We start from the raw sequence: 72,089 nt of genomic DNA, 5'->3' as shown, positions 1-72,089 counted from the left end.
TTTTCTCCTCTCCCATTCTCCCCATGCCTTAAAGGAAAATCTCCACGACTGCAGTTTTAGAGGGATTTTAGACGCGAGGGGTATCAGAAGCATTTTCAACCTGCTATCCCTACCTCGAAGTCACCGAGTGTGTACGAGGACAATGTGTGAGCTATGGACCATGCAGCCCCTCACCCCAGGCCTTCACAGGCGGTGCTGCCGATCAGGGTCGGACCTGTTGCGCCTCCCTACACTCCCAGGACACCGGCGGGTTGGGCCTGAAAGCTCGCCATGGGGGACCCCAGATGGCTTCTCCAGGCACAACTTGTGCCCTTAGGGGTGCTTACAGGAGCTAGGCTTGCCCAGGGCAAGTGTAAAGGAAATTTGTTTGTGAGGGGATGAAACAGCTGAGAATACCTTCCAAATTATTGGTTTCTGCCCCCCTAATAGTACAGAGAGGGAACAAAGGCCCAGAGTAGGTTCATGACGTGTTGAAGGGCTACCCCCAGTGGGGACTCAAAGCCAATTTACTTCACCCTAAAAGTATTTACACCCCCAAATTACACAGCTAACGGAGGGCAGAGCAGCGGTGATGGCTTGCCACCTCTGGCTTTCCTGTTATACCCTGTCCCGCTGCCTGCCCTGTGCAGATGAGGAGCCCACACGTCCAGGGAGGCCACCGGCTCTGCTGCTCCACTGTTCTTTGCTTAGGAAAAGAAGTGACACTGAAACAACAAAAACAATACAGAGTCCTAATGGAGGGCAAAATGTTTTTTGGATTTTTTTTATGTTGGAATATAAACTCTATCCTATTAAAAAAAAAAAAAAAAAAAGGTTTAAGCTATAAAGAAAAATCTCCTGACCTTGAACCAATGAAATTTTCTTTGCACCTCAGGAGCCCATCCAAGACAGGAATTGAAATAAATGCGTAAAGCATCTGGTACGCAGTTTATTACCCTTGTGGTATTTGTTAGGTTGTTCCCAGATGATGACGCTCTTACCTACAATTCCCGCTGCTGTTGTTACCCATCCCGTCCGCTTCCCGCAGCCCCCTCCAAGCTGCACTGGGTTGTACAGAATAGTTTCCCTTTGTCTTAAATCCACAGCCAGTACTTGCTTGCTACAGACTCGGTTCCCTTTGCTCTGGGCCCAGTTACATCCTAGAAGCAAGACCCTCCCAAACATAACCAACACCAAGGCTTACAGCAGGGGAGGAACTGGCGGAGGTCCCCCCGGCCATCCACCCATCCCGGGCGGCTCAGGCACCTGCGCTGAAGCCAGTCCCAGGAAGGAGGCAAATACTCCTTTGGCACCACCGTGCCAGGGCTCTTATTTTTGCAAGGTGTAGAGTTGAAGTTATAGTAATAGGAAGAAGATACATTCTTTACCTGAGGCTAGAGTATCGATATTGGGAAGGAAATCCTTGCATGTGTGGGTAAAGTGTGTTTTCCGTTAAATTCAGAAGAGCAGCACCAGCCAGCGGGGGTGAAAGGAGACACGCTAGGGGGTCGAGTGCCTGCTTCTCCCTCGCCGCTGGGGCCGGGCGCCCTTTGCCCAGGCAGCGCCGGCACAGCTCCTGCAGAGGGAGTTCCCAGGCCATCTGGCCAAAGCCTGAGGGGACAGAGCATGCGCAGGGACAGGACAACGGGTAGGAAGGCCCTTGACTTCTGCGAAGGAATGTGGCTTTGTGGGGAGGGGCCGCGTGGGTGCAGATTTGGGGAAAGGCTAAAGAGGAGACCCCGAGGGGAAAGAGGGAAGACGGGGATGAGAGAGTTAATTAAGGACAGGGGCACCTTTCCAGCGCGGAGCCCTGGAGGTATTTCAAGGGGATGAGTCAGCTCCCGCCCCTGGTCTCCCCTAAGTGAAATAATTACTTTGATCCTCATCAGGGTGCATATGGGTTTGATCATGGCCTGCGGGTTCTCGTAAGAGGATTGTTCTTTAAATAGTGAGAAACAGAAAAGCCAAGTCCTCAGGTGCCAAGGGTCTGCTATAATAAAAAGCCAGTACTCACAGTAGGGCGAGTCGACCCAACTTCTTATGTGCTGATGAAGCATCTCGGCACAGAATGACATGGGAAGAGAGTGTCATGCAGACCCAAGACAAGCGCTGACACTGCCAAGTGCCCTCTGGGGAGGGTTGGGGGGTGGTCGGGGAGAGGTCTCCCCTGTGGAGAACCACTGTTGTAATATTTGTAGAATCTGTAGTCACAGATTCTCAATACTCATGTTGGTCATTTGTGTTGTCTTTTTCCCCTGATCAATCTGTTGAGAGTTCATACATTTTATTGATCTTCCTCAATGAAGAAAAGAAGGAGGAAGCGAGGGAGGGAGGCTTTTCTGATCCTGACTTGGCAGAGCCCTTGCTTCAGTTCAGTTTCATCCCAACTGAATTTGGGCGCAGCCTCCACGACGATTTCCTCAAGCGCCACTCAGAGTGTACGTAGCAGATAGATCAGCTCCAGATGTATTTGGACGTGGTTTGCAGCTGGTCTGTCGGCAGCTCTGCAATGATTTACATCTGCCCGGATACACTCCTCGGGCCATTTGGAGGCAATTTGTAAGTGAAAACTTGTCTTGCTACTGTGGATGTTGCTGGCCTTGATTACTTCCTTGGCTCTCAGAGAAATGACAAGGTGGAAAGGGGAGAGGGCAAAGATTTCTGGGGGAGCCCCTCCCCCTCCTCTCCGGGTCCCTAGCCTTCTAGTTCCCCAGAGACACTTCTTGTCCTTCCACTGTGGCGCTCCATCGTCTCCACACAGGGAGACCCGGAGTCACTTGTGCATTGAAATCATGCTGTCCCTAAATGTCAGCTTGCTTGTGGTCGGTACCTCTCCTCCCCAGCTCACTAGGAACTCATGTTCTTGGCCCCCTGTCCCCGGGAAGGGCCTGAGGAAGGCGGACAGGCTGGGACACCAGCACGTTAGTGTGTCACCGTTCCTGGAGGTGTTTGCAGTGAAGGGGGGGTCATCACTGAAACGGGCGCCTGTCCATCTTTGGTGATGTCAGAGCAGAAATGGCAGGCTCCCTGCTCTCAGCGGCTGCTTACACCTTTGGAGGGATTCTGGATTAGATCTGGATTCTCAAATCCAATTGTACTACATCGCAGTGATCTAAGTTCTCTATTCAAGCACCCAAGAATGAGAAAACAGGTCATGGAAGGAGGAGAGAGAATTTGAGGGGAAATCCCGGCCTTGAGGAGGGATTAGAGAAGGAGGGAGAATGGGTGTGACCCCAAAACCCTGACCTCGGGGCCTTCCAAGCGCTGTGATTTGGGCTCCTGCGTCCTTCACTCAAAGATACAAACTCCTAATGGCAAAAGCAGGTGTCTGTGACAGGCCGGTGGGGACCTATTCTGGATGCAGACCGTCCCGGGGGCATGTGCGTAAGACCAGGTAACTGCGTGGTAGACCCACACGAACGGCTTTCCCTGGGCACAGCACCGGATTGGTAGGCACTTAGGGAAGCTACTCCCCCTCCGAGCAGGGGCAGGTCCCGCGGGGGCTCTGCCTCCTCCCACGGGAGGCTAAAAAGACACCTGCGTGCCCAGGAACGGGGTCGCCCCACCAGCGGTGTCCCCCCTCCTGGCCCCCATTCCCGGGGTGGCCTGTGGACACAGACTGGTGGGGAACGCAGGAACTCCTTCCCTCTGCGCCCCCTGCGCAGGCGCCAGGCAGCGCCCTGCCAGGGGTTTCCCAGGAGAACGGGTTGGAGCGCACTCTCCGGCCCCCTCCTGGAGCGCACCCGGAAAAGGCTTTCCAGCGCTCTCACACACACACGACAACAAGCAGGTGTGAGGGAGGGAGGCCAGAAGGAGGGCAGCTGGGTGGCTCCACCCGCAACAGGCCCCCGCTGCCCCCGTGGATCGCCAGAGAGCCCGCCCGGCCTGGCCCGCGGCCGCTCTGCTCCCTTCCGAGCTGCGGTAACGTGCCTTCTCCGGGACCAGGGAGAGGCATATCTTTCGCACTCGGCCCTTTACCATTTAAGGGGAGGAACACCCTACAGCCGCACTCCTTGTACTCACTATTTTTTCTCATGCAGTTGCAGATACTTACTGTGCACCCAACGGAGAATATCTGTATCTTAGCTTACATGAAATGTGAACATCGTCCAGCTTGCTCACCTAAGCTCTTTTTAGGCAAGCGCTGGAAGGGCTCCGCACGAGCACCCACAGGCTCGGCCCCCCTCGCGGGCACCAGGCTGCGCTCCGCGGGCTCCTTGGGCGCAGGGCGCCACTCCACCACCCTCACCCACCCGTGGAACTCCCTGGCAGCTCTGTCCCTTGAAATGGAGGCCACATAAGGCCCAGAGAAAAAAGCCCTGCCTCTCCGAGTCTCATTCCCCCTCTTTCCCACTCTGGGGTTGGACTCCGGGATGACGGACACCCTTTGGTTCAGAGGGAAACGCCCACCTCTGCCCAGGGGGCTCTGCCCACCCCCGCCAGGACCAGTCCACAGGGTAACCAGTGGCGCCTTCCGGAGTCCGGCCCTCCCGGCCTCAGGTGCCCACAACCATCAGTTCAGGACAAACACGGCGGGATCCCGCGCATGCGAGGTGCCTAGGGGGGGCAGGCTCCCGGAGGCAGGATGTTGGCCGGGGGTCGCGCGGCTGGGCAGGGGAGAATGAGGAGTTAAGAGTTCATGGGCACGACAGCTGCGGTTTGAGAGGACGAGGAAGGCCGGCGATGGATGGCGATGATGGTTGCACAACAATGTGAAGGCACTTAATGCCTCACTTAAAAACGGTTAATATGACCAGCAACATTGAAATAAAGAAGAAACCGACGTGGACGGGAGGGAGGGAGGGAGGGGGGCAGTGGGGAGGGGGAGGGGAAGGGTCCGATCAAGGACCAGGTGTGAAGGACACATGGACGAAGCTAAGGTGGGGAAGGGTTGAGGGGGGAAGAGGGGGTGGGTGGGGCAGGGGAGAGTGGTGGCCAGGTAAATGGAGACAAATGTATTGGAACAATAGAAAAAAAATTTTTTTTTAATAAAAAGTTAAAAAAAAACAGGTTAAAATGGTAAATTTAAGTCATGTATATTTTACTTCAATAAAAGGAAAAGCAGTCCAAGGTGCACTGGGCCAGGCCTGGGCACCACGCCCCTCGTGTGAGGGGAGGCAGAGACCAGGCCCTCGGACAGAACCCGCTGCGGCCGCAGCTCTCCCACCAGCCTGCTTGGGCTGAAAAAGACACACACACACACACACACACACACACACACACACATTTCCCACGATCAAAACTGTCCTGACTACGCCTTAGGGGAGAAAATAACACTGCTCTGCAGGGGTGGAGTTCACGCCCTCAGCAGTTCAGGGCCTCTGAGAATACAGGGCACAGTGCTCAGCCTCACGTTTCTGGGGACAGGCCCCACGTGATGGATTTTCTCAAAAGGAAAGAATTCCCTCCAGGGCGCAGTGAGCCTCCACCTCCAGTGCAGAAAGCGGCTAGCAACTTTTAAATGGCAGGGTGAAACCCCCAGGCAGGGGCACCTGGCCACGGATTTGGGTGCACGATGAAATACATGTGGATTTGACAGAGCAAACTTGCCTTCAAAGAAATTCTAATCTTCCCTTTGGCCCTCGTCACTTTCAGCCTCCAGGAGCTTCTCAGTGGAAAGGTTTGGGAAGCCTTCAGGGTCAGCTCTTCCTGGAATCACCTGTCTTGGGAAAGACCCAGGTTGACTGGCTCGAGGCTCCACCTGAAACCTGAGAAGTACTCACTCCTGAACAGCTTACTATTCTCCACTGTACGCAGGTGACTGTGGGGAACCTAAAGGAGTTTGCATAAGAGAAAGGAAAAAGAACAAGCTTGCAGGCTGCAATGCAATCCCACAAGAATTCCCCGTATGGTTCACAAGCCCTGAGCAGACCCTCGCCTGGAGAATCTACTCCACACCTCACTTTTGCCTGGGAATGCTAGAGCCCCGCCAGTTCTCTGCAGGCCTCGGGGTGGCTCTGGGGTTCAACACACTCACCTAAAAAGAGAAAACCGTGAAGTCCCTATGAGTTATCCTAAGGCGGTCACTAACAGGCTCTAATAGGACAGGATTCTTCGTGTGCGTGTGTGTGTATTTATATATTTGAATGCCTGTCAAACCTGGACTCACACCCATAGATTCTCTTATGGTTTTACTACCATAGGAAGAGAGTGTCTGCTGCTCCGACTTTCTGAAAAGGTAAGTTGAAAGGAAATGATCTGTCTGTCATTCTTCTCGGCTGCCTGGAATCTGAACTTCCACATTTCGGGAGTCACATTTCGGCTGCTGAGGCAAAGTGTGCCTTGGACAACACTGGAAGAAAATGCCATTCTCGCCCTCCCAGACTCCCTTGCAGCTCAGGCAGTGAGCCAGGCTCTGCCCATCTGGGGGTCATAGCCCAGGCCTTGGACTAGCGGCCACCGATGTGAAGAAGTGGGGACGGGGCTGTGTCCATTTCACGCTGGGAGGGGCAGCGGCACAAAGCCCTAGAAGCCCCTCCTGCCCACACTGCTGCGGCCTCTAGTCCCACCGGTGGCATCAGGGGCCCCGGGGGCAGTTGTTCCTGGCTGTGCAGTCTCCAGCCTAATTCTCCAGTCTTCCTGGCAATTCTGTCAACTACCCAACATCCTTTTTCATAAAGTCCCTTTCTTTCACCCTGAACCAGAGCCAGTTTCCATTGCTTAAAACTAAAATTCCCGAATGAAGAGGTCTACTTGCATGCTACCTAGCACTGGGTACAAGAGAACCTTTACTATCTTTTAGATTGCGCCTTGACTTCGCAACAAAACACTGAACATACTAGAACATAGTAGGGGGCTTTTGAAGTAATGTTGGATTCTCTAACAACGTCCCCAGTAAAATCACAGCCTTTGAAGCACAAGCCTCTAGAGAAGAGAGTGGAGGCAGAAAAATGGACGTCACAAAGAATTTGTAGTGCACTAAATATCACCCGGGGCAAGGATCGATGTGCCTACTTAAAGGGCACCAACCCCTCAGGCGGTGCCGGACACAAGGCGAGGCACGTAGGGCCCAGAGGGCAGGAGCGAGAAGGAAGAGACCCGCTTCTCCCCGTCGCTCAGCTCTCACCCTTCCTCCCCAGTGTCCTCCCCCATACGTACCCCTCAGCGCACACAGAGAAACGGGGCCCCCGCGGGGACTCACGGAGGCCCAGGCATGCTGGGCCTGGGGTCCCGACGCGGGGCCCTGAACAGGACCACCCCCTGCTGCGAGTCGGTGCCTGGGATTAGGCGACACTACTGGTCACATGGGGCCTCGCCTTGGTTTCCTAACTTGTAAAATTGGGGGAGACATGTGAATTAAAACAGGGCTTGTCCAATCCTAGTGCAAGAACTGGTGCCGAACTGTGAAGAAGCTGTCGTTTTTCACAGGTCCCTTTAGAAAGGAGAAAATGCCGCCCTCTCCCAAATGTAATGAGTTTTTCATAAATCTAACTTATTTCTATTAAAACACTAAGTTCTATTTTGTTGTATTCACTTTAAAGTAATATCATGGGGTTGACAGTGAATAAGAGTGAAATGTGAGGCACGGGGGAGGGACAAGTGGGTAGGAGCAGCATTAGCCTGAGGACACTCAGAGAAAGGGAGGAGGCGAAAGCAGGACAATGCAGGATTAATGCACAAACAAGACAGAGTTTAGTTGGGGGTAGGAGCAGAGAGGGGGGACAGAGGAAGGAGAAAGAAGGGGAGGAGGAGGAGGAGGAGGCAAAGAGGGGGAAAGCAGGAAGAGAAAGACAGGCCAAGGCAACATTAGACTCCTAGCTTCATGAGGGAAAGGACTGCGCTTGTTTTGTGCCTGGGGATAAACAGGGCCTGGCTCTTGGAAGTCGTCCAACACGAGTTTGTGGATTGACTGACAGATGGGATGAGAAAGCACCGAGTGTGGTGGCCGGCGCCTCGGAGGGGTCTGCCGCCTGGCGCCTCTGCGGCGCTCTGAGCAGGCGATTGTCTCCATCTTATCCTTGCGATTCCCACTCGAGGCCCCTACGTAGGCAAGATTCCTGTCTTCCTTTACAATAAACCTCATTATATATGGTACCACTTTCCTGGTTCCTGAAAAGTTCAGAGTCCAACAGAGAAATGTACAAGGAAGGACAAAATGAAAGTCCTCCAGGAGCCAGGGATGATGATTGTTAACATTCATTTCAAAATGTATTGTTTTGTGTTCCACTTTTTTAATACTAAACAAGTGAAATGTTTCCATACCATAGGTAAGCTGTGTAAAACATGATTCCAGTGGCTACGTTTAGGGGCATTGGGCGCTGGGTATTAGAAACTTAGCTCATTTCTGAAAGCCTTCTCTGTAAAGAATGCCTGCGGCGCACCCTTGGCCCTCTATGGGAATGTTTGTAGCAGCTTTATTCCCAATTGCTAAACGCTAGAAACAACTCAAAAGCCTGACAGAAAAATGGATACATGATGGTATATCCATACAAGGGAATACTACTCGGCAATACAAAGGAACACGCCACTCATGAGTGCAAAATCATGGAGGTGTCTTAGAAACAGGACGCAAACTTAAAGAGGCCGGACACGAAAGACTACAGACTATGATTCCATTTACATGACACTTATGAAAAAGCAAATCTATAGGCCAGAAAGCAGGTCAGTGGTTGCCAGGGGCTGTGGTTTGCGGGAGGGGACTGACAACATAGATGGACTTTTTGGAACAATGGTGAACTTTTGTGATCGTGATGGTATTCACAATAGCAGATGCAGAACAGTGTACTTATGACCACTCATTGCAATTTATCACACCTTGCAAAGGGGTATTGAGATCTGGTGGGCAGTCCAGGCTTGAAAGAACTCACACAGTTTTTTAGGCCTGACCGACTTAATTGATTTAACCCATCACAAGAGCTTCTGCGACTTACAGCGTATGAGCTGGAGCACCTGTGCAGTCCCCCGAGCCAGGAACCCGGAGCCTTGCTTCCTCTTTGCTCTCCTTGGTCCCCAGCCAGTTGGCTTCCAAGCCTGAAGGCACTGATTGCTAACATGTATGTAACAAATACACCTTAGGTGCTACTTGGGACTCTGTTTGAGTCTGCCTTTGACTCACTGCTTGGATAAAGGGTTAAACAAAGTCCTTCAGCGTCTGGCCTCCAGGTTAACTTGGCTGTCCCTCCTCCCATTAGGCCCCAGGCTCCTGGCTCGCCCGTTGCAGAGCTGCGCTTTGGATCCTGACTACGACACACTTCACGCTGGTGTTCCCTTGCCAGGAGGCGCCCGTACCCCTCTGGGCCACATGCTTACCCCTTGTCACTCTGGGATGCTCCCCAACTACCTCAGCAGCTATACCTCATAAAGCCCATACAGGACTCTGTGTGTGTGTGTGTGTGTGTGTGTGTGTGTGTGTCTGTGTGTCTGTGTGTGTGTGTGTGTGTCCCTCTAGACTCCAAGCTCCTGCAAGACAGAGGTGTGTGCCCAGGACATGCCACCTTGCACAGGGTGGAAGCCATTCGCGTGGCCTGGCCTGATGAAATCAGTGCTCATTCCCATAGGTTTGAGCAGCTACATATGGCCAGGACAGGGGACAAGAGAAGTGATTCCTTATAACCATGGAAGAGGTGCCAGGGCAGCGACCCCTCTCGGGTAGGTTCTGTACTGGACCCTGCCTCCATTACCTCGTTGGATCCTCCGTCAACTCTGTGAAGAGAGCAGCGTTACCACACTTCACAGGAAGCCATGTGCTTTCATCTACTGAGCCTCCAAGAGGCACGTCCAGGCCCAAGGCCCGAAGCCTGGGCTTCAGAACGTGTCTTTATCATTTATATCCTGAAGTATGGTGTGGGCTCTGCTCAAGGCCAGGTGTCCCCTGGTAACATATTACAGTTTAGGGGTGGCTGCAGAAAGGAGGAGGACACTGGCTGGGGAAGAAAAACTCAGTGAGCTTCTCCATTTGAAATGGCATTTTGATTGGTCAAATGTAGTTTCCTTCCATCTTGGGCTTGATCTGTTCATTACTAAGTGCCGTCAAAGTCCACCTACAAAGCAGAGCCGTCCAGGGCCTGGGTGGTCCAGCCAATTGACCGATGATAAAGTACAGGCTGGCAGTGGGGCTCGCGGTCTCTACAGATGGGCGGGCGCTAGGGCAGGGGATAATTGATCATTGCATCAGCCATGGAGTTGCTCTGTCCAATTTTACAAGGATTTGTTTTGTGGGATTGTTCTGTTTTCCTGGGTCCAGAGCTAAAACACAACTGAAGCCAAGATATTATGTTTAGTTTGATGGAAGAGTCTGTCTCAACAGACCCAGAACCTTGTTTCTTCGGGACTACTGGATATTGACCAGAACCTCCCCATCCAGAGGGCTTAATAATTAAGCAAGGGAGCGGGAGGGGGGTGAGTCACAGCGCTAGGTGAGGCCAGCTTGAGTCAAAAAGGGGGAGGGAAGGGGCCAGTTTAAATAAAATAAGGCTTCTGTGTGATTTAAACCTCCAGACTCTGTGAGTTCGGTCGACACTGTTAAGGCAGGACCCCACAAAGGACCCTCCAGTGATCTGGCCCTCGCGCCTCCCTGCAGCGGCTCCTCGCTGGGCACGTGCTGCCTCTCCCTCCGTCCAAGGGCCCACCGGGACCCTTTAAGTCATCTTCCTCTTTGGTGTCTACTCCGGGCCACACTAATTTCCTGTGGCGGAAATGATGCTCGGACAGCGTTCCTTGCACATTTACTCCGTTCACTCTAATCACAGAGAGTCCCTCAGCGCTTCCTCCGCATTAAAGGAGCAGCGCCACCAGGCCCGAGGGTCCTCTGACAGCGCCCCCTTGCCCTCCTCTGGTCCCTCCCAAGAGGCAGGAAAGCCCCGGGTCTTTCGCAAACGCCTGCCTTTAACCTTCACGCCAAAAAGGCTGTGCAGGACAAGCAGCCTTCTACATACCAGCTGGCTGCCCAGGGGGACACCTAGTGATGAAAGTGATAAAATACAACAGTGAGGGGTTCAGGATATTCTTTTTTAAAAACAATTTTATTTTGTATGTGTTTAAAGTGTACAACTTGATGTTGTGAGATAGATACACGCATGTGTGCGTGCGCCCACCCACATACACATTGTGAAATGATCGCCAAAATGAGGCTAATACTCATATGCCCATTGTCTCCACACAGCTACCCTTGTCTTTTCGGGGTATATGTGTGTGTGTGCACATGTGCGTGTGTTAGAAGATGTCATTTAAGATCTGCTAAGCAAAATTCAAGTATATAATATAGTATTTGTTAACTATAGTCACCACGCTGTGTGTCAGACCTCAAGGATTTATTCATCTTGCAGAACTGCAACGTCATAGTCTTTGAGGTTAAGCCTATTATTCTGAGTCTTTCATTTTTCCTCATTTGTTGCTCGGGGTTTGTGAATTGTATCAGGCCCTGGCCACATTTTTTAAATCGAGCATTTCTAGGGAAACTGGTGTTGGTTGCCCGTTCAACTGCATTGGGTCTATGAGTGCATGTTTAAAAGCAAAAACATCTTACTTTCAAAGTTCTTCGTCCTCACCCCCCAAGGATATTTTCAGACATCTAATAATTTGAGGAGCAGGGGCGGCTATGGGAACACAGAAGCAACAGGAGGTGAGGAAAGAGCCCCGGCCAGAGTTCAGGGGCGCAGGTTCCGGTCCCTGCTCTGCCCCACAGAGTGTTTGTTCCATCGAGGGCAAGTGGCCGGCTCTGTGGACCTCAGCATCCTGAGTGGTCACATGAAGTTGTGGAGCTACAGGGTCTTCAAGATTCCTTCCAGCTCCAGAATAATAGATAAATTTGTAAGATACAGGGTCGGGGGAAAGTAGGCTTACAGTTGTGAGTTTATTCTTGCATTATCATTTATTAAGTATTATATTATTTTCCTTATTAACAACTGTAAACCTACTTTTGCCCCATCTTGTATAATCTTGCAATGGATTATTTTTTAGAAATCTTGGAGACTAGAGGCTGAATGTGGAAGAAAATTAGAATCCACCCTGGCTGGGTAGCTCAGTTGGTTAGAGTGTTTTCCTGATACACCAAGGTTGTGGGTTTGATCCCCGGTCAGGGCACTTGCATGAAGCAACCAATGAATGTATCAAAAAGTGCAACAACAAATGGATATTTCTTTCTCTCTCTCTTTCTCCCACACACACCTTCCCCCCTCCCATCAAATCAATAACAAAAACAGAAAATTAGAATCTGTCCTTGGTAACCTTTCTGGTATTTGAGCACTAGTCATGTGGGGCCCAGGGCAGCTGGCCAAGGGTCCTCTGCTCCCACGTTGCAAGCCCACTTATGAATTATTCATGTTTTACAAGCAAAATGATGGGGGTTGTGGAATTCATTGCTGGTTCGACCTCTGAGAGAAGATCTTCCTCTGCTGGGAAAGGAATGTTGTTTGCTAGAGCGAGTAAATCAAGGGCTTTTCAGATGAAAAGGGACTTTACAGACCACTTAGTCTACACCTGCCCACTTCCAAACAAAGAAACCAACGCCCAGGTGGACTTAAGTGATTGGATTAAGATCACACAGCTAGTTAGCTGCAAAATCAGAAGAGTCCACTGAGAGGAACTTGTTCTAAATAGGAAGAAACTGCTGGTATTTATAACCCCACATGTCCAACGGCAAAGAGTCTGGTTTCCACGTTACTGTTCCCAAAAGTCACGTAATACAACTCAGAAATGTGACAGACGTTCGGCCATTGCCCTGTGCGTGCATCTGTCCCAGGCAGACCCCAGCTGCCCTTGAGAGAGAGCGGAAGAGAGAGGTCCCCTGGGAAGGGGGCCACAACTCTTAGGAGGCTGTTTGTTTCTTGGATGAGGAGTCTGATCAAGGATAAAGGCCCCTTCCTCCAGAATTTTGGAGCAAGTAACAAAACATTTAAAACTTTTCCAACATTGTTATTGAACATGAAGAATGAATATCCCGCTGACTTTTCTCCCCCCATTTTCACTTTCTAAGAATAGGCCGGCTTTGCCCGCCTCATCTCCTTGACTCTCCCCCTTCCCACCCTCCTCTGGCCTCACTGCTGCCTCCCTGCGGGTCCCTGAGCCCCGAGGCCACCCCGCACCCTCCGGCCTCTGCGCCCACCCAGAGGCTGCTCCCCTGCTCGGGAGGCTCATCCCCCAGCGTCTGCTCGACTCACTCCCCCACCTTCTCCAAGCCTCTGCTCAAACAGCACCTTCGCAGGAGGCTTCCCTCACCGCCCTGTAACTGAGGGGACAGTCCCGCTCCTGGTCCCCTTCACTCGGCTCTATTTGTCCTTAGTGCTCACCACCGCCCCGCCTCCCATGTGGTGTCTCCGTCCCCGCTCTGGTGTGTAAGCTGAGTGACGAGGGCAAGGCTTTGATGGCCGTCGCTGCCTGTCGAGTCCTGGAGGCCTAGAGCAGTGTCTGGAATGTAGCGAGTGCTCGGTAACTATGTTTGAGTGCGTGCAAGCTTTTACCTGCGCCCTGATTTTTGTCCCTGCTTGCCTCTGCCTTCCACTGTCACCCCTTCCCCAGAGCTGCTCCCGTCCCATCACGCAAGAAGTGGGTCATCTTCACCACTGAAAGGAAAGAGTCTTCAGCCTCCTCTTTTTTGTTTGAAAAAAAAAAAAAAAAAAAACACAAGCAAAACAAAACAGAAATGTTTAGTGAACTGTCCAAAGTCATAGAGCCAGGACTTGAACTTGGATCTTTTGTTGACCCCCAAGCGAGGGCTCCCCGACAGCCGCCTGTTTCCCTGTGGCTCTCTATGCTGGCACGGACCAGGCCTCCTCCCAGCTCACCTGAGCAATGCTGAATCCCACCTCCGCCACTAGTGAGACCTGTGTCCTTCATAAAGTCCCCTACCCTTCCTCTGCCTTGGGCCCCTCACTTCTCAAGGGGAATAATAGTTGCCTTTCAGGATTAACCAAGAAGAGGCAGCACAGCCCCTCCCACGGTGGGAGCTCGGTGCCTGCTTGTCTCTTTCCCCTTAGCTGCCCCACGAGAAGGTCATTTGCTCTACAAAACATTACACTTCTTGAGGCCTCCTCCGCTGCCTTCATCCCAGGCGTAACCCCGAGCGGACGCGGAGGAAGTACTGCGGGCGGGCGCAGGAGAGGCCGACGGCGGAGGGGCAGGCGGCAGGAAGGAAGCCCTCCCCTCGCGGACCGCAGCGCTGTCAGGGCTGGCTCACCGGTTCTAGCTCTCGGCCCGCACCCCCGCTAAAACTGATGCTGAAGGTGAGCCAAGCCCCCAGGGGGCCAGGTGAGGCAGCGTGAGGCCTCTTTTCTTCTTCTCAAGGGCCAGTTAATTGGCAAAATGTCACCGTTTCAAAAGTTATCCTAAAGGGACAGGAATCAGGATTTCCTTCGAGCCTATCATATGAGTATTTCCCAAAGTTTGCTCTTCAATGTTAAAAAAAAAAAAAAAAGGCAGGGGTGCTCTGTAATCCAAACACAGCTCACAAAACAGCCTGTTTAAGAGTTATCCAACCGTAAACGGGCAGGGCTTTTCAGCCTTTATTACGCTAAGGGCACAGGGCTCTCCTAGAGGGTGGGGGTATACTCACACTAAACCACCTTCCCCCTGCAGAGCTGCTCTTGCAACTAGTGGTCTATAGATCACATTTTCAGGGGGAGCTCAGCCATAGACAAACTTCCCACAATGAAGCTCTATAGCTGAGCTGGGACAGGTTGATGGCTCAGTCAAGAGCAGACCCTTCCCTAGTGCAGAACCAGGGCTAGAACCCAGCATCCTGGTGTGTCTTCTATGCTGTGTCCTCACAGCCCTGGGGCTGGCAGCTGCCTTCCGATCAGACCAGCTCCATTGGGAGATGCTGCTACAGTCACCCAAGGAAATAAACCAGCATTTCTGGTGTGACCGATGAGACAGGCTTTCTAGAGAAAAAGGCGAAAGCACGCATGCGAGAGTGTGGAAGTGTGCGTGCACGTGTTACAGGAATAATGGCAACAGCACTGAAAGATGTATCCACACCGGAAGCGGTGAGTCGTTCCCGAAAGGCCCAAAGCGAGCGTGGCCCGGTGAGCGCTCCCCTGCCCCACAGTCCCGGGGCACAGCTCGTGACACACTGAGCCTGCGCCAGCGGTGGGCGGACGGCCTGGCCCAGGGTGGGGGCTGAATAATGGCCCCCATAGATATCTGTGTCAGAGTCCCCAGAACCTGTGAATGTCACTTCATATGCAAAAGGAACTTCACAGATGCGATGAAGTGAAGGATTTGGGGAGAGGGAAGTGATCCTGCATTGTCTGGGTGAGCCCTGCACGTGATCACCAGTCCTTACAAGAGGAAGGCAGAGGGAGGTTTGATGGCGGCGAAGACAGAGGAATGTAAGTGTCCACTCGACCCTGAGAAAGGCAAGGAAGTGGATTCTCCCACAGAGCCTTCAGAAGGAGCCAGACCTTGTCCCTACTTTGACAGTAGCCCAGTGAAAATGATTTCAGATTTTGGACCTCCAGAATCAGGAGAAAATAAATGTGTTGTTTTAAACCACTAGCCTCGTAGTGATTTGTTACACTAGCAATAGCAAATTGATATGCATCCAGTTCAACGAGCACAGCCCAGTCTGCTCCAAGAAGGTGGCGCCACCCAGATAAGGAGAGTGCTGGCAACAGCACGCGGGGTGGTGTGACAGGCTCAGGTTGCGGCTCAGTCACCCCATTCTACGAGCAGCCACCCAGAGGTCTCCTCCGAGCATTGCCCTCTGACCCAGCTTCATCTGGAGGGGCCTGGGTTTCCCTGCTCGGAGACAAGGACATCCGCCCTCCTACAGTCTTTAATTTGCCCTTGTTGCAAGAAGTGGGCAGGGACTGGGCTGTGACACCACACCTTGGCCTGTGTGGCCCTCAGTGATAGCTTTCCTTGGCAGTGTCACAGCTCTGCCATTGGGCAAGTGCAAGTCAAGCACGTTAGGTCTGCCTGGGAACAGGAATTGCCAGTCAAGTGAGCTCGGGCTGCTTGTTTATAAAACGTTTCGCCACTCCCAGGGTGTATTTTCTCCCACACATCCCAGAACACTTTTTGACATCATTATCATTCCCGCCTAGCCTGCACTGATACTTCACAATGCAACATCTCGCCACCAAATCTCAGGCCCAGGGAATCATTTCACCTGACACCATCGAAACTCGTCTCAAAACAGAACAAATTTCTTACAGGGCAAGGCTGCTGAGGGGCGCCTCTGGCTTAGCTTCTGTTCTGAAATGTTTGTTCATTTCAGATAGGGTATTGGGCAATATCATTTAATTAGGACCAGTGGGCAAAACCCGGCTCTGTGACACCACTGCTGCATGCTGCTCTGTTTGCTTGTGATGTCCCCAAATGGGTGCCAGACAGGAGGGTGTGGCACCTGAGGTGACTCTCCTGATGCCGCTCAGCAAATGAAAGGAGCGAGGAGTAGCATGAGTTACCCGCGCTCCAGACAGATCAATCATGCTAATTACATCTGTTTAAAGAAAAGCCTGAGAAGGTACACTGAGCTCCCGATTTAATCCTATTGCTGGAAGCAAAGCATCATCCAGGTAACGACTGTCAGAACAGCAGCTCGCAGGTCACTGTTTCCGCCTTTTTCCTGCTTCTCCTTCAGGATGAACAAATACCTGGAGCCATACGCAGAAGTTGGGGACCCACCTCCTACTGGCCCCCAGGTCTGGGACCGGGTGCCACCTTCAGAATGAGGGTATCGAATTGCACAACTTAAACCTCTTAACGCAATAGCCCAAGACTTGGTTTCTGAAGCCCTGGAATCTCTTCCTGTCCGTCACCTCTGCAGGGGACTCATGCGAAATTCTTACAGTCACTAACACGCAATTAACAGAGGAGATAACTGAGGCTGCCTGGCCTTGAATCTAGCTCTACCCCTTACTAGCTCTGCAACCACAGAGAGCCACTTAACCATCTCTGCCTCGGTTTCCTCATCTGTGAAAAGAGGATAAGAAATATTACCTACCTCGAAGGACAGTGGTGGACATTAGCCATTGTACTTGTCAATGCTCCAGTAGCTCCTGGAATAAACATCCAGCAAAGGCTGGTTATTATTTTATCATCAAAGATGAGCAAAAGGGTAACATCCCAGATGATCATTCACTAAGTGACCAATTTTTAAAATCAGTAATTTCTATAATCTTTCTGCTACGGTCAGAATAGGCTAACTGCTATAATCAACGAACCCCATTTCATTGGTTTCACACAATGGAAGCATAGTTCTGCTCGGCCACATCGAAAGCGCATGTCCCTGATTGGCAGGCAGCTCTCTCCCAAGGGACCCCCACCAGGAACCAAGCTCCCTTCCATCTTGTAGTGCCACCTCTTCAAAACACCTTTCCAAAGTTGCCCCAAGGCTGGTCTCCATTGGGGCCAAACGGAAAATTGGGCCCTGGCCAGCTGACAAGGCGGCTGGAGCATGTCAGGCACCTCCCACACCAAAAGGTTGTCGGTTTGACTCACGGTCAGGGCGCATGCGGAAGGCAACTGATTGATGTTTCTCTCCCCAGTCCCCACCTTCTTCTCTCTCGAAAAGCAATAAACATATATTTAAGTGAGGATTTAAATGAATAAATAAATAAATAAGTGCAAAAGGGAAATCAGAAGGAGTGGCAGAGGCCATTTTATGAGCCACATCCACAGATGGGACACATCAAGTAACCCACAGTCCTCTGCAGAACTCAGCCTATGGCCGCACCTAACTGCAGCGGGGATGGAGACGTTAACAACTAGCATTCTCTCCTACCCTTCATCAACAATGTTATTTCTAAATTTTTTTATTTTTATTTTTTTCATCAAAATATTCTCAAGAGAGGATTACATTGCCTTTACATCCCTGCTTCCCTTCCCCTGAATCTGAATTTGGTTTTGCTTTTTAGATCAGTTTTGGCTCCCCCTGGCCATAGCCCGCTCAGACTTTCGGTATATTCCAGGGTCTTCCGGATTTAGGGTATACACTGAGGAATAATTCCTTATATATTTAAAATTACAAGTGTTGACTATTTCTCTAAGTGTTTAAGACTTTATACATGACAAGTTGAATTTTCTCTCTTGTTTTCAGCTTAATCCACTGCCTTTTGATGCCCCCTGATTCATATGTTTGCTGGAATACTTCATCAAATAAATAGTTAACTTATATTTCATGCAAAATAAAAGACCCCCAGAATCTAAAATGTGAAACATACAAGAAATTGACATTCAATGAGTAGGCTGCAGAGTTACTGGTGTGAAACACCTACCTCTAAATTAAATTAAATTACTATATTATAACGAAAACAAAACCGATTCAAAAGCTGTTGAAACTATCGAAAGCCCCACAATTTATTGTTGACTTTATGAACTGCTATATTTATTGTTTTTATAAATGCCTAAAATTTTTTTTAATGCTAACATTTTGGTTTCTAACCAGGAGCAATAGGGATATATAGATTTGATAGTGATTTGCAGAAAGATTCAATGTGAACAAGTAAAACCTTTCTAAGTGATGATGCCCCTGCCTAAGGTATTGTTACAAAAGACTGTAGTGCCTCAAATTTAATGTATCTATACTATATAGTGTTCCATGCCTCAAGTTTAATATATACTATAACTACAAAAATGGGAGTAAAAAAAGAAAGATGATAAAAAGTCAGATCCATAGAAAACCCTGAAATTGGGATTCCTAGTTTGCTTTACTGGATCCTAAATATGTTTATTCATAAAGGGACTATGTTACCCTATTATTGTTAACTTTCAAGAAATTAAAACTTCAATACTGCTGAACAAAACTGAACATCAATTAAGTTAATCCTTCTAGAAAACTCTGTTTGCTATTAAAGTCATTCTTAGTCTATATGAATAATAAATTTGGTGGATCAGCAAATGTGGTAAATTTAATGAATCAATCATTAGGCAAGATTTCTTTTCACAAAATCAAGTTTTGGCAAATCAGCTTTACTGCATGTACCTAAAATCAACCAGCATCCACTCTGCCCCATCACAAATGAGAGGCACCTGATCACCGTGGAGCATCCCTGGCCAAAGACCCACCACGTTTTGTATGAATGGCCCATAACTTACAAACAATTAACGTGCCCCCACTGCAGCCCTGAGCTCTCAGGTGTTAGTTGTTACTAATGTCTCCATCACATGGGCGGAGTCGGACTATGAAAACGTTAGCGGGGTGCTCCCACGAGCAAGGCCAAAAGCGAGCCCCATGTGTCACTATCATTAGAAGATGCATGTAACCTCAGGCGTGAATTTCCTGTCTATATCAGTTTCCTAGGGCCACCGTAACACATGCCACCACACACGAGGTGAGAGGACAGAAATCTTCCTGCTTACAGTTCTGGAGGCTACACACGTGAAATCAAAGCATTGTGCGCAGGGCCTGGCTCTCGGCTGCTGGGCTGCCGGAGGTCCTTGGTGTCCCTTGGCGTGCAGCGGCATGATGCCATCCAACACTGGCCCCCGTTTTACATGGCATCCTGGGTGTCCTCCTGTCACCTTCTTACACCGCTGTCCCTCCTTATCCACGGCTGCTCTCGGTTACCCTCAGGTACCTGCAGTCAATCCTGGAAAGGGAAACTCCAGAAATAAACAATTGGTAAGTTGGGAATAGCGTGCCATGCTGAGGAACACGGTGAAATCTCGCGCCTCCCGATCATCCCACCGGGACGCGACCCCTCCCTTCCTCCATCGTCTTCACGCTGGAGACACTCCCTGCCCATCAGTCACCGAGTGGCCGTCTCTGTGACCAGATGAGCTGCTGTAGTATCAAAGTGCTTGTCTTCAGGTCGCCCTTATTTTATTGTTATAATTGTTCTTTATTGTTGTTGTTAATCTCTTACTGTGCCTAATTTATCAATTAAACTATATCATAGGCATGTATGTATAGGAAAAAACAATACACACACACACTATATATAACGTTCCATGCTAGCTGTGGTTTCAGGCATTCACTTGGGGTCATGGGACATATTCAAGGCGGAGGTGGGGGAACTGTAAGTCATGTTGGATTAAGGGCCCATTGGTATGCCTTCATTTGAACTAATTACACCTGCCATGACCCTATTTCCAAACAACATGAGGACTGGGGATTAGGACTTCAGCATATCTTTTTGGAGGACACAATTCGACCCGTAACCACCTCTGCCCTCACTTTCCAGATATTTATGGTTAATGACAGTTATTTTAGGTAATTCTCTCTCATGTCACTTATCATTTCTCTTTTTCTAATTTATTTTAAAAATATTCTTAAGGGATAAATTGTACATATCAACACACTTGACTAATACAAAAGCAGTTTGGTGGAATTAAGCTTTGTAAAATCTCTTACTAAAAAACTAGCTGAAAGAGAGTATATAATTTACACTTTTCTAATCTTATTTTTCTGCCAAGCTTCACTTGCCTAAACAACCATATAGTCCATATTTTCTAGAACAATTCCAATTTAGTGTAATTTTATCCTTTTTCAATAAAATTGGTATAGAGGTTACTTAAATGCAATATAATTGTAATATTCCTTAAGGCTTTTGTCAATTAAGTAGATTCACAAGTAAGAAAATCTCCTTTGTCAAGCATCCCACTTTGGGGTGGGACTCAGGGAAGAGCTGATGTTGCAGTTTTCACCCAAACAGACAGGAGGCAGAATTCTCTCTCTGTCTTTTGTTCCCTCCAGGCCTTCAACTGATTGGGTGCGGCCCACCCACATCGTGGAGGACAATGTGCTTTACCCAAAGTCTACTGAGTCAATTGTTAATGCCACCCAAAAAGATACCATCACAGCAACATCTAGACTAGTATTTGACCAAATATCTCGGTACCATGGCCTAGCCATGTTGACACATAAAATTGACCATCACACCAGTAAAAAGAGGTACTTGGTAAATGTTTGTGGAATCAACTAATAGAATCTGCCAATCTCACACTTATTTTCTTCCCCTTTCACTTCCTTTTCCTCCTTCCTTTGCCTGCTTCTCTCTTAATGCCTTTCTCGCGTCCTTCTGCTTCCTTTCTTTCCTTGGTGCGCGTCTTCGCCCTGCTTGATTCTCCCAGGGATGCCGGGGAGCCCATCAACCGCTGAGAAGTGAGGAGTCAGGTGGAGCAAAAGGCCCTGGCTGTGACCACGCCCACCACTGGTGGGAAAGGAAACCTCAAGGGGAAGGGACTGTCAAGGTCAAGCTCGGTCAGCGGAGAGCCAAGACCAGGACTGGGTGTCCTGGTAACCAGAGCTCCTTCCACTACCTCTGCCAAAAACTCAAGCTGGGGCTGGTTTAGAAGTCATAGAAGGCCCCTGACAGGAGACCCTGCCTCCCACAACATTCCCTGCAGAGAAAGCACTGTACGCTGACCCCTGCCCGGCTCTATCAGGCAGAAGGAGTCCAGCTTATGCTGCGAGCCAAAGAATTCTGGTGGGATTCACGCCTCTGGTGTCAGAATCCAGGGGTCTACTCACCCTCAGGGGGAAGCATGACACCTCTCAGTTAGGTGTCTGAGTGGGGAGTGCTGTCCATGTCACAAGACTTAACCCTGACCGGTTACCTCCTGAGCAAATAGAAGCAAGCCTACCAACCTGCCTTTCTCCCTCGTGCCCTCCCTTCCTCAACGAGCATGTATTGGATGCTCTCTCCACGGCCCCAGTCTCGGAGAGCCCGCACGCCAGTGGGACAGACTTGTGATGCGGCTGGGCGGTCACGCCTCCCCCTTGCCCAGACTTCACATGTGACCCGTCTCCTGGGCTGCCCTCTGGACATGCTGCCTCCCTATTCACTGGTCTCTTTGTCCAGCTCTTCCAATGTGTACATAAAAATACTGCAGCCAGAGAGGCGAGTTGCTCTGGCAAGACACAGAGGGTCTCCGAACAGTAAATTCAAGTCTGAATCCACTTTCTTTTTCAGTCACTCAGTGGGGTCAGCCCTTGACTTAGAAGTTGTTAAACAGTTCCATCCACTAGAGGGCACCAGCCAACCCTCCATCCATCCCAATCCTCCCTTGTCCTGAAGAGCTTTGGGCACTAGGTCGTTCTGCTCCCAAATTCGTAATACGAATACTTTTTCCTTCTCAAAATGAGCCTTGCCAACCAGGCAGAGTAATAATAAGGTAAGGGGTGGGGAAGTCAAGCTGTCATAATACAAAAAGAGGCCGCAGGTTGCCTTATTAAGAAATATATCAGAACCAAAGACACAAAAGATTTTGAAACACCTATGCATGTTTGTTATCCTATCCATCTGCCAAAATCTCACATCAATGGACAACCACAACACAATCTCACAGGACTGACAAGCCGTTGTGTAGCAGTGGTATCAACTAAATGCTGGCCATAGACCAGTACCTCAGAATTACCCAAGATGCGTTTCTCTCTCTCTCTCTCTCTCTCTCTCTCTCTCTCTCTCTCTCTTAAAACACAGACTTGAGGACCATATCCACAGAGGCTCTTGATAATACATCTGGAGTGGGACCCAGGAACATGTGTTGTCAAAAGGCTTCTGATATGTAAAAGAGTTTGGAAGCCATTGCTATTCACTAGAGTTTTAGGAATGTCAAGAACAAGGGTGAGAAAGAGACTTGAATTCAAAGGTAAACTGCACGTTTGGGGGCTATGAGAGGAGGAACAAATCTACGAGATCAATGTCTGGTGAGCTGCAGCTACACTTGGTCCGTGGAAGGTGACGTGAGCCGCTCAGCTCAGAAGTCTCTCCTGGGCCTTCTAACCTCAGTGACATGGAGGCCGCAGCGGGGCTGGAGGGGCACTGGTTTGGGCTCAGGTCAGCCTCCATTTGTATCCAGCCCTATCAGCTAATGGCTATCGACCCTGCGTGCCCTTGAACTCCTCCAGCTTGTTTTCTTATGTGTAAAAATAAACACAATGCTCATCTCATTGTCGTGAGGATTAAATGAGCAAAGATCTGCAAAGCATTTAGTGCCCAGAGGAGCACAGCGCCTGCGAGGTACCGAATGCTGTTTGTCTACACACTGAATATTACTGTTACTAGCCTATGAGGGACAAGAGCAGGACAGTACACCAGAGCCCCTCCCCCCGCAACCCCACCAGGCACCAGTGGCCTGGGCTGTCTGTGGACTTCTATTACAAGATACACCTCATCAACTCCAGCTGCTCGTTGGCCAGGGACTGTCTTTTTGACATGCATTGTGAATCTGCCAGCTAAGAAACACCCACAGTCCAGGTCAGGACCAGAGAGTGAGCCTCTCCTTCTATTTCTCCCACTCTTCAGGAACTTGCAGAGTTGGATGAAGACCTCCATGTTTAACACCCATGGACCTTCTGAATCAAATAAATATTTTCCAGATCTCTCCTACATCAGATCTTGCTGGGCACATCCTCCTTCTTGAAGCCACCCACCCCTTTGCCCCTAGGAATCCCAGGAGCCCTCTGAGCTCTCTTCCTTTCCTTCTGAGGGCCCCTTCCTGGTGGAGATCCTTTGCCCACTCCTAAATTAAATGGCAAGTATCCTTATAAAAAGAGGAGGAGAGACCATGGAAAGCCACGGGAAGACAGAGACAGAGATTGGAGTCATGCTGCCGCAAACCAAGGAACATGAGGCTACTAAGATGGAAGAGACCAGGAAGAAAATCTCCCCTAGAGTCTTCAGATGGTGCATAATTCTGTTGACACCTTGATTTTGGACTTCTATCCTCCAAAACTGTGAGAAAATGAATTTTCTTTGTTGAAAGCTACCAAGTACACAGTAATTTGCTATGGCAGCCCTAGGAAGCTAATACACTCAACCTCAGGACTCACTTCATGCATCATCTCCTCCAGGAAGTCCTCCCTGAGTTCCTCCTATCATAGCACCCTTGTCGCTTATATCAGATGTCCCATCTGTATCTCCCAAAAGCAAAAAAACAAAACAAGACAAAAACCTCTTAAAAGGCAGTGATTAGTTTCTATTCCCAACTGTAGTAAGAGGACTGTTCCAGGAATAGAGCAGGTAGGTGCTCATCCAAATCAATGCATTAGAATCTCAGCCCCTGTGCACCTCCTATGGTGTGGATATCACGCCTGGAACTGCTGAACATTCCCTCACTGAGTCATCTCAATAGGCCTGTGAGGTAGGTACCATCAGCTCTGTCTTATAGATGCAGAAATTGAGGGGCAGCAACTTGCCCAAGACCATTCTGTAAGCAGAGTTAGAGTTTATACCCAGGTCTGTTTAAATCTCAGGTCCTGGCAAAGCATGAGCATGACAGTTTCAAAAGACCAGCAGCCGACCAGAAGAAGAGGGGGTATGGGAAAAGGGGGGGGGTGGCGTCTTAATTAGCTAATTTTAAGGCACAGCCATTGTGTGTGTGTGGGGGGGCGGGTAATACATTGCAGCAGCTTCAATTGTGAGGCCTGATAGCAAGCCGCCCTGTGATGCAAACAGGATAAGAAAGGAGGACGAGAAGAAGAGGAAACAAGAGGGAAGAAGGGGAAACAAGAAGGAAGAAAGGGAGGGAGAGAATAGCGCTGCTAAGCGGGGAGGCGAACGTGGTTCTCTTTGTTCCCCCTCCCCACTTCTTCCTGTCCATGCCCCTGCCCTCTTCTTGTGCGTGGCCTCATTGTCGAGGCCTCAGTGCACAGATGCAGCCTGAGCTCCCACCATGGCCTCTAACGACATGTGGGAGGCTAAATAATGGCCCCCAAAGACACCCGGTGTCCCAATTCCCAGAACCAATAAATGTTACTTTATGTGACAAAAGAGGACTTTGCCTATTTGATTAAGTTAAGCATCTCGAGATGGGAAGATTTTCCAGGTGGGCTCTAAATGTAACTATACGTATCCTTACAAGATGCAGAATGACGTCTGACACAGAGAAGGCAAGGTGACTGTGGAGGCAGAGACTAGAGGAATGCGGCCACAAGCCAAAGAGTGCTGGCGGCCCTGAAGCTAAAGAGGCAAAGTAACAGATTCTCCTCTAGACCCTCCGGAGGAGGCATGTCCCTGCTGACACCTGATTTCAGGCCAGGGCTACTGATTGCAGGCTTCTGGCCTCCAGATTGTGAGAGATGTTTCTGTTGCTGTAAGCCACCCGGTGTATGGGAATTTGTTAGAGCAGCCACAGAAAACAAATATAGCAGGGTTTCCAAAATCACTCCATCTTGATCGAGGCTTGTTTTCTTGGCAGCCTCCTTTATTTGGTGTCAGGGAGGAACAAAATCCAGTTATATCAATTCACCCTAACGAGAGTCCCCTAAGTTCTCAGAGGCAACAGAGTTCTTCAATGTGAGGATTTATAAGTCCTCAAATGAATGTCTGATTGGTAAGAATCATGTAAAGAAACAAAGTGAATTAAAACCTGTTGCGGACGTTCTGTAAGTTATGTTTCTCCTCGGCATGAATCTCTTCCCCAAGTTCTGTGCTACTTATCACAATTATGCCTTATTTTCAGTAATATATGTTTCTAGTTTTCTGTGCAGATTTGCCCTGTAAAGCAGACAAAACCCTTTATCCTGTAATAAGATCCCCTCAACTCTAAGGCAAAGCTTCCTGAGTGATCACTTCTGGACGGCTTGCAAGTTAACACAGAGCTAAGGCTGTAACTGTCAGCCTCCGAGGAAAGCCCGCTGCCTAGAACAATCAGAGCCCTCACGGCTTCTGCAGCATACTTCTAAGTGACGCCGACATAAAAAATGGAAAGCAGCACCTCCATCTATCCTGCACTCTCTGCACAAGCATTCTTCCTCAGCGGTTATATTTACACTTCCCCTGGTTTTTTAAAAGTCCAAAGCTAAATGGTGAAACATGGGGTCCTGTGGCAGACTGCCTGTGGAACGGGCTCCAGCACCGATGCCAAAGCAATCGTGGGTGCCCTGCCTTGTCTTCCTTCCGTCAACAGACTATACTGAGCAGTAAACAAGAGTAGGGGGATCGGAACCTACACTTCAGAAGGCCCCCAGTTGATTCCTGGGCACTTTAACATTTGAGGAGCACCGCTCAGCCTGAAGTTGGAGGCCAGCATTTGGTGTCTGGCAGCTGAGGGCCACCTGATGGGCAAGTCCCAGGTAGGAATGGACACACCAGAATGACAGCAGGCTGGGGACTTTCAGGCTGCCACCAAGTGGAATGAATTAACTGCTTAGATTGCAAGGCTTCCCTCGAGCAAGAAGGACTGTGAAGCACCGCTTGTCCCAGTGTTTTATTGGGTATTTAGGGCACTGTCTCCCTCTGTAATGCAACTTTTTTTTTTTTTGGCCTGCATGTCTCTCCAGGAGTCTAAACACAGACAGATTCAACTAGCATTGTCTAATTTCTAAGTAGTCTTCCGCCCTAGCTGTGCTTTGATTTTGATGCTGACTGCTGGAGTCGCTTAGCCGGCTACAGTGGCGGCAGGCTTCTGCCCTGAGAGCCCTCGCTCCTGGCGCCCGGAGGGCACGCCGGCCAGCAAGCACTTGGTGAGGCCCCTCTGGGCGGGCGCGGCCAAGGGCTCGTTGGCCTCATTTGGGTCGGCGTAAGAATTTACTGTGGCTTTTCAAGGAGGGTGAAACTTTCCTTGGGATGAGATAACAAATATGAAATGAATGGAAATATCATACAACAGTGCAAACCCCACAAAATACTGTACTAGAGCCACTGCAGAAGAGATTTCTGTGCAAAATAAAACCATCCATTGAGTAGGTAAGCCTTGTGTTGAGTGCCTTGCCTATATTTGCTTATTTCATTCCATTGGCCACCTTGTGACCTAGTAAAGAAAGTAATTTTCTCTTCCATTTTATAGAAGAGGAAACTGAGGCACAGCAAGATTCAGTGGTCCGCCCAAAGTCTCACCCTGATAGGCGCTGGAGCCGAAATTTGAAGGACTGTTGGGCGCCAGCAACCTCTGCTCTTCATTGCTCTGCTCTTCATTGCTCTGCTCTCATTTGGGGCTGAAACAAGGTCAAGATCAGGGAACACTTTATTGCCATCCTGAGGAGGAGGATTCAAAGGACGACCTCACGGAGGACCCCTGCCCAGCACTCGGTCTCCTGGATTCAAGCCTCCAGGCTGGCGCAGGCGGGTAACGGAGAAATGAACACATCCTCTTCCTCATCTCAACAGAAAGAGGCGTTCTCAGGCTCCCAGAGGAGCCGCTGCCCCCTGAGAACATAATGAGGATGCGCTCAACCTCCACTCCGTCTCCACCCACACACTCACCTTCAATTCACTTGGGTCCCCAGACCCCGCGGGCACTTGGTGGCCCTAGGCAAGCCCCGGAGCCCAGCTCCCGAGCAAACATGGGAAATTAAACAGTTCGCACAGACTGAAATTCGGCCCATGGAAAGTGCCTGCAGCTGGCGGTTAACACCAGCAGTAAGAGGATCAGCTCCTAGTCCGCTGGCTTAAAGAAGGGCTGGGGGCGAGGAGTGTAGCGCTCCCTTTCACCCATTCACGTTAGTTAATTTGGATGATAAGGGTTCCTGTTTAATCCTTTTGTGAGAGTGACTATGCTGAAACTGACAACCCCTGGGAGGGCACTGGAGGCTGGCAGAGCAACCTGCGGGAGGGTGCGGGTTGTGTCCAATCTGGTGTGAAGTAGGGAAGAAACATCGGAAGGAGACAGAAAGCAAGACCGAGAGGGACCCCCTAGGGGTGCAGGCCGAGCCCCACACCTCCCAGGTGGGCAGCTGGTGGGCTGCTCGTTTCCCCAGCATCCGCACCCCAGGACGGGCTCTGCGTTCTAGGAGCTCCCAAGTTCCCACCGGCGAGCAAGGGCTCTGCCCCAGCCACCTCTGCCAAGGACCAAGGACACCCCAAGGGAGAGCCAGGGACCCTGCCATAGCCCCGCAGAGAAGAGAGAGTTGAAGGGAGGCGGGAGGCGGAAGAGAGGGGAAGATATCCGAGGAGAGGTCTCGGTTCTCAGAAGGAACAGAGTAGAGGGAGGAGAGAGCTCCGTGGCTGCAGAGCAGGTCATAAAACAAAAACACTTTTATAGTTTCCATCTGCAGGAAAGCCACCTCTCCTGCCACACCCCCACAGGGTCAGAGACCCCAGAGTGTGATTCTGAGGCAGCAAGTGGGAGCGAGCCCTGTCGGCGGGGGCCGAGGCCGCGGCCACTGGGCCAGGCTGCCCGCAGAGGCGCGGTCGGTGGAGCGAGTTCCCAGCAGCCTCCCTCCTCCTTCCCCTTGGGCCTGTCCAGCAAATGTCCTCCCCGGTTTCTGTGGCTGCCTTACCCCCCTCCTCCTCCCCGCCCCCCATATATTTGCTCTCTAAAACCATAAAAAAGAGATCAACTTCCCTAACTTCACGGAGCCCTTTTCAGTGACAAATATTGATGCCCAAAGTGTCTGCGCTCTCCCTCCCTCAAACGCTAAGAAAAGGCGGCCACGAAAGGGGGACATAAAAAGTTAACAATGCTGTGAAAATATGTTTGCAGAAAATAGACAATCGTTGGATTAAACGTATTCAAGTATGAAATAATGCCTTTTTGTGTCAAAACTTGGGCGATGGGCGGGTACAAAAGTTCCCTGTGGCAGCTACTTGCTCCCTTTGTGAGCCGTGCGCTTTGGCGTCTCCACTTGGGCGCATTACTCAGAGCCCTCTAAGCGCGATTGTTTCTCCCTTTCTAATGACATTTACCGGATCAAAACATGCTGTTAATTCGATCAGAAGGCTTCACCCTCCCTGACAAAGCCACAATAATTTCTCCTGAAGTTTGTTAAATTGACCAAAATTAGGCAAATGAATAGGGGTCTGTAGGCGCCCCCTCTCGCAGGTGACGTTGCATAATGCTCGCCTGGGCCAGCTGCATTCCCCCTTTTCTTCTCGGCCTACTCTCCTCTGCTGCCCCCCAATCCTCCCACCGCCCTCCGCACCCCCCCCCCCACACGCCTGCCAGCCTCTCCTCCCCCATCCTCTGGCATTATTAAAATTTAGCCCAATGAAACTATTCATACTTTTCAATGGACATTTTCGTATAGGATAAGAGGCTACAAATTGAGCCTCTTTCCCCCGCGAAGAGAGCCCGAGGGGGGAGGGAAAAAAGCAAGCGACGTGGTCAGGGAGCAGGGGGAGCGTCGCGTGCCAAAGACTGGAGGGAGGGGCGGTGCGAGCCGGGAGCCTCGTGTGCCAGCCGCAGCCCCACACCTGCCGGGATGTCCGGACAAATAAAGCGGTGTAAACAAAAAAGGGGGAGACGGACGTGTCACCAAATCGTGTGAGAAAAGCCTGGGAACAAACGGGGCGCCTCCGTCTCCAAGAGCTCTCCCTTGAACCCAGCGGAACAGCCTATTAAAGGCTTACTTAATTACTTTAATGACTCTGGACAGGCTTTAAAACGCACTCGGCGCTGGGACCGCGGTCTTGCTGGGATTTGTAAACAGGCAATCGTGTGAGACTCAGCGGTGGGACTAAAGGAGGCGACACTGTTTTGTGAGGGCCTTCGCCCCCCGGTGCCCGTGGCCGCTGCGCCCCTGCGCTCCGCGCCTCAGGCTGCCGCCGGCGCTCGCCCGCGTCTCCAGTTTACCGCCTCCTTTCCCTGCCCGGGCTGTTGCCATGCAAATATTCTTCCCCGCCGATCACGTGTCCTTTTAAGGGCCACGTGGATTAACAAAGCTGATCTGGCCCCCAGCTCGCCCCCCTCGGCTGCTAATTTTTTTCCTTAACTCCTTTAAAACTGATCTTGAATGCATACGTCCCCCAAACGCAGCTCCCTAATCCTATGGAATAATTCAACTCGTGAATGCACTTGGAGCCCAAGATGACCGCTTTATAAGGCGGATCCCCGGAGCTGGGAGGCGGCAGTCTACCTGGGACACTAAAAGAGGCACACGAGGCGGAGAGTGGACGGTGCCTCGCGCCACCGCCTCTCCCGAGGGCGCGTTCTGACCAGGATGTCAGACAAGCTCAAGGAACGCAAAGTGAGTCGGTCGAGGCCAGACGGTTCTTGCGCCCTGACGGCGGGGGCGGCTGACTCCCTAGCGGCCACCTGGCTGGGCCCCCGGCAGGAACGTGGCCACGGATGACTTTTCCTCAGGAGGAATTCCGAGTGGTTTGGGAAGGGAATGAGGAGAGAGGAGACTCCTGAACCAGGGGGAAGCCCACGCCTAGTGGCCGACTCCCCAAGGCCGTGGCGCTCAGCTTGGCTGTGTAGCCCACGGGTAGGGAGGCTGGAAGGCGAGCGCACCAACGCGGGGGTGAGAGGGCAGAGCTCGTTTGATCCAAGTGCGGAGGGGCAGGGACTCCTTCCGGGGGCAAGTCCTTGGGTAGCGTTGGGGGCTGGGAAGACGGCGGGCAGGCAGCTACATCCGTGCCGTTGTTCACTCCCTGCGCAAAGCTATCCGAAATCCGCAAACTTCTCTTCGCAGAGAACCCGCGTATCCCACAAAGTGATAGAAAAGCGGAGGAGGGACCGAATTAACCGCTGTTTGAACGAGCTGGGCAAGACAGTCCCCATGGCCCTGGCGAAACAGGTAACGTCAGCGGCAGACAGGGTCCTAGGCGCTGGGGATCCTCGGCTGCCACTCTCTGCCTCGGTGCAGGGAGCCTGAGGACCGAGGGACCCTCACCCTGGAGCCTCCGTCCCCGGCGGCCTGACCGCTGACTGAGTCCCCCGAGGCCCTCGCATAGATCCACAGCAGCGCCCTGCTCGCTCATCCTCTCCAGATCGAACCGTGCACCCATCCTGCGGGGGTGGGCCTGCGCCCGCTGGGCCGCTGTGGGGAACCCTTCTCCTTTTGCAGAGTTCCGGGAAGCTGGAGAAGGCGGAGATCCTGGAGATGACCGTTCAGTACCTGAGGGCGCTGCACTCTGCCGATTTTCCCCGGGGAAGGGAGAAAGGTGGGCGCTGGCTAGTCAATGGGAATTCTGGGCACGGAGCGTGCGCCGCACAGAGACCCGGGGGTGGCAGTAGGAGTTAAGGGGAGCGCGGGAAAGGTCTCCTCTCTGCACGCTGCCGGAGTCGGTACGAGCTGGGAACCTGCCAAAGTTGGGGGCGGGGGCGGGGCGGGGGGAGGTGGCTGGAGAACTTGTTTTTGGGCATCCTAGTTCCGTAGCCTCCTCTCAAGTGGGCAGGCAAAGAGTCAGTCTCGCAAGAAAAGGAGGTCGCTTGCTTGCGCTTTTTCTGGCCTCCAGTCTGGGGAGAGGGGAGGGCGGACTTCAAATGCAACTTCGGCCAGAACGCCTGCCGGGAGGTGCCCGGCACCCGCCTCGGACACCCGCCTGGGGCTCCAGGTAGGGAAGGGGCTGCTCAGTTTTTTTCCTTTCTGTGGTTTTGCTCGCCCCTCCAGCAGAACTGCTAGCAGAGTTTGCCAACTACTTCCACTATGGCTACCACGAGTGCATGAAGAACCTGGTGCACTACCTCACCACCGTGGAGCGGATGGAGACCAAGGACACCAAGTACGCGCGCATCCTCGCCTTCTTGCAGTCCAAGGCCCGCCTGGGCGCTGAGCCCGCCTTCCAGCCCCTGGGGCCCCTCTCGGAGCCGGATTTCTCCTATCAGCTGCACCCAGCGGGCCCCGAGTTCGGGGGCCACAGCCCCGGTGAGACCTCCGTGTTCCCGCAGGGTGCCGCCACCGGGCCCTTCCCCTGGCAGCAGGGCGCGGCCCGCAGCCCGGGGCTGCCTTACCTGCCCAGCACGCCCCTGCCACTCCCGAGCCCCACGCAGCAGCACAGCCCCTTCCTGGGGCCAGTGCAGGGCCTGGACCGGCACTACCTCAACCTAATTGGCCACGCCCACCCCAACGGCCTCAACCTGCACCCGCCGCAGCATCCCCCGGCGCTCTGACACCTGCCCGCCCGCCCGACTTCTCTGGGCCTCGGGCGCTGCTTAGGAGACATACTGTGTATTGTACAGGTGTAAATATTGTGCCGACAAATAGCTGGGTCTGGGAAGGCCAAGAGCAAATTAGCAAATTAGTTTTCTGAAGGATCTCCTCCTGGCAATAAATGTTTTCTGTTAAAGGCCCCAAAAGATGGATTTCTCTGTTACCTTCTGCTCCTCTACAACACCTCCCCGCGGCGTTGCCGAGGGCCCGAGGCTCACAGGGGCCGAGGTGGTGGCCTTCCGTGATTTGAGGAGGGGAGGCTAAACGGAGGCGTCCTTGGGGACGGGATTTCGAGGTTCCCCCGGCTGCGGACCCGCGTCCGCCCCCCGATGCGTCGTGGGCGTTTGCCTCACGGAAGGGCAGACAGAGTGACGGGGCTATTGGCTCTCAGAAAATGCACATCCACAGACCTGTCCCAAAATGGCTTTCTTGGACTTTCGCCAGCTCGGACCGGGCCCTCCCTACCCGCAACAAGGCCCCAGGGACACGCGCGCACAGGCGCCCGCTGGTCTGGAGCGCAGCGATGCTCCGTCCCGCGGGATGTGTGACGAGGTTTACAGCCTTAAAACGTCTCTGTTAAAAATATCTATCTATCGATCTGTCGATCTATATATCTCTGAAGAACTTTTGAGTTGCGGCTTAAAAAAATTCCCACGAAATTTATTTATTTTTTTAATCTTTGGACAACCACCCGGCGCCACACCGGAGGGTTTCAGGGAAATCGGCATTGCCTTTTACGCACAGATCAGCTCGGCTTTCCGGGAAGATCGGCATCAGGGTGAGAGGCCAGCACTAACAGGACAGGGGTTGAGCTGCCCCGAGGGGCTGTTCCCTCCGGGATCCCCACTGCGAGGCCACTGGCTTGTGGTCCAGACCCTGGGTTGGCTCCACGGCGCAGGTTCTCAGGCCTGGTAAGGAAAGGCTTCCCCTCTTTCCCTTTCCCTGGCTGGGGAGGGTGGGGAGACTTTAATCTGCTCACTCCACCCAGGCCGTAGGTACGTTTGGGGTCTAGGGGAGATTTGGTTGGTATCTTTAAGGGACTGTGGTTTTCAATTCCAGTTGGATCTGCACCTTACCCACTAAACAGCAGCTACATTTAGAAGAGGGAACTAAAACCACGTTTTTCCAAAACACACACAGCAAAATATGCCCCGCTTGTTGTCTTATGCAAACAGGTAAAATTTAACAAAGTGCCCAACCAGCTAATGTTGTGCTACTGGGGATTTGGATTTTTTCCTTCACTGATCTTTTTCTTTGTTTGCATCTTTTCTTGTTGTTCCTGTTAGCTTTTCTCAAATAAATGATTCAAAATTATGTAGCAGGTTTTCCTGTCTCCAGAGGCCATTTAGCTCAAAGATGATGATTTGTCTTCTCCCAGATTAGCTGAAGGACAATAAATTAACTTATTCCATCTCTGTGGACAGGGTTTAAGGGAGCTCTGACCCAGACTGTTTACTGAGGTCATGGAATAGGTTGACCCGTGATTTGTAAACCATCAGACCTGAATACAGAGACAGGACAACAAAACACTGCATTACACTGCCCATAAAGTGACACTTAAATGTATATGTTTTGGGGGGCAGGGAGGATCTATAAGCTTCCGAAAAGGTCGTATAAGCAAGTGGCTGTTGTCCTGACGTGCACTACAGTCACTACAATACTTACCTAAAAATGGGACACGCAAACAAATATCTGCTCCCTCATGAACTGATAGAGTTGGAGCATGAAAGTGAGTGCAAGGCCAGGAGACCTCTGGGTAACAACTGCACACTGAGCAACACGGGACGGGCACAGCTATGCAGAACGGGGAGAATGCACGGCGCCCATTATTGGGACACATGTCTTACACCCATTTTTGTCAGCACTGGATACGGAATATGAAGAAGGCCTTTCAGGCTTTTTTCCTCTGAGCTTTAAGCCAGTCTGAATTCCCTCTGGCAGTGAAGCATTAAAGATATAGTGTTACCCTGGAAATATAAATTATTAATATATTCAGCATTTTTGTCACTTCTCAACTGTTAACCAAATTAGACAAAACTTTCCTTTGCTAAGTAGATTTTCTCTTTGGGATTAGCTCTGGAAATGCACGGGGCCACCACAGTAAAAAACTTCAGTCATTTACATATAATTCTGCAAACTTCCACTGGCCCATGACAGTCTTTGTACCTCAAATGTTGGTATTCTTGAGGTTTTTTTCTTTCTCGTTTAACTGTGGAGGATAAAACCCTGCTTTGGATTTACAATGACTTTAGGATAAAAGTCTCCCTCCCCTTTCTCTCCCCTTTCTCAGTGTGTGTGTGTGTGTGTGTGTGTGTGTGTGTGTGTGTGTGTGTGTGTTGTCTTTTTCTGAAGCCTTCATCCAAAGTTCCAATTCTCCAGGCTTGGCCAGAAGTCAAACTTCAAGCAGTTTGACTTTGCAAAAGATTAAAAATGTCACTAAAAAATGGAATTGGTTCAAATCAGATGGTGACTTTAATGTGTTCTTCTGGCACTTTCTCTGACGACCCATGACTTGCAGTCTCCCTGTCCCAAACCCCCCAGGTCCTCCCCCCGCCCTCTGACTCTCTTATGCTCAATCCCTCCACTCTTTCTTTTAAGTAAGTTGTATAGTAATGGTTTCCGAGAGAGGCTCAACCGAACCCAGAAATAACAAAAAACAAAACCCAGTGGGTTTGGCTGGAGGTGACCCATTGTGATGCCTCTGAAAGGGGCAGCCTCTTGTTTCTTGGGCTTCATCCTTGAGTGGGCAAGAATAAAAATAATCATCCCATGAAATCAAAGGTTTTCTCCAGAGGCTTGAGGAACAAAGCTGATGGCTGGTGCTTTGGGTTGGTCCCCGTGGCTCCGCAGGGCTAGAACCAGGCGCTTCGGGCACGCCAGCCGCCCCTGCCGAAAGGACGGTAATACAGAGCTCACTTGTGCTTCCAAGCGTTATTGACTGAACGCAACCCATGTACCAGTGGGGCCTCCAGTCTAGGCGGCCAGATACTGGGCCAGGAAGGTGGAGGAGCAGCTGTGTAAGGGCCTCGCTGACCCCACTGAAGTGTGGATTCCCAGAAAGCTGGGAACGAGTGTCTGCGTAGAGCAACGCATTAAGAAAGGGAAGGCAGTAAGGGGCAAGCAGCAGAAGCCCAACAGTCCGTGGGATGAGTGGATGAACTGCCTCACAGCGCTGGGTCTTCTAGCATTCTGCCGCTCCCCTCGACCTCTCCCTCTGGCCCTCAGTCCCCGCCCCACGTCCTCCATCAGGAACCAGGAAGTACTTGCACAGCCACCTAGACGTCTGTCTGTTGCGCAACCTGCACGTTGTGAGGAATTGTGTGTGGGAACAGTGGCCCAGCCTCTCCCTGGAACACACTCTTGTGGTGTGACTGAAGGAGGTGATGCGTGGCCTGCATGGTTAAGGGGGTCGGGTGTAGGTCCAGCTAAATGTAGAGCCCCAATCCAGGATTTGAATTCAGGACTAGCCTAATGGGAGCTCTGATCCTTTCGCATGGGAAAGGTCTGAGACTGGGACGATTCCACCTTCTTTTCTGACTCATTAGTTGTTCAGAGTGTGGCTTACGGAGCCAGACTATCCGGATTGGCATTCCAGCCCAGCCCGCACTACCCGTGTGCCTTTGGGCAAATGGCTAAGCCTCTTCATGCCTGAAGATTAAGTGAGCTGTACACTCAAAGCACTCTAGACAGTGCCTGGTCCCTTGTGAGTGTTCAATACATGTTAGCTGTTAAAATTATCTGCTCCTCCTCCCTTCTCCCAAAGAGTCGGATCCTGGAGCTGTCCCAAACTAAAACACAAAATGTGAAGGCAAATCATGAAAAAAAAATGTTAAGCCTCAGGACTTCTTCTCAAACCCCAGGGCTTGTTCTGGAGCAAGTCAATATTCTTCCTTCAGGGCAAGTGGGAGCCAGGAGCTCTGATCTCATCCCACGGTCACGCAAGCTCTGTAGCTACTGCCCTTTGGCAGAGGTGGCCCAAGTGCCTGGAAGTGCCCAGTTCTAGCCCTGCAGAGCCCTGCTCCAGGTTGTGATTGGTAGCAACTAGGAATGCTCCCTCTCCATACTCCCACATAGAGAAATCCAGCCTCATGTCACGTAGCACCAGCTCATACACCTGCACTCCCATGTTCTCTCCCCAGGTACACGTTCTAACACCTATTCACACACAAACCTTGGCCATTGCAAATTCCTTATTGAAACATGGAGCAAATAGGCAAATTCGATATTCCTTAAGTATACTTTCTATGGCAGCTCTAAGCTCTTCTCAGCTTTCTCCCAGTCTTTTTTCCCACTCAAGTCCTTTATCCATTCCATTCGTCAGCTGTCTGCTCTGCTCCTGGCTCCAGACCCAAGCCTCCGTGCAGGTAAAGCTCAGCTGCAGGCACCTTGCTCTGGAGCCTGTCCCCAGTTCTCACTCCCTTGCTCACCTGGCCTGCAGTTCTCATTCTCCCTCGTTTCCTGTTGGCCTGGCTCCAGATACCCAGTCCTCCGTGTGCCTAGGGCCCGGGGTAGCGGTTTATCTGTGTGTGTGTGTGTGTGTGTGTGTGTGTGTGTGTCCCCGTCCCCCTGGGGATGGAGGTTACCGGAGTAATGACTCTTAACATCTCCCAGCAGTCCTCCCGTGTCCTTCAGCTACCTGACTGGAGTGTCTGGAAGGCAGACCCAGACACACTCACCTCGGCCCCATCGTCTCTGGGTGCCAACCTGCCCACAGGAAGCAGGCAAGCATTCCCTACTAGGCTGGTAGGGAGATTTCTAGCTCTTCTGTGCTTTTCATTGGTAAGTTTAATCCCATGTAAAATGTTGCAAGCTCACTCTTTCTGCATATTGACATCACACCCTCCAAACAGTTGCAAAATAGACATTTTTATCTCCATCTTACACCTACATCTCAAATGATTCCAAGCCCAGAGAGGAGAATGACTTTATTTGTCGAATACCCTAAAACCCCAGAGCACGTGTGCAGCTGGGAAGGAAGACCCAGGTGCATGCCTGCCTGCATCCATCGAGGGGCGAAGGCCAGGATGCCTGCACGTGTGTATGCACAGGACATCTGCTAGCGCACATGAGCGTGCACACGAACGGACAAGCTGAGGCCAAGGAAAGGGCCACCCACTGAAAAGAACTGCTAGGCTAGAGCTGGAGGGACCCAACTATTTCTGGCTCGCCTGGACGATAAGCAGCAATCACTATGGAGGTCCGCAAATCTGTCCCATTACAATCTTTGACAAGCCCGCTATAAGGCAGGAAGAGCTGAAGCAAAGCATTAGAGAGGCCGCAGACAGTGCTATGTGCTGAGTGGGGCCGTGGAGGCTGCAGGAAAGGGACCAAAACTACAGAAGAGGATGGGGGCAGATTTGGAGCAGGAACTCTGGGCTGAGTTATAAAGAGAGGGCGCAAGGGAAAAGGAATTCAAGAGCAATGGGAACCTGGGCACTTTTTGCTTTCTCTGTTCCCAACTAGCCTCACTTATTACGTGTAGCTTAAAAGCAAGAGTCAATAAGTAAAGTATTGGGTTAGCCAAAAAGTCCTTTTTTTCCCCTGTAAGATGGCTGTAGTAGTGCTTAGCTGTCTTTAACTTCATTCTAAACAATTTTTTTAGATTGTATTGTAACAGCTGTCATATCAGCATTCATTAAAAAATATTTATCCAAATTGGTGAATTTTTGTGTAGCCATTTTAATATTGAAGATGGAGGAAAATAAAAAACATTTTCAGCATATTATGGTTTATTATTTCAAGAAGGATAAAAATATAACTGAAATGCAAAAAAAAAAAAAAAAAGGTTGCACAGTGTATGAAGAAGGTGCTGTGACTGACTGCCCGTGTCAAAAGAGGTTTGCGGAGTTCCACGCTGGAGACTTCTTGCTGGGTGATGCTCCACGGCCAGGTAGACCAGCTGCAGTTGATAGCGATCAAATCAAGATATTAATTGAGAACTATCAACATTATGCCATGCAGGAAATAGCTGACGTACTCAAAATATCCAAATCAAGTAAGTTATCGGTGACAATGAAACGCGTACCTTTTATTTTATGGAAAAAGCCACATGGACTTTTTGGCCAGCACAATATATTAGTTAAGGCTTTATGAATGTAGTGAAACTTTCTGACTGCCACATTCCTAGAAGCCCTAGAACTGTCAAATGAGAACTGAATAATAACTATTCCAACCCTGAGCCCTAGGCAGATGACAGCCCGATCACGCGTGGTGAGGAGAGGCTGCGGGGGAAGGCATTTCGTTGCTGTATCATCAGTTTCAGAAGGAAGAAGTTGAGCTAAGAATTTCCCAGAATATAATTGAAAGTTGAAAAGTAATTTCTAAAAGCCACGGAAAGTGGGATTGTGTTACCTGTTTCCTTGGTATAAAAAGAACATTTATCAGTGAGACATTTCCAAATCTTTTCTATTATGTATCACAGAAAGAGATACCCCGAGAGCTAAACGTGCTTGGGATTGGATGATGGAATTTGGGAAATGGTAATGCTGCTAAAGCACCAAATGACCTTCTATGAGGACAGTCCTGTAGGTAATAACCAAGGGATGTAGGCAAAGAGAATATATGATGAATTTACGTTGCACTTGGTAGAGGTTTGGGGCATCAGGTGTTGGCTGTGGTTTGCAAGTTTCTTCCAAAAAAGATTTGTGGTGTAGTTTTCCTTCTACCTTCCAGTCATACTTTGACAGGATACACTAAACCTCATCCGTCACAAAGGAGGACTTTGCTGAGTTTCAGAGCGGATCTGAATTCTGGGGAGGAAAGGTGGCCACTACTATCAAGCCTCTCAAAGGCCCTCTGTAGGGTCTTCCAGTCATTCTGGAGCTACCAAAAAATTATTGGACAAATTCTTCCTCCCCAAATAAATATATCAACACATAAATTTCCTCCCCCTGCCTCCTGCTTTCTCCACCTAACTCCCTCCTGCCCTGACCACCAGCTTTTCTTTCTCTCATAGAGTACGATCCATGTGTCTTGAAGGATTCTTTTGAGGCCCTTAATCGAGGTAAACTCATCCCATTGCAAATGAAAGGAAACAACTTTGATCTTATTTCCAGATCTACCCTCACTCCAAATAGACCCCCTTGACCGGCCCCTCTCCCTTCTCCAAAACTCCACATCCAAACGGTCATCAAACCTTGTTGATTTAACTTATACCCATTTCAACCTCTTTTGCCACAGAGCAGGCGGCCAATGTCCCTTGTCAACTTCCCACCAATTCTCCCAGCTGCCATTTTTGCTCCTTCTAATTCATCTTCAACAGAGCAGCTGGAGTGCTTTTTTTCCTTGAAACATATAGCTGTAATTCCTTTCTTTCGAATTCTTCAATGCCTGCCCATTACTCTTAGAATGAAGTCTAAGTTCCTTGTCAGGTCTTCCCATTGCGCACTTCTCAGCCCTCACTGTTTGACGCTACCCTACACACAACGTCAGTCATACTGAGAGTTTGGTCAAAATCACAAAGCATCTTGTGGCAGAGCGAGGACATGAACTACGGTATATTTGCTCCCAAGTCTAGTGCCCTTTCTTCTGTGCAACAGCTGTTACAATCAGGAATATTTTTACACTTCCTTAGAATAATATGGTTTGGATCTAAGTTTAGGAATAGTCTTCTTGTGTAAAGTTCTGGTCCTCCAGGACCTCAGTTGGGCAGCTGGATATCCCAATGTACCGTCCCTAAAATTCAGGTTAAAAAAAATAATTTTTATAAACTCATCATAAAACCAATATATGCAATATATTGTAGAAAGCTGGAAACACAATGAAAAGTATAAAGAGGGTACAAAATGCCTGTAATCCCACCATCTAGATCTAAGCACTAACATTTTGGATACGTTCCCTTAGAACCTTTCTCTGCGCACACTAATTTCTAAGTAAGTTCTAAATAGCTACTCAATGTAGATGGTATAAAACGTTAGAAGTGCAAAGGGCGCATGGTGAAGGGTCTCCCCACCGCCTCTGCCCCAGCCGCTCATGCCACTCCTAGGGAACGCCCACTACTTTCAATTTTTGAAATGTATCCTTTGAAAGACAGTCCACACATACACTTATACTGAGTAATTTTTAAATTTCCCTTTTTATAACCTGGTACATCGTAGGACTAAATACAAACATGAATCTCCTTCTTCTTACTCTCTAGAGTGGACGCACCTCCACCTCCTTTGACATCAAATCTCCTTCCCCGCACTTCGGTCACAGCCGTTCACAGGCCAGTCGAAACCACCTTAAACTCGGCCTTGCTGATACATCCAGTGTGAGAGGGGTCGAGTCCTTGAATTCTTCTGGGATCATCCCATAAATACCCCACCTAAGAGAGTCAAGGAGTCAGAAGCTATGAAGTTGAGTCCCTTCAGCAAGGATGCATGTATTACGGGATGTGTGATGTTATGACACAGCGCTCTGTACAACATGCTTCAGTAAATTAAGTCTAAGTAGTAAGAGTCACTGTATCTAAGTAACTTGCCTATTCTGATCCCTTACAATTCTGTCTTCCAAAATACTTGTAATTTTCTAAATTTTCCAAGCCCTTTCCTGCCTTTGCATATGCTCTTTCTTCTAGAAATTCATTCCACCACCATGCCAACCTCCTTGTGTCCCCTCTTTACCTGGGAAATTCCAGGTTCCCCAGTAGGACAGCCACCAGCTCTTCTGGAAAGCTTTCTCTGGCACCCCCATCTCCCTGCCCCCCAGCACCATTAGGTACTTCTCTGTGTTACTCATTGTATCTGGGCAAAACCCCTGTTCTCCATTTGACAAATACTTGCTAAGTGCCTACACATTCCAGGGACGGAGGAAATGGGGAGTAAGCCTAATGATGTCCTGATAGCAGTCACAGAGTCAAATGGGGAAGAAATTAGGAGGCAATTATTAAAGCACGAGAAATGCTAAAAAGAAATACTCGGGGTGCTGGGTGGGCAGGGGTCTAGAGCAGTGGCTTCCAACTGGTCAAAATGAGGCAAAGAAAGTGACATTGCAGCTGATCGCTGAAGGAAGTGCAGGAATCAGCCAGGAGAATTGGGGGAGAAAAGGGGGGAGACAGTTTCAGGCAGAGAACATCTTATGTGAAGGCGCAGAAGGAAGAAACAGGAACTTTTTGGGAACTCATGGTTGTCTCTATGGCCAGTGAATTTTTTCTAAGACTTGATCAGAACACGCCTTTTAGAAAGATGACTCTGGTTTCAGTGGGGGAGGGGCAGGACTGGTATTTATAACATTTACATAGTATTTCCTCATAAAGAGTTGAAGCACAGTATCCAGTTGAGTTTTATAATTCTGCATTATTTTTGATCACTGACTTGTTGGTGAGCTTTTTGAAAGGGCACTAGATTATATTCATTTTCTTAGCACTAGAACCTAGCAGAGCTTGTTAGCATAGAGTGCAAGAAATGTCTCTAAAACACAGATGGTAGTACTTCCTTAGAGTAGCTTAAACTCTAAGATTAGCCTCTTTTCTTGTTAAGTTGAATAAAGAAACGCAAAATGAAGCGTCTTTCTATTCCTATTAAAATATATTATTTAATTAAAACAATCACATCTTTATTAAACAAACACCAATTTCCCAAGTTAGCAAATGAGAAGCATTACCTACAATGTGGAAGCAACCCAAAGACCTAAGCCCAGGTGAATGGCTGGTAGGCAGCCATTGAAATTGATCTTTATTAAGGCAATGTTTGACACAGAAACGAAGAATAAAGATTTCAGTAATGTGCATTATGTATATATAAGAATAGAGAGCTGATACAAGCCCGGCCCAACTGCACTGCTAAATTGTGATGAAAGCGTTATGGATGTAAGAGCAGAAGCTGGAGAAAATAAAATACCTAATGAGAACTAAACTCTTTTTAGAAATCTTTTTATTGTAAAATTAAATAAATAAAGATACAGGAAGCCACATGAAATGTTGGTTTAATGACTTATTTTAAGGTGAACACCCTTGTAAAAACCACGTGGATCAAGAAGTAGAACTTTGCCATCTAAATGTAATCTTGGCTCAATTTCAATCCTTTTCTCCCCAACTAAGTAACCACTGTCTCAACTTTACAGTAAATCACTTCCTTGGATTTTTACAAAATAATTTTATCACCCAAACGTGCATCTCTGGACAATATACTTTTTGCCGTGCTTATTTAAAAATAGTTGATATGTCTTTTAAATCTCTTCTAATCTATAGATTCCCCGCTCCATCCTTTGCATGTTCTTACAATTCCTATGTTGGAAAGTCCAGGCTATTTGACCTGCTTAGTTTTGCAGAGGCTGGGTTTTGCTGGTTAGAGACTCATGTGCAACTCCACATGTTCTTCTGGCTTCTAGATCCTGCAGCTGGATCCAGGGGCTAGATCAGACTCAGGGTGAGTCCTCTGACAAACCTAAGCACTGAAAAAAATGGCAAGACCTGCTCATTCGTTTCACATTTCACTGTTAGTCCCCCTCCCCGAGAGTTGCCGCCAGCTCTGCCTGTCTGCTCTGCCCTGGGCTGCATCCCGCCCTCAGCCCTCAGTCATGGAGATGCTCCCTGTGTGTGCACACAGCCTCCTTCGGGCTCCAAGAGCTCCTTGAGCTAATCACTTCCTCTGATGTGGAGAAAAGGGACTCATATCTCTGTGCAGGCAGGCGCTCCCCTGGCACCTGAGTTGGGGTTTCCAGGCCAGCCTTATCGTGGTGCCTCACCGACAGAACTTCATGGAATTCCTCCTTCACTCAGACACCCCAGCCTCTTCCTTGCTCTTCCCCAAATATTATTCGCAATCATACTAAAGGGGAAAAAACCCCAAACCTTTAAAGTTTAAACTGTTCCGGTGAGACCTCATTTATGTCACCTTTTATCTTCTGAATGTACTTGTGGCCCAAAGTCATTTAAAACAGCACAGTAATTACCCGTCACTGACATCATCAGACCCTGTGATCCGGTTGATCAGAAATTAAGTTAGATTCTGATAACAGATAGCTTAGGATGGCCATTCTAATAATCAAAATTTATGGGGCGCTCTTTACAGAATTAAAAGGTGACAACTTCATTCATCCTGAAGTGAAATAATAGACCCTATTTTTCAGGTCAGACTGAGTCACGGGCCATTTATGCCTAACAGGGCAACGACACACCATCTAACTGGGCAGTCATCCTTGGTACCTCCCTCTCTCCCTTACCTTTACACACAATGCACCACCAAAACCTCAGATCCACCTTCTTCACATCCCCTGGCACTCTCATAGTCTGGACCAGTATGTCTCACCTGCAACGTTGCCACAGGTTCCTAACTGGTGTCTCAAGCGACACGTCTGGCTCCACAAGACCTGCTTCCTTACAACAATCTGCATGGCCTGCTCACACGGAATTTAGATTCTGCTTTCCTCCTCCGCTAATAGTGTCAATAATCTCTCATAACTGCAGTAAAATCCAAACCGCTTCCCAGAGTCAGCAAGGCTCTGTGTGTTTAGATTCTTGCCAACCCCTCCAACCTCACTGCCTTCTGCCCCCGCCCCCGGGTCTGTGCCAGCCACCCTGGTCTTCCCTCAGTGCCCACGCCCTCCTCAGCAAGGGCCCTGCATGCATTCTCCTCCACTCCGCTCCTCCTGTTCTCATTGTCAGGTTTACGTAATACCTTCCCGGACCGCCTGTTCAACCCAGGCTCTCCCCCACTTGCCCACTAAACATTTGGTGGTAAGAACCTGTTGCTTTTTTGCCCTTCAAATTATTTATAATCATTATTTTAAATTGTGGTAAAAAAAATGCATAACAAAATTTACCATTCTAACCATCTTAAAGTGTACAGTTCTGTGATTTGATACATTTACATAGTTGTACAGCTATCACCGACCAGTCATCTCCAGAACTTACTAAAACTCGGAACCCATTTAACAACAAAGCCCCATTCCTCCCTACCGTTGCTCACAAGCAACCGCCACCGCACTTTCTGTTTCTATGAACTTGACTACCGTAGCCATCGCAGGCAAGTGCGATCCGTCAGCATTTTCCTTTCGTGTCTGGCTCATTTCACTGAGCATAATATCTTGAAGGTCCATCCATGTTGTCGTGTGTGTCAGAGTTTCATTCCTTTTTAAGGCTAAATAATATTCTGCTGTATGTATAGACCACCTTTTGCTGATCCATTCATCTGTTGATAGATACTTGGGTTGCTTCTATCTTTTGGCTGGTGTGAAAAATGCTTCTATGAACTTGGGTTATAAATATACATACAAGTGCCTGCTTTCAATTCTTTTGGGTATACACCCAGAAGTAAAACTGCTGGGTCACATGGTGATGCTATGATTAATTTTGTGAGGAACCACATATCATTTTCCATGACAGCTGCACCATTTTATATTCCCACCAGCAATGCACAAGGCTTCCCATTTCTCCACATTCTCATCAACAATTGTTATTTTCTGGGTTTGTTTTTTTTAATAGCCATCCTAACGTGTGTTAAGTGGCATCTGACTGGGGTTTGGTTTGCATTTCTCTAATGATTAGTGATGTTGACTATATTTTCCTGTGCTTATTTTTGTATCTTTGGAGAAATGTCTATTCAGGCTTTTTGCCCATTTCTAAGCTGGGTTGTTTGTTTTTTTGCTATTGAGTTATAGAAGTTCCTTATATATTCTGGATATTAACCTTTTATCAAGTACATGAATATATGATTTACAAATACTTTCTCACATTCCTTGGGGTGTCTTTTCACTCTGTTGATGTGTCTTTTCAGGCACAAAAGTTTTTTAATTTATCTATTTTTGTTTGTGTTATTTGGTGTCATAGTCAACAAATAATTTATAATTGTTAATTATATACTGACCTGAATGTTTTATTTCATGACTGCCTACCCTAACAGACTGTGCATTCGTTACACAGAGGCAGAAACCTCTGCTTGGCTCCGTTCCTATCCCAGTAGCTTCACTGAGGCCAGTGACTAGTAGGTGTTCCGCTCTATGTTTGTAATCTGATAAATTCACATGTTCTGGTGTTTTTAATTTGTGATGTAGAATGGTACCCTATTAACTTGTATAATTTTGAAAAATAATGATTAATAAATGTGATTTCTGTATAATATGTAATTGTCTTTCCATGAAAATTCACATTAAATTAAGGCATATAATTTAAATCAAACCACATATAAAGTTTTAAGAAGTACTGAGAAAATATTAAACACAACATAAACTTTATCACTGGTTTATTTTGAAAGCACATTTTTTTAATCAAAACCTCACATATCAAAAGGAAATGACTAAAAACCCATCTTCCTGGTCAATTCATTTAGGATCTGCTGTAGCTTCATGATATATTTCTTCATTCATCATTGGTAGTTTTTCAATGGCATAGATCTGCTTCTAACAAGGAATACAGCCCCCTTGTGCTAGTCTAAATGATAGCCCAGATAAAACGCTAAAAAGATTCTTCCTTTCTTTTCTTATTTTGTAAATGTTCACAAGAAAGTTAACAAGTATTAATCTGCCCCATAGATCAAGCAAATCTACAGGTGAGACTTCAATTCTTGCTGCTTCTGAGAATTAATTGAAAAAGGTCTGTATTGTCAACTGCAAAACAGCAGGGGGAGCCCAAGAGGTTTTGAAGGCGGCTATTACCAGCCATCCTCCCTCTCCAAAAACATTACGTAAAGTACAAACTGAACAGTACCAAGGAGAATCCCAAACAACGAGAAAGGAAAAAATAAAAATAAAAATAATAGAATGTCTCCTAATGAAAGGTGAAAACGGCCAAAATCAATTGTACAACAAAGGACTGCTAGAAACGAACACTGAACCCAGACCCACAAACTCAACCTCTCAGAGCACCCTAACCCCAAACCCCGCATGTGCCTGAGTGCCCGGGACCCCATTGCCACTCCAAACTCTTATCCATCTTTCTCATGTGTCAGAGTTACTAGGCCGCTGGCGTAAAAACAATTGTGCTTAAATTTTCTAAATGTATTTCTAAAATATTCAGTGAAACTCTCTTTGGAGAACAGCTTAAATAGTATTTTTTAAAAATGGGTTGTAAACCACAGAATAATGAAATAACATATGAAATATAGGCCTTATTCACTGGAAAGAGTGAAGGGGACCGGGAAGTTTTAGGGTTAGGGTAAAAAGTCCCTCCCTGTGAGCACAGGAGTGATAGGACAAATATGAACAGAAAAGAATTTCCTAGTCAAGAGAAATCACAAGTGACATTGGTACTAATTGCTGTGTTGTCCTTTGAACCTTATCCTGGGCAAAAGGAATCAATCTTTAGCATTAACAAGCTGGATATTGTCCTTTATCATCACATGCAGGATTAGCCACACATCATATTTGCTGACATAATAGGATTATAAAATCTTAAGCTAATGATGTTTATCTCCTAGTAACTAGTTTTACATTCATTTGTTGGTTTATGTTTAAGTCTGATGATTTTTTTTATGATCTATGCCTTCTGGCTAAGGAAGTGACCATGAAGATAAGAGTAGCTATGGAAGGCTCCCCATGATCTTAGTTAGGACTTGGAAAGAGCCTTGGCATAGTTTTCTATAGAATGAAATACTTTTATTTTTGCAAATATGAAAAAGATGTTATTATTCTGTAACATATTTATCATTATTTATTACCTAATAATTACTTTATCATTACTTAATTTTATTTATATCAATGAGAACATGGGAAATATATAAAGTACAAAGAAGAAAATTCTAAAACTTTATAAAAATCAACTGCTAACTTTTTATGTACATTCTTTACTTATACTTTCATTCCAGCAGGTAAATCACAGAGACAAAAGACTCTACCTGAGAGTTACCCTGGGGAGGCTCAGAGGGAGGGAGGCTAACAGGGCTTCAGCTGCCTCTGTCAAATTTTTTGAAGAAAAGAGCTGAGGCAAATACAGCAAAATGTTGACATCTATTGCATCTGGGTAGTAGGTAAACAAGTGTTTGCTTTATCAATCTCTATATTTTCTGTAAATTTGAAATGTTTTATAATGACCAAAGTAAGGAAAAGCTAGGATTGCTGTTATGACTTAGTGTGTCGCGTGTCTGTAGCAGTTTTACCACTTCTGGGGGTCTCTGTTTGCTGCAGTCTTCTTTCTGGGAACACAGATAATTCTGGTTTTTCATAAACTGCTCTTCACAAAGCACAAGAAACATTCAATTGAGACTTCTCATAAAAAAGACTGGGTTGTTTGCAATAAATGCCCAATAGCCCCCTGCAAAAAGAAAAAAAGAAGATTGGGTAACTCTCTTACAAATAAAGAAAGCGCCTTCATCAGCTATTTAAAATGACGGTTGTCCCAGTGTCTCCAGTGCCTCAGAGAGTGCCCAGCACAACCCTGGGAAAACAATGAACACTGAACACAAAGTGGTAATGCAAGCATTTGGAGTTACATTTTCTCTTTGCCTTTACCATCCCAAAGTGATGGGTGCTCACTCTGGCCAGGTGGCAACCAATGAATGCATAAATATAAGTGGAACAACAAACAGATGTCTCTCTTTCTCTCTCTTTCTCTCCCTCCCTCCCTCCCCCAACATCAATCAATCAATCAATCAAATAAAGTGATGATCTTTTGGAGAATGAGGTTTGGTTTTGTTTTGTTCTAATGGCTCGGAGATGGCACAGCGATGTACATTTGGCTTGTGGGGTCTATCGCCAGAAGGCCCGACGGAGCTGGAGCGCTGTCTACACACGAGCACTCCACCAGAGCCACCGTGGGCGGGACACTTGCCTTCCTACGCGCTACACGCAGCAGCGTGCCCTTCCAGAGCTTCCTGAGCTAAGGGGTTTCACTGACGAGGTATCTTGTCTTCATCTGGGTTCGTGACTACTTGCCTTTTAAAATTATTATTATTATTATATTGAATTTATTGAGGTGCCCTTGATTAATAAAAATAATACAGGGTTTGGGTATACACTCTTCACCTTTTTAGGATTCAGATGACGGACCCAGACTCTTGGGAGGCTTTGACAGTTCGGCCTAGGTAATTTGTCTTTCGGAAAACAGTTGAACGGCACCCAAATATACGAAAATCCACTCTTAAAATGCTATCACATAAAAGGAAATACATAATGAGATTCTAAAACTTAATTGTATAAATTTCCATGTGGGTTGTGGAGCCTACTTTTTCAAACTTCCATATGCTATTACAGTTTTCATTAACACCTCCCTTAAGTATTCAAGAGACACTAACAAATGTAAGACTCCATATAATATGACAAGTTGTTAGAAGTCCGGAAGAAAGGAGGAGGAAAAAATTATAGATAATCTCCTTGAAAATCCAAAAAGACTTAACAGTCAGAAATCAGGGAAAGCTGTTGTAGGATAATGAACAATTGATTTAAACAGTCTTTGTGACTTTTTTCGATAAAACCGCAAGTGAGGAATTTGGCTCACATTAATTAAGGCTACTAGAGTCAGGCAATCTGGGGTCTCACTCTTCCCTCCTATTCAAGAGCTATCTTGGCAGGGGACAGAATGACCAGTGACGGGCAGTGGGGATCCAGCGTGCGGAGGCCCAGGCCACACGTGGTTAAGACCAGCTCAGAGGTGGGGCTCACTGAGGTTGAGCATTAACAAGGGCTGCGCCTCTGGGCCCAGACCCTCACCGAAGGTGCCTGGAAATGAGGCACAGGCAGCAAGTCCTTGTTAGCGCAAAGAGAAAAAGGAAAGAGCACCCCCACCCCCGCCCCGCTCCCTAAGGCCAGCGTCTTCCCCCAAGACCACGGACACGGAACAGCCAGCCTGGGGCACACGTGGGGGTGGGCAGGCACCAGGGCCTGGTGCAGTCACTGCCAGGGCCACCTGGCAGGGTTCAAGGGGAGGTGGCCAGTCCCCCCGGGGCCGGGAGACCTGACACAGGCACACCCAAGGGCACTGGATAAAGGGTTGACAAAACATCATTCCCCTTAATGAATTATTTTTGCACATGGGGAAACGAAGGGCTGTCTCTGGAGGCTAGGGACCAAAACCTTCCAGGCCTTTGTGTGGAGAAATGGCAGGCACTTTCTATCCTTTCTTTTTTGGGGAGGGGGGCACTAAAAAGAAGGCCTTTCGGAGTTTTCATGAGAGATGTGGATTTTAAGGGCGACCCTAGGTCATACAGAACTAATCAAGCGAAAACAATAAGAAAATGAGCCTGACAGTCAGCAAGTATCTGAGGACTTTATCAAAAAGAATTAGAAATGGACAAATTCACTGGGAGCTGCAAGGGATCAAATCTGCAAGGTGGCATTGTGTGGTTGGGATTAAATTATTTATTCATTGTTAATTTATTTATTTATGTATGTGCAAATGACCTTGCTGCTGCAGGTGCTAAGGCCCCTCTGAAAAGGCCAGGTTTTTTCAGATCCAGGCCTAGAATGTTGGGCCATTTAACTCATTCTTTCCTTAAGGCGATCAGCACTGACTTTTATCTAAGGAGAGAGGAGGGAAACCGTCTGCGTGCAGAGAGCTGCAGGACGAGCGCCCGAAGGACCCAAGGATTTCAGCTTCATTCAAGATTCTGCGGAAGGCTCCAGCAGTGTAATGTCCAACAAATTAGCAAATGAATGCTTATGTCAATATGTGAAAAATCCCTGCTTCGTCTAAACAGATAAAAAGCCTCTGGGGAAACCCCAGAAAATACAGGCTCTTTTTCTTCCCCTTTTTAGTTAATTTAACTTAATTTTTAAAAGAGGGCACTGCACTTCCAGAGTTCTATGAAAACCCACAAAAGTACAAAAAAATAAAAAAGGTCTAATGGATACTTGATCTTGTGCAAGCTTGAAATAGGACTCCATGTGACTACCAAAAGAACTAAGGAGATTTCACCAGCGATTCTCTGTACCGTGTTCATTATTTAATAGTGTCCTGCCCAAATAGAAAAGCAGAGAATCCATCTTTACATCTTACACAGGCCTAAGGCATGGAAACAAATAATTCTGTATGTACAACAACAGTTTGGAAGAGAAATCAATAGCAATATTATTTTCTCTAAGTTTAGGCAAATACTGGTCCATGAAAATGGTCATCCTGTGTCCCTGCTGACCCAGCACAGTGGGGACACTGTGTTGAACATGACCTTTGGAGGAAGAGAACAGGAGAACTCAGTGTGGGGGATTCAGAAGTCGCACATATTGAAGCCGGCAAACTCATGACAGTGACTTCTCCTTAAGGAGAAAGACGTACTTACAAAAGAGATAATGACGGCCAGCGATCCCTGGAGGAGAATCTTTCTACTAAATTGGTAAGGGATGCTAGCAAACGATTTGATGTGGGAGATGCCGCATTGCATAATATAAAGCTGCCTCTCATGGTTAGCACTGAAGTAAGCTTTACCCAAAAGGGATGGAGAAGGGAAAGATAGGAAAGAGAAAAAAAGAAAAACCAAAGGAAATGTCTTCAAATACAACAGCAATATGCAGTTGTTCTTGGTCCCTAAAATACAATAGATTAGCTCCTAAGTACTAAATAAACTAATCAGTTCTGAAGGAGACAAAGAAAAATAGAGGAATTTTCCATATTGCTGAACATCATTGATTTTATTCTCCACTATTTTGAAAGTTGTACGGTTTTTTTGACACTAAATACTGAACTGCCTAAGGAAATAAAAACTCCAAGAAAATTTTTCCCCCCTTAAATTTCCTTGAGCTTACGTCAGAGTAAAGGGAAGGTCAGTCTAAAATGATAACAATTATAAACAAAGCCTCATAAAATTATGAATTCCTTAGATATAATTTCAACTTCTGAATCTGTATCAATTTTCATATGTTAAAGTTCCATTTTGTTTGTGGTATACCACGGTATAATATATGCCTGCTGTGAATAGGAATTTAAAACTACTTTATTCCTACTTTGGTTTTCATTCATAATGTGGATAGAGATATATTTAAAGTAATATGACCTACATACTTAAATTTTTCCCCATAACGAAGAGCTACTTCTACTGTGTAAGAAGAGAGGTATTTCTGCCTCACTCACCATGGAATCTACAGCACTTAGAACAGTGCCTAGCATACAGTACAGCACTTAGTAAGTGCCTAGCATATAGTACGTGCACGATAAGTACATGTTGACTGGCTGGTGCCTTCTTTCCCACCTCTAAGCTTTCAAGACTATGTCCCTGACCCCATGGATGTGCCAGAATACCCAAGCACCTTTTCACCTTCACATACTACACAGGTCATTCATATGGCATCAAGTGCACTCTTTGGGTCTTTTGCTCTTTTCAAGTTAGGGTGGGGTGGGAATTAGAGTGTCTGCTATGAAAGTCAAGCACATCGTGGCCTCGAAGCTTGCAGCCCTCTGAGGTGGAAGGAACCTTAGACACACACTGCCCTGCCCTGCTCCGCACGCACGTCACACCGGGAGGCTGCTCTCCCCCTACAATCTGTACTGCTTCCGCCTCTGTGTCCGCGGGGTTGCACCGGGGTCTGCCTGTGAAAGGCGTCAGCAGCAGGCGGAGGCAGGAAGTTTCGCCGGCTCTCTCTGTCCTGGGGCCCTGATTTGGCCAGTGGCCGCAGCTTCCCTAGGTGGTCCTCCTTTCCAACCGTTGTGACGCCTCTCCCACAGCTCCCCGGACCCCTTGAACAGCACCGCCTTCCTTTGCTATTTCAGGCTTGAAGGCCTTCCCCCTGTGGCTAGTTCGTTGATGTCTCAACAGTCCCTCAATTTTGCTCACACCTCTGAAAACAGTCCCTTCATGAAATACTCCAAAATCCTTACGGAAATGTCCTGCTTCCTCCCGCTGGGCCCAACTACCCATCTAATGCAGCAATGTGCCCATTTCCAGCATTGCGAAGAGTCTACCTCACTTACAGACTGCTTGATGTATTTATTTCTTTTTCAGAGGCAGAGAAGATCTGCTTCCCATGAAACCCTAACTCTGCCTTATGGAGCACATATGATGCATAAACACCTGTTGTGAGTCCTCACATTCAATTCTTTTGATTCTACGCCTAGGAGCGGCATTACTGGATCATATGTAAATTCTACCTTTAACTTTTTGAAGAACTGCCAAACTGTTTTCCACAGTGGTTCTATCATTTTACATTCCTACCAGCAATGCACAAAAGTTCCATTTGGTCCATATTCTCACCAACACTTGTTACAATATTTTCTGCATTTTTTTAAGGTAATAACCATCCTAATGGGTGTGATCTTTTTTTTTTTACAAAGCAGCTTTATTGAGGTAATTGAGATACAACAAACAGCATATAATTAAAGTATATAATTCGGTGAGTTTTGACATAGGTATACGCCCGTGAAACCATCATCACAATCAAGATTATTACTGTATCTATCAAAAGTTTCCTCAGGTCCCTCCACCATCCCTCCCTCCCCTCCTCGCCCTCCCCTTTGCAGGTAACTTCAATTATTCTTTTACCTTTTATGCATTTTTGTCCCCCTTACCTAGCCTGCTTATTCCCTATCCTCTGCAAAGCTGACCTCTTGGATCAGAAGATGAGAGAAAAATTGACTAGCAGATATATTCAATAGCTTTTAGATATACCAAGTTCCTCCTGCCACACAGCAAGCCAGTCATAAGCACCCAAAAAATAGCATTTAAAAAAATGTATTTATTTCTTAGAGAGAGGGGAAGAGGGAGAAAGAAAGGGAGAGAAACATCAATTAGTTGCTTCTCACAAGCCCCCAAGTGGGGATCCGGCCTGCAACCCAGGCATGTGCCCTCACTGGGAAATGAACTGGCAACCTTTGGTTCACTGGCTGGTGTTCAATCCACAGAGCCACACCAGCCAGGGCAAAACAGCATTTGTTTGAACTTGCAGCCTCCTCTTTTCCAAACAGAAACAGGGAAATCAGATTTGAATTATAGTTACCTTTGAGGTAAGAATTATCACTCTAATTTTATAGACAGAGGAACAGAAGCTTGAAGAAGTTACACAACTTGCTCAAAATCTCACACCACCAAAAGCACAAGCCATAAAAAATTTGTAAGTTGGGCTACTTTAATTTTTTTGCACTTTAAAAAGATTAGGAAAAAAAAACACAAGTCATGGACTAGAATAAAGTATGTACAAATCATATACCTGATGAAGGCCTTGTGTCAGAGTAAAGAGAGAATTTACAATGACTAATGTATATAGAAAACTTGACAACTGGCCAGATTTTTTAAATGAGCGAGAAATTTGCATAGACTTTTCTCCAAAGAAGCTATACCTTATCTAATACCACATGAGAAGATGCTCAAAATCAGTCATTAGGGAAATGCAAATTAAAACCATAATGAAATATCACTAGGCATCCACTAGGACAACTATAATAAAAAGGTACACATTAACAAGTGTTGGAGAGAAAATGGAGAAACTGAAAACTTCATGCATTGTTAGGGGGAATGTAAAATGGTACAACCATCTTAAAAAGTTAAACGTAAGCTTAAATCTAGCAATCTCATTCCTATGAATCTATCAGAGAAATGAAAATGCGTGTCCACACTAAGACATGTAAACAAATGTTCATAGGATCATTATTCATAACAGTCAAAAACTGGAAATATTCTAAATGTCCATCAATTGATGAGTGAATAAACAAAATATGATATATTCATACGGTGGAACACTATTTGGCAATTAAAAGGAATTCCCGATATATGCTATGGCATGGATAGACCTGGAAAATATGATGCTAAGTGAAATAATCTAGAAACAAAATACGTATTGCATGATTACATTTATATAAAATGTCTAGAAAGAACAAATTTCTAGACACAGAAAGAAGAACTGTTCTAAAACTGGATTTTGGTGATAGTTCCACAACTCTACGCATTTAGTGAAATCACTGAGTTGTTACACTTATAATGGGTGGATTTGTAAATGATTCAATTTGTAAATATGTAAATTATACCTCAATAAACCTGTTTTTTTTAAATCACAGTAGGTAAACGGTAGTACAAAATATCAAGAAAAATTATCTTGAAAGATTACAATTAATAAACCTATACAGAAAGGCAGAAAGCAGAATATAACTTGGAGCTAGACTTTCTCAACTTTCCTAAAAATTATCAAAAGCTTATTTGGGGGGTTATATGAAGTAATCATACTTAGAGTGTTTCTTTTATAAGAAGCCATTACTTATTTTTACAGCCTTTTATTGTGTTTTGGATTTCTCACAGTTTTTCCTGAGTCTATTATATTCCTTAAGATTCTGTTAAGTATTTGGCTATGGATAGCTTTTTGTGATTCTATTTTAAACTTTGTTTTATTTGGATTCCTATAACTGAAAACACCCTAGTAGAGAACAAACAGTTACTATGAATGTGCTCATATGACATAAGAATAATTTCTGAGCTTCTCTGAGGATATTCAAATGACTGCATCAATCACGTATCCACAGATACTATTTCTGTAAAATAATGGCCACTCTCTATGAGCAATTAAGGCGTCATGGATACAGACAGAATATCCCACTTAAATTATCTGTGGCAGAGACTTAGCTACCTGCCACAACACCCATCTGCCTCTCCTCCCTCTGCCTTCCTAGCTAGCATCATTGCTATTCAGAATAAAAGACTACATTTCCCAGTCTTCCTTGCAGCTGGGTTTACCCATGTGACTAAACTCTGGCAACATGTTTTAAGTAGAAGTATCATGTGAGATTTCTGAGAATGGTGCTTAAAGAGAATAGACTGAGCTGAAAGGAACCCCTCTGGCCCTTCTTGCCTTTTCAGGCCTGCTCCTGGAACACAAAGGACAGAGTTTCGACAGGCATTAGACCCTGAAGCAACCTTTAAATATGAAAACGTAGCTTTAGAACGGTAGAGCAGCCTGGGGCCCTGCTAATACCCTGAAGCTGCCCTATCAGCCCTGGGCTGCCTGCTCCATTCTTCCTCCATGGGAGAAATCACAGGAGCCAAGTTTCCTTTACTGACACAGGACCTCGTCCTAACTGACACCTGTCTAACATAAGAATCCGAGGGAACTGATTCTGTAACGCATGAGAGGAGACAGAAAAGCAAGGAAGTTGCAAAGCTGTCTGCAACACATCGGTGAGGCCAGCAGAGGGGATATAGTGATACTCAGCAGCCATGGTAACCACAACTACAGCTGCTATATTGGAAGTCATCTCAATAATAGGATTTGTACAACTACACCTAATGGTGGCTGCCTAGTGAGGCGGCAAATGGTAAACACACACACATATCAAATGGTCATTTCCTAAATCTGATTTATCTCTTCGAAAGACTAGAGAATTTTCATAAGGCGAAAGCTAAGTCCATGCAATCATTCCTAAAATGCTGATATAATCAGAAAAACATTCCCTCAAAATACAAAATTCTCAAATTTTTTGCCATCTCTTAAAATTCTAAAAATACAGTACTTGTTGACCATATATAAGGGGAGTAAAGTACGCAGTGTCTTCTGTGGCCTTTTTCACCTGAATCCTGTATATTCAGACTTAAGACGCCTCAGGTGCTCTGCCCTACACGTGCAAGGCACTTGCAAGCGTCCTTTAATGAGCACAAGATAGTGGTCATGTTAGTATTATGTGCAGATAAATATTGAATGAACACTTTAGATGAGACAAGTCGATGATCTGTAGAGCCACAATAGCGGCAAGGTGAGGGCGATGGAGGGCAGATAATGCGTGTGCCGACGGGCTCAGTGGAGAGCTGTTAGGAAATAAGGTTTCCCTGGCTGGCGGAATACATGTGGGTTGGTAGTTTGGACTCTGGTGCAGATATATTATTAATTTAGGCTTAGAAATAGTAAATGACTAAGAAAAGTACTTAAGAGTCACAGAAAAATTAATTCCTCAAATTAATCTTTTCTCCAGGGCCTCAAGAAGTTACCTTTCTGAGTCTCAGATTCTTTCCTTGTATCAGAAAGAAGAGGGATGATTTGATCTCAAAGGTTTCTTTTAGTGCCAGCTTGCTAATTTTCTCCTGGGAGTAACACAAAATAAAAACACTATAAGTAAAAATTCGCGCATACTGAGTAAATGCAGTGTCTTCGGATTTGCTGGAAGGAAAATTTTCTGAGAATAAACCAACTTACGTCCTGATTTAGTAAGTATAAATGATTTGCACACTAAAAAGAATGAACTTCCTTTTAAGATTTCGAGTTAGTAGTTATTTTAGACCATTAAAGTTTACAAAGTAAAACTACAAATGCAGGGACCTGGCATGTGACTGGCGCGCATCCCTAATGCTTGGAACGGGCCTCCTTGATACACAGAGTCTTGGCCGTCAGCCCTGGCTGGGAGGAACACACACATTCCCTGCTGATCCTATCAGGTGACTAAATGCAGTTCTGCAGGAAGTAAAGTGCTCATGAAGCCCATCTGCTCTGGGCTTACTTAGACTTCTTCTCTAAGGTTAAACCTCCATATTTTGATAGTTCGAGATGGGGTTTGGAAATGAGAAAGTACGGGGAGTGTGGCTGGGAAGCTACTGGGCTGACAAGTCAAACGGGTTTATTTTGACGTTCTGAGAACCTGAAGTCCTCTCACAAGATACATTTTAAGTTTCTGGAATCCTAAATCTGAAATCCATTCAGTTCATCAACAAGTACCAAAACTTCCATGGCAAGAAGTGACTTACACCAAATGGGCTGTGAGTTCCTATTAAGTAACACTATTCTTCACGTATTTAATCATCCTATATTAATTTGGATACCAAAATGTTTGTATACCAATATACTCGTACTGCTAACATCACAAAGACAAGTTGTGGAATAGGCAAACCATGACAACAGAGAAAGACCAGTGGTTGCCTGGGGATGGGGGATGGGGGAGCGGACTGGCTCTACAGGGCGGGGACAATGTTCGAGGCCCCCCTTTTAATGACGGCACCCATGTGTCAGAGTCCACTGAGCCGCATACCTAAAATGGGTGAATGTTGTTGCCTGAAAATTATATTTCAATTTACCTGAGGTAAGAAAAATAAAAGCATACCTCAAAAGACACAAACCAAAGAATTATATTTAATCCAACTCTCTGGGTATTTTAACTGCACAGACACACACACAAATCCTGGCTGGAATCAGTCACTTGACCGCCAGCACAGATGTTAGACCAGAAAGACATCAGACGATTCTACGTAGCATTTGGGTAAAGTGCTGCCATGAAGCCTCACTCAGAGAGAGAAGACAGTATTTTACCATGAGCTCTGTGGACCACACTCAGTAGCAAAGAACATAAGGAGGCGGGCCAGGACAGACAGCATGAGAACCCGGAACTCCAGTGCGGAATCTGGTAGCCCAGTCTCTAAAACTCAGTGCTTGTCACGCTGAAATGGTCACATACAAGGGTCAGGCTGCATTCATGACATGCATTTACTTATTAGGCGCTTTATTTCTTTAGGAACTTTGTTAAGTGCCTTCATGGCATTTTCTTAATTTTATTATAATCAATCATTCTAATTATTTTTCCCTCTGTATAGTAACATATCAGAACTTTTCAGTTGCCTCGATAGATTTTCTACCAGACTTCATGTCATAACTGACAAATGTACAAATAAGAACTCACTGATTAAACTTATTAATGAGTATCAACATTCAGGTAACATACCATATTCTAAAAAAATTATCACTAGATTATAGCATTTCACTGAGAAGAAAATTTTTATTGCTAAAATCAAAGAACATGACCAATAGTCTAATTCTTCTCCTAGATAACTTAATTGAACAAATGTGATTCAATCTGAGAAAATGAAGGAGAAAGTGAGACTAGTAATTAATCTAGTCAGTCAATAAAGCTAGTTTCCATAGAGCCCTTCTGAGATTTCTGCTTAAGCATGAAAGATTAAATACATGCGTTTATTTCCTCTCTCCTAAAAGACCTCTAAAATGATAGTGAAGGGACAGAAATGGGAGAAATGCACAAGAACCAAGAGCACAGTAGTGAAGACACAGCCCGTTCAGAGTGTTCCCTGCCGTTTCGATGCTGCAAAGGAGGAGGAGCAGCGGTAGCTGGGGAGTGGGCTGAAGCCTCGGCACAGGAGCGAGGGTACGCAGACAAGGAACTGGTCCTGGCACACATGCTTGGACGGGACCTGAATCTGGATGCCTCAGGGAACTTGGAAGGCAAGGATGACAAAAGAGGCTGCAAAAAGGAAGTAAAAAGTCTGACTTTAGAGGAACTGGACCAGGAAGGTCCCAGGTTCAGAGACGTCAGGGAAACTGGACCTGGATCCAGGTGTCATCCTAACAGTAAGAATTAAGTGGAACTCTGCCCACTCGATAGTTTCACTGCCAAAAATTTATTCCATTTGGCCCCCGGGTGCTGCTGGCCAGGGTTATACTTCCAAGGCAGAAAATGAGAAGATTCTCCATTCAGAAAGTGACACGCACAAGAGAAAAGACATACAAATTGGCATTTGGGAGTCAACAAGTAAAATGACTGGACTCTCAACAATCACTATTTCACCAACACACAGGAAGTATTTAAGTGACTTGACAGCCTACTTTTAAACATAAATGAATATGGAAAGACCACTACACAGTTAGGAAAGCCTCTGACATGAAAGATAGAGATAATAAAAAATAATATACAATAGCAAAAAAGAAGAAAGAAGACTATAAAGATAATGCAGGAAGCAGGAACAAACTTAAAACAACCTCCTATAATTAATTTCCTCTTAGAATAAGAGAATATTCATTTATCATTTATTCAACAAAGATTGCCAAGCAGCTGATAAACTTAAGTATTGCTCTCATTTCTGAGGATGCTGAAATTTTAAAAGGATACCAAAATTCCTGCCTTCATGTAGCTTATAGTCTAGTATGTAATGTATCTATGAAACCAGAACAGAGTGCTATCTGAGGAATAATCACATGATTTTTAAAAAGAGCTGTAATAAATTAAAACTATGACAGCCCTCTCTATTCCTACTGCTGTATGTCAGGCCCTTGAATTTTCACAGTAGCTTCTGAAGAGGTCTTGCACCTGACTGAACGGCCACCACCTTAATCCACCTTTCTGATGGCTGCTAGAACAATTTTTATTCAACCAATACTTCTTGACCTGTTGCTCCTCCTCCTAAAATCCTTTTGTGGTACTTAACTGCCTTCAGGATAAAACCCAAACTGGCAACTCATTGTGCTCTCTATGATCTGATTCCGGCTTATCTCCTCAGCAGGACTACCTACGTGCACCCCCTGTTACATCCCTATTTGAATGACTGTTTATAATTCATTAACACATAATTGCTCTTTCTTCAGACTCTACACCAGTCGTTTTAAAAAAAAATATTTCAACCAACAATAACAAATACATTTTACATTGAAACCCAATACAGTCCCAGCGTGTCTCTGTCTCTCCCATGCATATGCACATATAAATACAGTGGAAAAAAGGTTTCATGAAAAAGCACCTGTATGAGGTGAGTCTGTGCTGATATTTTCTATTTTATTTTGTTATTTTTTAAATGCTGGTCATAACATATTAAATTGATTTCATGACCTATTAAGGGGTCCCAAACCACCATTCAGAGAAAAACAACCCAAAGCACTGCTTTAGGCCCTTGCATATATGCTAACTTCCCTGTTTGGAATACTTCTCACGTTTTCTTCTTCTGGCTTATTCTTACCTGTCCTCCAAGAACCACATTAAAGTGCCCACCCCTCTCCCTGCTCCCTGGATTAGGGGCCCCCTGCGTTTCCAGAGCACCTCATGTACACCTGCCACTCCCTATTGCCATTGTTTCTTCACTGGCTTGTTCCCCCTTTTGACTGTGAGTTTCTAGAGGGCAGAGATGGAGTTGCTCACACACACGCACTCCCACTGCCTGGGAAACGGGCGCCAGGGCCTGGAAGGGCCTCAGTGAAGGTTGGCGCTGGCTTATGAATGCATCCATTTTCACTTGGGCAAACTGAGATGCCCAAATCACAGAGCTCCCAATCCTGAACTTTTCTCCTATTTGGATGAAGCAAGCCATCTCCTGAGGGAACACTTCTGTAACAGAGCCATCCAGAAGTTTCTAGTTTAGGTGGGGACACTTCTCTTCCCATTACGGTTTAGACGAGCAGTTTTCAAATTTGGGGGGGTCCAAGAAATCCTCTATACTCTTAGGATTACGAAGGGCTTCAAAAAGCCTTGACTTATGGGAGATTATATATTTATATATGTATTATGTATTTATGGTGTTGCTAAAACATGGAAAAACCTAAAGGGTATTATGTTCGGTGAAATAAGTCAGGCAGAGAAAGACAAATACCATATGATCCACTTACATGTCAAATCTAAAAACAAAACAAATGAACAATCAAAACCGAACAAAAACAAACTCATAGATACAGAGAACAAACTGAGGGTTGCCAGAGGGGAGCGGGGAGATGAGTAAAAAAGGTGAAAGGGAATAACCGGTACAAACTTCCAGTTATAAAATAAATAGGCGACAGGGATATAAAGTACAGCGTAGGGAATATAGTCAATACTTTGTACGGTGACAGATGGCTCTTAGATTTATTGTGGTGATCACATCATAAGGTATATAAATAAATGTCAAATCACTGCTGTATACCTGAAACTAATATAATATTGTCTGTCAACTATATTTTAATACAACATAATGGTATAGTGATTTTTCAATGAAGCAATGAGATGAAAATATAAGATTAAAACACTTCTTTAAAATAATGGTTTATGGATAACTCAAGGAATAACTTCATTTCAATCTGAAATAAAAGTATGATTATTAATGTATAACACAAGAAATTTAACTCTAGGCTTCATTTTACTTTTACATTTTCCTATGCCAAATAAATAAGGGTCTTTCTTATCCTTTTCATTTTCCTTTTTTTGAGGATGTGATCTTTATGAAACAAAATGCGTTCTAAAGGCCATATTCACTCTTTCCTGCCTTCTGCCACCTGGGGTTTTCGTCAAATGTGATTCACTCGGTTGTTTTCTTCTGCCCAGTCCCCAATATCTTGGCATGTTTGCTTAGGTTTCGAACTACTGCCAAGTTCTGAGAATTCTTTCAGTGCTCAGACCCACTGGAAGTAGAAGTTTCTTAGAAGCAATAATAGTAATGAAGTAAAACCCCATTGTTTATTAATTATGTATATACTTTTCTAGTCAAATACAAATTTCAACGTTAGGTGCCGTCACCAAATAAACTGAGAAAGCCTAGGCATTTGAGAGACACAAGCATGCCTCATGTTGCCAAAGAAAATAAGAAAGACCTGAAAAACTACAGACTAAGCATTAGACAGTCACATAGATAGAATCAATGTGCTTTTTCTCATGCAAAGAAAAATTAGATGCAAACTTTACATTTAAAACTGCATTGTTCCCCTTTAATCTGGCCACCATCCGAGTGGTGATCTGGATGTTAGAGAAGAGATGAATGGGAGACACTGGCAGGGATTGAAGCTCGGAGATGAATGTGGAAATGTAGAATGGATGTTTCTTTTTTTTGGCTTTGAGTTGACTGTTGTTTCTGTCTGTTTTTTAGAACTGATCCGAGAGGACAGGGAAGTCAGTGTGGGCGGCTCTAAGGAGCCTCCCTCTCTACAGCTGCGGCTCAGAGGATTACGGCGCTTCATCCACAAGGCAACATTGCACAAGTAGCCTTTGAACAAAAGTCATGGATACTATTAATGATATGGTAATCCTTAATCGAGCTACCTCCCAGTAGTGATTATACTGACATGGGAAGAATATCTAAGTCGTGGAGGCAGCCCACAACAACACTGAGTCATTGTTCACCCCAGGCTTGACCAGGACTAACTTTTACCAGCATCTCTAATGTCACCTTTCCCTCTGGAGCCTCCCCCTGCCCCTGGCCCCGGCTCCCACTCCCACTCCCGCCCCATCATGGTAAAAAAGTGGCAAAGAAAACCCTGATCCTCAATCTTTTTTTAGACTTGTTTTTGCAAGTTCCCACACACATTTAGCGTTGTCTCAAAATTCATGCTGTCAACTGTCTCTAGGAACCATTTCCATCTGAGAACAAGACCACACAAAGGTTAGCTCGGTAGGTCTCAGTGAAGATGTTTTAATTGTCTGACAATAGATTCTTCCATCATTTGACTTGCAAATTCTGTCCTCTTGCTCTCAGATGACATGTTCAGAATTAGAGAATTTGTCACTAAATTTCCAAAATTTCCTAAATTATGATGCTGAGATAGCAGCGGTTTCCCCACTTGATACAATGCAAACACTCCCCAGCAGAGAAAAGTTTACGGCGCACTGCACTGTGGGACTCCCCTCGGGTCAGACGAACTTACTCATAGGTGGTTCCCCTCATAGAAGGAGAGTGACTTTTAAGAAGAAGAAACATGTTTGTGATTTTTGTGTAATTATGTATGTAGGATAAATATGTTTACATTAACGTTTCAAATGGCTTGTGGTGAATATACTTAACAATGATAAAGAAACTATATTGTAATCACCAACCTGACCTAATTATATCTTTTCCAAGGATTATTAATATTCTAAAGTTACACCATTTCTCTGCTATCCAAAACAAATCTAAACAAAAACAAGAGCTGCAATAATTTTATGGGCACTCTCCCACATTCATGACTAAACAGATCATCTTTCTAAACCACATAAGAAGGCATGCTCTCAGCACAAAATGAAGTTGTAATATGAATAAAATCTGATTCTTCTAACAAATATCTCTGGAGAAGACCACTGTTCTAAATCAATTTTTTTAGAGTCTTTGCAAAATATTATTTTTGAAATTACACATAATTTTAGTAGAACTGTCATCTTTAATGAATATGAGATATATACTTAACAACTATATGTCTACAAAGGACAAACAACAAATTGTATTCATGTGATATTTTTAAAGGATATTTTCTACTCACTACAAAGGTTCCTATAGACCACTATGACAATTTATGAATAATTTTAGAATGAAACTATTTAATGTGCTGTCTTCTGTTCAAATTAATAGTTGGCAGTTGACAGGTTACTGCGGCAGCTAGGCTGCAGGAGGGTGGCGGGGCCTCTCCCTCTGTTCTTTGGACTATTTAGATGTTGACAAGAATGTATGGCTTTTCTAACTTAAAAAACAATAACAACAAGTAGCAAAAACAAACAAACAAACAAAAACATGGATGGCTTGGATTGTCGGAACCTCTTATCCTCTTTAAGCAGCTACATTTGTGAACTTATTCACATGATGGTACCGCTGTCGCAACTTCAGAGTGAAAGTCCTGGGATTCTGGTTTCTGTCAAAATGGGCTGCACATGCTAACAGCTCATGGCGCGGGGAAGCCCAGGAGCTGTGACCCCATCCCATCTACCTCCCTCCCTCTTTCATTCCTGACAGGAATCAGAGCCGAACACCACTGGCCTTAGCACCAAAAGTTGAGCCCTGTATCTCAACCTCTTTGAGTCTGTTTTTATTTCTGTAAAATGGAGATTACAATACCGGCCCCTTCCAGAGGAAACGATCATCATTCAAACAACATTGTGAAGCTGGAGATGACAGTGCACATCCACACTGCAGAAATGTTTCGCTTGGGGTCAGCGTCTGGAGTTCAAAGTTGCACATTTGCTAAAAGAAAATAATAGGTAAAGATTCAAATTCATATTTAATCTAGATAACCTATTTATTTATATTATTCCTGCTTTCCCAAATAATTGTCTAGTCTTCTGTAAACATTGGGTAAAATTGGTCATAGTTACTTTTGCTTAATTTGTTAATTGAATTAAACTTGTGAGTAAAATTTAAGTTTTCTATCACATTTTACAGACAGAGAAACTAAGGCACAGAGACTTTAAGAACTGATTTGCTTGGGGTCAGACAATGACTGAAGTAGTTCCTTCCTTCCATTATGCTGCCTCCTCTAGAGAAATTTGCTGTCTAATTCAGTGCCATCCAATAGGAATACACTGCAAGCCACATGAATAATTTTATATTTTCAACTGCACATTTTAAAAGGTTTTTTTAAAAGGTAAAATTAATTGTAATAATTTATTTTATATAACCCAATATCCTCAAAATATTACCATTTCAACATGTAATCAATATAAAAATCATTCTTTGTTAATACTAAGTTTTTGAAATCTGGTATTTTATACTTACATAAACATTTCAATTCTGACTTTAATAATAATAATAATAAACGGAAAGAACAGAAATTTCTTAGAATCTCTGACTCTTCTATTCTGTGCACTCCACAGCCACATGTGACCTTCCTGGAGCAGATGTAATTGCTCCTTTCTGGTCACGCAGATGTAATTGCTCCTTACCGCCCAAAGAGGCGGAGGGGTACTAGGTATGTGGGTTCTGGAGTCAGCCCACCTGCGTTTGCCTCCTGGCTACCGCTGCTGGCTGGGTGACAACAGCAACTTATTTTCCGGGCCTCAGGTTTCTTGTATATAAAATATCTAATAAGGGTGTTGTATGAATGAAATGAATTAATGTGTAGTGCCTGACAAACAATAGGTATTAAATGGTAACTATTGCTGTTGCAATATTGTCAGAGAACATGTGAGAACAAACTCTTGCATCCTCCCTCCAATGAAATTTGTAAGAAACCAGGCATTGACTTACATAATTTGTTTAAATCACTTAATCTTTCCATACATTCATTCCCCCACATGAAAAGTGCAGATAATAGCGAGGTAAGACATGTCAAATACAAGACGCATGGAGGCATCTGTGAATACCAACAGCGAAGTCACAGTCTGTTATCTGGTACCTTCAATCAGGCTATAAAGAATTAAAGGTGCTGTCCTCTGCCTTTAATGCTTGGCCACCCAAAATTGAAGGGAACCTGCTAGGCAAGCATCAGCCCTGCCGTTAGTGCCCCTCTACCTCACTCTGGCCACCTCGCCCTTCCCCCAGTGTCGACACTTTACCTGAAGTGCCCTTTGACCCCCATCACGCCTTCTGGGTGTTTGGGCAACTCTCCCTGCAGCACTCTGCTTGCATCTTTCTTTCTCTGCAAGCTCCATATTGTTTTTAAAACTCTCCTTTTCTTCACCTCATTCTCTTGGACACCTGATCTTGACTTTCTAAGATCAAAAGTATTTAGTGCATTGACTCATTTATAGTAACTAAGGTTACTATAAGGTTAGCCTTCCCTGATTATGTCCCGTGGAACCCTGGCCTCTAACATGCACCATAAGAGGTTGAATATGCCTGGGAGATGCCATAGACTAATTCCCACCACAGCAGATGCCTGTCCTTAGACAAGGCCTACCAGCACGTCTTTTGAGCTCCTGGTTCCTACCACCGGCAGTTATGGCTCAGTCTGAGGACATGCTCTGCCAGCTTCCATGTAGAGTCAGGGCATTTATGCTGCAAAAGGAGCCCTTGAACAACAGCAGGTGGGCGCTGGTGCATGTATCTACCCCTCAACCAACGGCAGGTGGGCGCTGGTGCATGTATCTACCCCTCAACCAACGGCAGGTGGGCACTGGTGCATGTATCTACCCCTCAACCAATGGCAGGTAGATGCTGGTGCATGTATCTACCCCTCAACCAACGGCAGGTGGGCACTGGTGCATGTATCTACCCCTCAACCAATGGCAGGTAGATGCTGGTGCATGTATCTACCCCTCAACCAATGGCAGGTAGATGCTGGTGCATGTATCTAACCCTCAACCAATGGCAGGTAGGCACTGGTGCATGTATCTAACCCTCAACCAATGGCAGGTGGGCACTGGTGCATGTATCGCCTCCAGTTCCCTTGGCCTCAGCCGGCACAGCTCTGAGGGGGGTTCCATACACTTTCCTAGATGCCCTCCTCTGCGGGAGGAAGTCCCCAATACCCACACCAATACCTCGCCCTTTAATGCACCCCGTATTGGCTTTCTTTCTCTCACAGTCTCACTTCCCTGATACCTTCCCAGTATTTCCTGGGATCATCTTTGCAATAAACTACTTGTCTTGTGATCTGTGTCTTCTCTTTGGGAGATTCACAACATGCACTAGCAATGTAAAAGGTTATCTGCAGTCTTTCAGCAAAGGAATTCATTCAATGTGTTTGGCCGCGGGAACCTTTCTAATGGTGAGAGCTTTGGCCTTCCTATTATGCAAATAGTATTTCTCTGATACACTAGTTTGGACATGTTGAACTTAGCATTACTGACTTGACAGATTAAAGCATTACCCTCCTCAGAAATATTAGTATCTTAACTAACAGCTTTTTCTGAGGATCAGTACCTTCTGACTCAAAGAAATGGGTCCCCAAAGGTGAAAATTTCAGGCTGTATGGTAGGTTTGATGGAAACTAATTTTGGAGAGATGTGTTTTGTCATGCCCTTCAAATCAAAGTGGTTGGCAACTGTCCACTCTGCTGCCAACAGGAAGCGGTGGGCGGGACTGCCGGTTAAGGAGCGCAGCCGTGGATTCAGAGGACAGCGCAGAGACGTGTGGGCACATTCATGAACACAGCTATTCCCTGAAGTTGCTCTGGAGGGAAGAGGCATCTTTAGGGAAAAGGAGGCACCTTTCTGTGGTCTCAGCCAAAAACATTAGCTATCCCTCCCCAGGTACCCGAACAATAAAATGGTCAATACCAGTCAGAATGTTAAATACTCAAGCCTTGACCTCCTCTGAAAAATCCAGAGAAGAATTTTTAAAAAGAGTAGAACCTTGGGATCCATGAGAGAGAACACAGATAAGGAACATTCAGGAAGCATCCTTGCTCTGCTCTAACACCACCCCTGGCAACCTCCCTGCAGCCGCTGTCCACACTGGACCTCCCGGGGGGCAGTGAGGAGACCTGTACACGAACGAACGGTGCTTGGGAGTAAGCGAGAGAGTAAAAGGCCAGCAGTGCGCGTGGACATGCACCACGTGCGACTCAGGAACATTCGTCTCCAGGCCCTGACTTTTTCCACTCACAGCTACTCTCCTCCCAACTCTGCACACACGGTTGGCACCCCCCTCCCTCCCCCATCCCCATCACGGTGCCCCTTCTCATGTCCGGTTTTCAGATGCTGAGGGAGTACATATTTTTAAATGAATTATGGATCCACATTAAAAGATGTTTTTGTTAACACTGCCATTTGAAAATGTTTGTCACTTATAAACTGTGAATAAATGAGATACAAAGAAATAAAGGAAAATCTTAAATAATCCTAACTCTTTCGGGGGCCCATTTTCTGTATGAGAAACAAGAAGAACAGAAAACGACTTAGGGAACGAGAAAATGTCAGAAGGGCGCACTACCGAGAGTCAAACATGGCCAGGAACGGGGCGTAGCCGACATTTCCATCTTCATCCAGGGGGATGCTGTCCGGCAGCAACGCGGCTCTTCATCAGTAATCTCCACACCAAACCTGAAACAAACAGCAGTTAGCATCAGTCGGCCCCCAAGTTCACATGTGAGTCACCCGTACCCACAATACCCTGAGCATATGGCTGCCATTAGCGCTTTGTTGCTGCTGCAGTCCTCAAGATCAAGAGCACCACGTGAATATCAGAGGTTAATCGGGGTTTTGATCGCTTCAGCTTTCTCAAAGAAAGATTCTACCACAGAATCCCTGCACTGGTGGGGCAGGGAAACAGAAATACCGCCATGTTGCATTGTGTGTGATTGTCTCCTATAAAAAGTTATTCATTACACTAAAACACTGGTATTGCTTAAACAAGTTAAGTCTGAAAGGCCTTTCAACTGGACTGCTTAGCATGAAAGAAAAGGTAGAGAAAAAAAGTGCCTTTCGAAAAACAGTTTCCTAATGCTCTTGCAAAGCATTTCATAATGGCTTTAAAGACATTTTGCATACAAATATTTAAAAAGTGGCAGTGTTTATTCATCAGCAAGAAAGTGTTTTCATCTCTCAAGGACAATCAAAACATAATCCTTGAATAACTGGCATAAATAAGAATGACTTAAGCAATAAAAATGAACAAGGAAGGCATTCATTCATCATTTTGCAAAGCTGATAAAACCCAGCTGACTTTTGGAAAAGAGGGGAATATATTTTCTTTCAGCAATGAAATGAAAGAATAACACAAAAAAAGGGTTTTTTTCATTTTCATTATTACTTCCTCAATAATTACAAAACAAAACACAGATACCATCAAGAATAACGCAACAAACAAAAACAGCTTTTTCATAGGTTGCAAAAAATAAAGTTATCACATATTTGTGTTTCAGAAGTAATTGAATTTGAATAGCATCTCAGGGACTTTGCAGTTGAGTGTCCTCTTTTCAGCTTGCATAAAATTAGACAAGTAAAAGGACAGCATCAATTATTTAATGAGACACATAACACTTTTTTGCTTATTCCCTGTTCTCTTTTTTGCTTTTTAGCAATGAAGTTATCAGTACTAATAAATCTTTAGCATTTCGTCTGAGAACTTAAAATTAATTCTCTAGTTTTACTTGTACTTAAACTCTTAAAATCAGTACTTAGAAAGGAAAATAAGTAAGTTTTTCTTGGCAGAGTGGAAAAAAAAATACCAGACTAAAAATCAAGAGAACTAAATCTAGTCTATACCCACCATCATACAACTATGAAATCATGGTACGATCCCTTAACTTTAATATTTCAATTTTCTCCACTCTCAAAGTGTCTTTAGGTTCTCTGTAGCTTACTTAGTGCTCATAGGATGAGATAATGAAAATAAAAATACCTTGAAAAACAGGGAGTGTCATATAAATATTGTACTTTGTAATATTATCATTGATACAGAGTCCAGGTTTTAAAAATCCTCCAAAAATACTAAACTGCTTAAACCTCACAGTGACACAGCAGCCCCTTTTCTCAAGAGGCCTTCCTTCTGGGCGGCAGTATAACACAGAGAACGCATGCGCCTCAGGGTGATGAAACCAGCATCTGAATCCCTGCTTGCCACTGGCCTGTATGTGGTCTCAGACGATTGACTTAATTCCCTGAGCCTCAGTTTTTGTGTCTATCAAAGGATAACTGAGATAAAGGAACCCTGGAAGATGAATAGGTTGTGATGGTGCAAATAAAGATCATGAGTTCAGTTTCAGACATGTTGAGTCTGGTCTTAGATACATACAAGGGAAGGTGTTCTCTAAGCTATTAGAGATATGGGTCTGACGCTCAAGAGAGCTCTTTGTTGCCAACTTGGGAAAAATGGCTATATAAAGGTGCTCTGGGGCAATAGGATTAGGTGAGATTGGACAGGAAAATATGTCAAGTGAGTTGAAAAGAAGACACTGAAGAGAGACCTTTTAAGAAAGGAAACCAAGAGAAATGGTCATGGAAGCAAAGGGCACAGAGGGCTCCTAGAGGGAGGCAGTGGTCAGTCATCTCAAAAGCAGTTAAGACATCAAGCAAGTTATGAATTTTTATTGAATTCAGACATATGATGCCAATGACCGTGGTGACAGCAGTTCTAACGGAGTGATAGGGCTCAAAACCATCCTGCAGTGTGAGGAGTAGAACTTGAGAGAATAGAGACAGAGACTGTGCATCTCTTTCAAGAGTTTAGAGAAGAAGGGGACAGGAACGAGAAGACAAGATCAGGTGAAGTCGATGTTTTTTTTTTTTAAGATGAGTAATATGAACACTGTTAAATGGTAACATGGGAAATATCAAGGCAGAAGTTAAAAATAGAGAAAAAAGCAGAGGGAATTACTGATAGATCCTGCAAAAGAGAGATCAAGAACACAGGTAAACAAGGGAAAGAATACCTTTTTCACTGAAATGGGGAAATGACGAAACAATGGGTTTATAGACTTTTAAATATCAGAAGCTTCCCTTTTTCTAATTTTACTGTGAAGTAAGATGCAAGGTTATTTACTGAGGGAGGGGAGGAAGGTGAGAAGACATGTGTTTTAAAAAAAATTGAAAAAGGTCTGAAATAGCACAGTGGCGAATAGGATATAGAGTTGCCTAAAAGAGCACAGCAGGGAGTGACAAACTATTGAGAGGTCAGGTGAGGGCGGTGACAATGGATTTATGATGATATAAAAACGGACTCAGTAGTATGATTTTCCCCAGCAACCTGGGCGCAGGTGAAGACAAGATGGACAGCTGAGCTCATCTAGGTTTGGGACTCTGCCAGCTAGATGTGAATGAAAGACAGCAAGGCAAGAGAGATTATCATATTGACAAGAAAGTGACTGATAGGTGGGAGAATAGGATTCCAGCTTAGAGAGGGACGTGGGAACAGACATGCAGTGACAGACTAGGGAAAAAACAGCGGGATCGATGGACTACGCGGCGGGATCGACAGACTAGAGCAGCGATTTGCACCCTTTTTTGTCTCATGGTGCATGTAAACTAATTTCTAAAATTCTATAGCACACCAAAAAATCTTATACTTTTTGCCAGTCTGAAAAAAAAAGTTGTAATTTTGATTCATTCACACAGACAGCTACTGTCGTGTTGGCTGTTACCATTTTTTAATTTGACAATACAAAGGAAAAGAGGTCAGTGCGCACCCCTGACTGAATAGTCAGGTACTGCCTGTTTTAAAAATTCTTGCGGCGCACCAGATGAAAATCACTAGACTAGAACACATAGAAGACACTAGTCAGGAATAGGCTCAAAGTACGATTCTTCCATAGGTGGTGCTGTTTTGGATGATGACATAATCTGTTGGGGGAAAGGGGTAGATTTAAGAGGAAAACTAATATTTACTGAGAATTTAATGTTCTTAGCACTGTGCTAATTTTACATGCACTGTCCCCATATCATTCCTACAACTATCATTTAAGAACTATTATTATCCCCCACTCTGCCCTAGTAGTATCAGTGAGATCTCTGAGGTGAGTAAAGACGGTGGGAGAGAAATGGCCTGGAAATGGCCCTGAGCAGTAGGGACAAGCAGCAGCTTCCTCTGGAGGCTTCCGGGGACGCGGAGTCCTCGGCGGAGAGGCAGATGCTGGTTACGCTGAGGCCGTGGCATCTGGAAGAGGATGAGAACGCCGCTGAGGGTCTTCCTCACGGTGCGGGGGTTTGACAGGCACGCGGGAGGACGAGGACGGCAGAAGGAGGGGAGGAGCGGGCATTCAGGAGAGGGCGCAAGGCGCACACATGGACATCAGGACGGGATCGCGTTGAGAAGGTGCGCGGGCTGGACCAGCGGAGAGCTCACATCACGGAGAAGTGTGACAAGGACAACGGCGTGAGGCCTCCTGGCTTCAGACTGGAGGAGCCTCCCAAACGTGAACAGCCAGCCCCTACTTGGCTCACCGCTCCGCTGTCGCCTGCAGGCCTCGGGGCCAGCAGCCCCAGTTCTCAGGCTGTCACGGCCGCCTGCGTGCCACAGGTCAGGCTCCTCGCACGCATTCGCTTATTTGACCCTCACACCACCACCGCGAGGCACGCAGCATTATCTCGCTGCACAGGGAAGCCTTCCGCGGCTTGTAGAGCTTGAGCCCGAGCCCTGCCTGCTGGCTCCGGAGCCCCCGAGCTCGCCGTTCTGCTGTTCTCACCGCCTGGGCAGGGCCGACGCTCCTCTCCCCGTGACTACGCTCCCTGCGGGGCACGCTTTCTCTGGCACAGAAAGGCATCTCCACAATCTGTCCAGAAAAACCTGCATGTTGATGCATGATATGACTATGACAGTGTCAAAACGCCCAAAGCTAAACTTGAACACTGTACTCTGTGCATGGATTATGAAATAAAAAGTTTATTTTGAACTTTATCCAAGAAAGCTTACATTCTTAAGTACTCAAAGACATCCTTTCCTTAGAAGGTAGTCCTAAGGCATATCGCCCAGATACAGTATGTTTAAAAAAAAAAAAAAGGTGTCAGTCATGTAATAACTTTAATCTGTCCTCGGGGTGGAAACTATTTTCTGATATTTCTCCCTGAGGAACAAAGTTACTGTCAGGCTCATTCTTTTAAATTCCATAACAGACAATATCTTGAGGGGGTTTTTTTCTCCATACATTTCAATATATAACAAACAATCAAGCAAAGTAGATTTCATACATATATATAAAATAAGCAGAAATCCCATTATAGATGTTCCCCCTTTCTGTTACTTAACAATTTTAAAATACCAAAGTATAGTATTTGTGTATAGAATGCAAGAAGTAATTCAAAAATAAATAATCCAGGAAAAAAACCCACGGTTGTATTTTATCTTAATACTGACTGAACAATCAGACTTTGCTCTTAGGGGGTGGCATTTCCAAGGAACCTAAAAGACTTAAATAATAAAGATAGGGTATGAGGCCTCGCATTTAAGAAAGTTCATTTATTTACTCCAGCAGGTAAGCTACTGCAATGGGAAGGCTAAAAACTGAAGGTTTTTTATATGAATTACTTTTGAGCTCTTTACTAAGGACTTTGCAATATTAACTAAATGGCATTCTTCCAAAACAAACAAATACCATCTATATTAGCTAGACATATTTCAGCTAGATATATGGAGATAATACTGTATCTGCTATCCAAATTTTGAGTTGTCTCATTGCATTTTAGCACTAATTTTTCAACCCAAACCTCAGAGATAGGACCAAAAGAAAACCATATATTCTCCTGACAAATCTATGTTTAATTAAATACTTAAGTTATGTTATTGACTAGTTTGTTATTAAATCATATTTAATATTTTAAAAGTATTTAAGGCTAGTACTCTGAAGAAGTACTTGGGGCTTGTTTTTAAGACTGTCTTTACTTTTGTTCATCAACTTTTCCAATTAGACCACTTTATCTTTAAAATATAGA

General features: G+C 46.1%; 1 protein-coding gene across 2 annotated transcripts; it reads left to right on the top strand.

The window, feature by feature from the left end:
* Positions 1-29,686: 29,686 nt before the first annotated feature.
* HELT (helt bHLH transcription factor) lies at positions 29,687-31,581 on the top strand. Of its 2 annotated transcripts, none has more exons than XM_054565812.1 (4): positions 29,687-29,713; positions 30,161-30,265; positions 30,536-30,632; positions 31,085-31,581. In XM_054565812.1, the coding sequence occupies exons 1-4, from the start codon at positions 29,687-29,689 to the stop codon at positions 31,579-31,581; spliced, it is 726 nt and encodes a 241-aa protein (XP_054421787.1). The 2 variants fall into 2 exon arrangements, with proteins under 2 accessions (XP_054421787.1, XP_054421786.1); XM_054565811.1 differs by having other exon boundaries at positions 31,082-31,581.
* Positions 31,582-72,089: the final 40,508 nt, after the last annotated feature.

Source organism: Pteronotus mesoamericanus, unplaced genomic scaffold, assembly GCF_021234165.1.
Source record: "Pteronotus mesoamericanus isolate MK-2021 breed Mesoamerican mustached bat unplaced genomic scaffold, CSHL_Meso_final contig_169, whole genome shotgun sequence".
NCBI lineage: Eukaryota > Metazoa > Chordata > Mammalia > Chiroptera > Mormoopidae > Pteronotus > Pteronotus mesoamericanus.
The sequence above is the reverse complement of the archived record's forward strand: the minus strand, read 5'-3'. Positions and strand labels throughout refer to the sequence as shown.

Coding starts and splice junctions, on each gene's coding strand:
- HELT (XM_054565811.1), top strand. CDS start 29,687: ATGTCAGACAAGCTCAAGGAACGCAAA. Junction 30,266..30,535: donor CCATGGCCCTGGCGAAACAG/GTAACGTCAGCG, acceptor CTCCTTTTGCAG/AGTTCCGGGAAGCTGGAGAA. Junction 30,633..31,081: donor TCCCCGGGGAAGGGAGAAAG/GTGGGCGCTGGC, acceptor TCGCCCCTCCAG/CAGAACTGCTAGCAGAGTTT.